General features: G+C 33.5%; 6 protein-coding genes and 1 long non-coding RNA gene across 8 annotated transcripts in view; 2 read left to right on the top strand and 5 right to left on the bottom strand.

The window, feature by feature from the left end:
* LOC145596104 (calcium-dependent mitochondrial ATP-magnesium/phosphate carrier protein 1-like) overlaps positions 1–7850 on the bottom strand; it is a 9524-nt gene extending 1674 nt beyond the window's left edge. The window contains exons 1-6 of the mRNA XM_081652530.1: positions 7626–7850; positions 5964–7490; positions 2300–2717; positions 1508–1652; positions 1195–1310; positions 1033–1111 (exon numbers count right to left, since the gene is read on the bottom strand). Of these exons, the coding sequence (XP_081508656.1) occupies positions 1033–1111; positions 1195–1310; positions 1508–1652; positions 2300–2717; positions 5964–7137 (1932 nt within the window). The 5' untranslated portion in view covers positions 7138–7490; positions 7626–7850. The remainder of the gene's footprint in view (positions 1–1032; positions 1112–1194; positions 1311–1507; positions 1653–2299; positions 2718–5963; positions 7491–7625) is intronic.
* Positions 7851–9653: 1803 nt separating this feature from the next.
* LOC145594840 (mitochondrial import inner membrane translocase subunit TIM14-1-like) lies at positions 9654–14412 on the bottom strand. Of its 2 annotated transcripts, none has more exons than XM_081651181.1 (3): positions 14256–14412; positions 12489–12661; positions 9654–10073 (listed from the first exon to the last, which is right to left on the bottom strand). In XM_081651181.1, the coding sequence occupies exons 1-3, from the start codon at positions 14256–14258 to the stop codon at positions 9917–9919; spliced, it is 333 nt and encodes a 110-aa protein (XP_081507307.1). In that variant the 5' UTR covers positions 14259–14412; the 3' UTR covers positions 9654–9916. The 2 variants fall into 2 exon arrangements, with proteins under 2 accessions (XP_081507307.1, XP_081507308.1); XM_081651182.1 differs by having other exon boundaries at positions 12489–12657; positions 14256–14395.
* A 3186-nt stretch (positions 14413–17598) lies between these two features.
* LOC145596099 (protein IQ-DOMAIN 3-like) lies at positions 17599–21623 on the bottom strand. Its single transcript, XM_081652526.1, has 6 exons — positions 21347–21623; positions 20612–20693; positions 20178–20513; positions 19399–19620; positions 18985–19104; positions 17599–18735 (listed from the first exon to the last, which is right to left on the bottom strand). The coding sequence occupies exons 2-6, from the start codon at positions 20675–20677 to the stop codon at positions 18016–18018; spliced, it is 1464 nt and encodes a 487-aa protein (XP_081508652.1). The 5' UTR covers positions 20678–20693; positions 21347–21623; the 3' UTR covers positions 17599–18015.
* Positions 21624–30678: 9055 nt separating this feature from the next.
* LOC145594705 (small ribosomal subunit protein uS15) lies at positions 30679–33374 on the bottom strand. The gene is made up of 5 exons (XM_081651037.1): positions 33263–33374; positions 33102–33174; positions 32358–32496; positions 31073–31259; positions 30679–30909 (listed from the first exon to the last, which is right to left on the bottom strand). Exons 1-5 carry the CDS (start codon positions 33283–33285, stop codon positions 30876–30878), a joined length of 456 nt encoding a protein of 151 aa, XP_081507163.1. The 5' UTR covers positions 33286–33374; the 3' UTR covers positions 30679–30875.
* A 2032-nt stretch (positions 33375–35406) lies between these two features.
* LOC145594723 (protein REBELOTE-like) lies at positions 35407–44156 on the top strand. Its single transcript, XM_081651058.1, has 13 exons — positions 35407–35653; positions 36545–36599; positions 36907–37015; positions 37107–37158; positions 37280–37374; positions 39040–39108; positions 39288–39812; positions 40537–40836; positions 41030–41356; positions 41757–41963; positions 43086–43175; positions 43261–43358; positions 43679–44156. Exons 1-13 carry the CDS (start codon positions 35545–35547, stop codon positions 43944–43946), a joined length of 2304 nt encoding a protein of 767 aa, XP_081507184.1. The 5' UTR covers positions 35407–35544; the 3' UTR covers positions 43947–44156.
* Positions 44157–50127: 5971 nt separating this feature from the next.
* LOC145593504 (uncharacterized) lies at positions 50128–52552 on the bottom strand. The gene is made up of 3 exons (XR_014102751.1): positions 52337–52552; positions 51406–51462; positions 50128–50319 (listed from the first exon to the last, which is right to left on the bottom strand). It is a non-coding gene; the product is annotated as an uncharacterized LOC145593504 (long non-coding RNA).
* Positions 52553–62110: 9558 nt separating this feature from the next.
* On the top strand, positions 62111–64764 carry LOC145596089 (elongation factor 1-alpha). The gene is made up of 3 exons (XM_081652520.1): positions 62111–62189; positions 63079–63556; positions 63668–64764. The coding sequence occupies exons 2-3, from the start codon at positions 63095–63097 to the stop codon at positions 64547–64549; spliced, it is 1344 nt and encodes a 447-aa protein (XP_081508646.1). The 5' UTR covers positions 62111–62189; positions 63079–63094; the 3' UTR covers positions 64550–64764.
* Positions 64765–71926: the final 7162 nt, after the last annotated feature.

The raw sequence follows: 71926 nt of genomic DNA, 5'->3' as shown, positions 1-71926 counted from the left end.
CTTTCTGTGATTCCAGCCAAATTTCCGACCTGGGGGCCCACAAAATGGCCAGTTTCTTTGTTTTATAAAACTTGGCCTCCATTTTTTTTTCCTCCCCTTCAATTTGAACGACTATGCTCCTCAACAAAACTCCAATTCACCCACAATTCTCCAAATTATCACAAAATTTCCCTTGTAAATTACAAATCATGCATCGTCAATAATTCAAATTCTCCCAGTAGAATGACACTTAGGAACATAATGGAAGCTGGATACAATTCAAGTTTTACAACAAAGTTGGAGTGTAGGAGAGGTCATAAGTCATGAATCTGTAAGTTAGAGATCTTGGGATTGAGAACAGAATAAAACTATTTATACAAATGAGATAAGTCCGTCCAAAAATTATGCATCATTGATGCATGATATGCAGTCAAGGAGAGGAAAAAGACCAACCTTCCAACAAATCACAAAGGAATATAATCATACACAAAAAGATGTTGAAGTGCGTGAACGAGAGGAATGTTTGTCATGTTTTTCTTGGAAGTGGTGGACTGGACCATGATAACTCAAGAGTCTCTATTGTCCTTCTTTCACAGTCCAACATTTGTAGCATCCAAATACTAAATTTAAAGACTTTTATTGCTAAGATGCCTCTCATGCAACCAGAAAAAAAAGTGGTTGTCCATAACTCCATAAGGGTTGTTTGTCTCTTATCCTCACATGGTCAGACTCGAACACTGGTTACAGGTTGTAAAGTTAAAATATACACAAAAGGTACCTGGTGACTGAGGTAATACCACAATTACCAATGCACACTCTACGACTCAATTCTCTGTCATTCAAAAATAATGTATATATATACACAAATCAACACAAAATATATCAATTCTATATCCATGATAAGCACACTTCAATAACAAAACATAGCATGACAACTGTTTACTTGGAAATATTAGAGTTAAGTTTAGCCTCCAACTGTATATGGTGGTTGTTAGAAGAAAAAAAAAATAGTCTATATTGTGCAGCATGTGATGCCTAGGATAACATTAGTACCTGCAGTTCAGGCAGATTTGGAGCAACATTTATTAACACAAGCTTAGTAGCTTCAAAAGTTCCAGTTCTTAGTCCATGGCTGCAATATAAGAAGTAAAATCAGAGGATGTAGCAAATAAATGGAAAGATAAGGGTGACAACTGACAAGCAAGCAGTAGTAACCTAGTAAACTGCCCAAGAATTGCTGGGATGGAACCCCGGTATAAGCCTCGAACTCCAATTTCTGGAACTCTTGATATAACCTCGGGAAAAGAGAAAGATGATGTTTGCACACGAGTCTGAAACCAGTAAAACATTGTTAGATACAGTGAGTTCAGCAAAGACAAAATTTCTGAAAAACGATTGCTGTAAAACTAATTTTTCCCCCCGTCTTTAGGTTACAAAAAATTATGACTAGTTAGGAGCAGCCGAGCAGGCAAACTATCAAAGAAAGAGAGAGAAGACAACAATTCAAAGTTCAAATATGGATAATTGCCTTTATGGTGTCAACTGGATGTAATAAGGATGTTGAGAGCCCAGAGGCAAGACCACCCGCTAAAGCAGATCGTAAAACACTTCCAGTAGGAATTTCCACAGGTGGTGCAACAGGAACTACAGTTGCAGCTTCAAACCAAACATTCCTGCATAGCACACACGAAGACTATAATGAGTTTCTCCAACTCAATTACACATATAATTTTTGGAAAAAAAAAATCAAAATTTGGCTAGGGTAATTCATGGACTCTGCTAACTTCAAGTGGGGAATCCCAAAAAACCTAACCTGTTTGAAATAGCAGAATATCAAACCAACTTTTAATCAGTTCCCCAACATACACACAGGCGCGCATGCAACCCCCCCACCCCCCCCCCCCCCAACACACACACACACCACTTTTGAAGCTACGGAATCCTAGACAATTGTTAGAGTAGAGAAAGAGAAAAAATAAAGTGGGCCTGTGTGACCTGAGAAATATAAAGAGATTTAATAGGTAAAAAGGAAAGTGATGCATCTAAATTGAAATTTCCAATTATAGAAAGTGATGCATCTAAATTGAAACTTCCAATTATAGAAAGTGATGCATCTAAACAAACGGAGGTAGTAAATAAATAAGGGACAAAAATGTAGATGGCCACATAAAGTCTCTTACAGAGTTACAGCCAATAGATCACATCTATCGTAATAAGGTATCAGCATATCCATGCTTCCACTAAAGTTATTTATGAACAGCTAAAATAACCAATTCAGACCTCCATATGCAACAACTACAATAATGAAAGGCTCTCTCACCGTGGATCATCTTGCAAACGATCAGAAGGTAGCAACATCATAAAATTGCGAAAATGACCATAAGATATGGACCCTCCTGTGTCTGCATTCAAAAATCTCATCATAGCATCTGCATTGTCCTCGTTTGCAGGAAGCCCAGCATTATTTAAAGATGCTAAAATTTCACTTTTCTGAAGTGTGCCAGACTTGCTCAGGCATAAAGAGGTATAAGCACGAAGAATAGTTGCTTCCCTCTGTTCCATCAACGTCGAAAACTGCTTCCAGCCGAAAGATTTTGCAAATAAGTGACTTCTAGCACGTCGCAGAAATTCTCTCGCATATCTGCGTGGTAGTTTTCTTTTCCTCATTGCTATCTCAAGATCTTCTAGGTTTACCTGGCCATCCCCATCCCTGTCCAACTCCTCAAAGAATCTCCTTCCTGTAGTAGGAAATGCAAATAAGAACTCTGTATAAAACAAATGAAGTTGTGTAATATAAGCAACAATAACCAGAAGAAGCATAATTATTGCTGAGTCATTCAATTATATTACATATTTGCACACAAAAGGGTAGACAGAGCCACATCATAATAGAAGAAATGATACACTCACAATAGTTATTACTCCTAAGTATACATATACTTTGCTGACTTCTACATACCTTTCTGACTAAAAAAGAGCCTGAAATATAAACATGCATCACTTGATCTTATGTGGAGACTAAGGAGTGATAGAAATAAAGGGACTGTTCTTCCATGTCAGTCACTATCTTTTGACAACTATATTAGTATTTTGCTTTCTAACAAGACTTTAAGGTCGTTGGTGGACTTGAATTAACTTGTATGCATTACATGCACAAAGGCACAACACTAAATCTTATATAAAAAAAATAAAATAAAAAAAAAAAAAAGGAAAGAAAAAAGCTACAAAAACATGTTGATTTCTTCATTTGCATTCCCAGAAGATCCAGAAAATGAACACATTTCCAACATATTTATTACTTTTACAGTTACTATACTGACGACACAGATACACCCTCCTTTTTTTTTTTTTTTTGTGCAAGTGCAACACTTTCCTAATTCGGCTGTTTTTTAAAGTGTCTAAATTTATTATATATCTCTCTCTCCACCCATGGTCCCCACTCTTACTTTTTTTATTATTTCCCTCCACTTAAATCACTTATTTTTACATAAACTATTCACCCACTTTCTCTATCAATTTAATACCCCAACAAACCCCACTTACATACAAAGTATAACTTTAACAAAATTAAACTTAAATGTCTAATCATGGAAGCCAATTGTTGCACATAAAAATAGAAATTTAAAAGTAGTTTACATCCAAATATACGATTTTGGAGGAAAAAAATTATAAGTAAACAAAAAGATAAGAGATCTGATCTGAACAACCTCTGAGCCACATTTTACAGCCATATCCATGATACATGGAGTAAGGCAGCAGGCATATAACTGTTCCTTTTTCTTATACTGGACATACTTCCTTTCATTCTATACCCTTTTACTCTCTTAGTTGTTCTTTTTGAGAATTAGGACACCAATACAAAGTTTCATAAATGAAGAATAAGAACATTACAACAAAGAAAACTAGAGCCCAACAAAGACATACACATAAAAGTTAACCATTGGCATTACGCAATTGTGATAGATTGACCAGGAAAGGGCACCAGAGCGCGAAACTCAAAAGAGAACAAGAAGGCAGACCTACCACACAGGGCATCCAAAACAAAAACTCTACTCTGGGAAGAGTCTGCCGAATGCTCTCTTCACATGTCCACAACACCCACAAATTTAAAGTATACATGCCTACTACCAAAGGACTTTCCTCCTTTTATATCTAGATAATGTTGTGAGCTTCCTCTATTATTTTTAGTTGTACCATATTGACTTGGCATATTTGTCTATAAAATAAAAAAATATTTTTAAAGTTGACATTGTAAATATATAAATTGAGACGAGTTCAATAAAATTCCACATGGCAATATTTCCCTAAATATAAATAATCAAACATGGTGAATATAAATAGTGAAAAAAGCCCATATGGTACAGCTACAAAAATCGGAGGAAGTTTAACATGCAGTGCATTACACCACCACCTCAAATAGCCGTTTTTATACATGAAAGATGCAAACTTGCAAGTTGCAACATAAAGTACAGGTAATCTATGACATGCTTATTGGAATTTAACCATTTCCTCAAATAGTCTTTCCACCAGCTATACATAACATGCTTATTGGAGAAAAGATTTGCTTGGCCTATCAATAACAGCAATTTTATACTAAAATTGAGAACATCTTTAACTGACATAGTTCCACCAACCCCTCATAAGCCTTTACCCTTTCAAAAACCTTTGATTTCAATAAAAGATTAGTAAGTAGAAATCAGTGAGCATTTTTAGTAGTTCACAAAGTCATTATAATTTATATAAGGTTTGGAGGAGAAGGCATAAAATAAATTCTCATCCAATATGTATGGTATGAAATGTCTACAAATGAGTAAGACTACTAGACATCTATTAATTATGTGAGCTCCCTAGTTCCCAATCAGAAGGAATCCCCACAGAGCTACAAAGATGTTTCCAAAGAATTCAAACACAATCTCCTAAAGTCTTAATATCTAGATCTCATTCCTCCAGCTTAAAGAACAACAGGCCTACAGATTAGATCCAAATTCACCAAACAATCTGCCATAGGCTCCCCACCCTTTATACAAACCTCATGATTTTCCACCCTCTATAAACTACAATGAGTGGTGCAGAAGGGATACTGAGCAAGCAAGACTGAACAAGTATATCATGGTCCCACCAACAATATGTACGCCCATTTCCACTCACTTAACAAACAATATACTTCCATGACTTCAAAAACCATAGAAGAAGCTTCTACAAGTATTATATCTTAAACAGACCTCACACTGGGAAAGCATTAAGAAACCTCACAATCTGCCAAGACAGCAAAAATTTTGATAGTGATCATAGTTTCCAAATTACATCAATATCTACAACACTGTATTCATTTAGAGTAATCTAGGCATATAGATGAGCATGAACTCAATGATTTGAAAAACTATAAAACTAATTTAAAATTCCTCCAAATCATTGGATAGGAACCAATGAGGAATCCCCATGCTTCATATAAATGACAACCCTGATCTGCCCCTTCAAGATCACAAAATTCAAAAAAAATCACCACAAGCCAATAGAGGCCCACTACCTAGGCAGACAATTCATTGACACCTAAAAAAACAATAGTAGCAGTAATAACACTTATTAAATCGCCTTTACCTAGTTTCACAACCTTCATGATCCATAACCTTGTCCAAGTGATACCAAAGCACTTAAGTGTGCTTTCATAATTTCATATTTGCTCCTTCCCTCATCGCAGAGAGGAAATCACCAAACAAGGCAACAAAACTTGTAAATAAGACCAACTTAAGCATCATCCTTTCTCATTGATGTAACTAAGATTTTTGTGCATGTTTGTATGTACTAGATCCAAACATGAAAAATAAGAGCTCATATGCAATTATGCATCTATGACTGTCACATACTATAGTTTAATCCTTCGTACACCAATGGGGAAACAAAAAACAAAAACCAAAAAAAAGAAAAGCAAAAGGGTTTAATGTGTGGCTGATAATTGAAGCAGTAAACAGATAATTTGAACATACCTTCAGCTTCAGTGTACCTGAAGAAGTCTTGCACAGAAAACAACTTTTTCTTGTCAGGAATGTCTTTAGAAGAGCGTCCAAGATGAGGCACCAGCTCGATAAGTTCTGAAATCGAAATGGTTGACAGTGTTGATTTCAAGCGCTCGACATTGGAAAGAGGGATATTAAGCAGCCCACTGGCTAGTTTTTGAGCTGTTAAGCCTCCTGATTCCTCACTATTAGTAGTAGACACACTATCATCCCCATCTTCTTTCACTGGAGATGTAACTCCGACAATGGTAGATGGTGCTCCACCTACTCTTGCAAACTTTAAATTTCCTAAAAAGACATTCATATCTGCCCTCTTACCCTCTAAGATACTAGTCACTGTCTTCCAGTGATCCAAGTGAGAGGGGAATTGAGGTGGGGGTGATGACGATTCATAAAACCTTTCCTCATTTTGTTTAGCAGCATGATCAAGCTTTTGCAGACTCTGTGTTATCTGTTCAAAAATGAGAGCTACCACCAGCTCGAGGCTTAAATGCTTCCCTTCATTGCACTTTGTTTCCTCTCTTGGCAACATCATAACAAACATACCCTTTTTTGGTTCATTTGTCTTAAAGTCACATAAATCTGATGATTTTGACAAACGGTCACACGAACCCTTTCCCTCATCACTTGTCTTTGAGCACCGTTTCTTTCCTAATTTAAAAGGCGTGGGAAATGCCTGTGCAAAACCATTGAGAAACATCGACCATGTCATAGCAAACTGCAAACAGTTCAAGCACGATCCGTCCTTTTTTCCCCACTCCCTTTCTTTTGGCTTTTCCTTTAACACATTGACCTTAGGATCAGCATTGGCACAATTTGGCGAAAACATGCCCAACATACTCTTTATTGGTAGCTTTATCGATGGTCCTTTTCTCTTATTCTCATTAGAACTACCATGGGAAGGGGTACTTTTCTTCTTTGACACAGATGAATGAAGTTTGCCGTTCTTACTACTGACACCAGTACTGCTAGAACCATTCAACTGCCCTAAAAGTTCAGCATTTCGATTGCCATTCTTTCCCAACCAAGTTAACTCAAACTCCTTAGTAGCCTTTCTAAAACCCGCTTCTAGCGGCGAAAAAGCATCCTTAACAACTTGAATTGAATTGAGTAATGATTCAACAGGGTCATTCCCAGACACCATCCCTTAAACCCTAAATCTTTAATCCCCTCTATTAATCCAGAATTCAGAAATTACAAATTAAACAATCACAAGTTACAAACCCTTCCCAAATCAATAAATTAATGAACTTCAATCAGCAAACACTTTTCAACAACAACATTCAAATACAAGGAATGAGATCTTTCCAGCAAAAATCAAACAAAATAGCAAAAACCCAATTAATTTCAGCAAAGATTGAAGAAATTAATGCAATTCAATCTCAATGTAACAGATTACTTGGATCCCATAAACAAAAAACTTCCATTTTTACCGAGATATAATGCTTTATAACTGCAAAAATCAACTTCTGTTGACAAATTAACAAATGGGTACACCTGAAATTCAACAAAAACAAAAGGGTACAGCTTAAATCCAACTATTAATTCCAGCAAATTGAAGAACACAAATTATTACAAATTATCATATTTTTTATCTACTGTATTAAAGGAGAGAGAAAGAGAAGTACTTACTAGATAAAGTTGTGAGGATATTATGATGATAAGAATTTGGGATTTCCCAGAAATTTTCAGACAAAATCAAATGAGCAAAAACAAGAATTGTGGTGGCTGGGAGTGAGAGATTAGCCCTTTTTTGGGCGTTAATTTATTTTTATTTTTTGTTTTTATTTCTTTCTGATTTGGGGGAAATATTATTTTATTTTTTTCAATTCTATTTTTCTCCACCTTTTCTTTACTGTTTGTTTTCTAGTAGAAATATAAGTAAAAAAATTGAAGATTAATTAAAATTGCATGAAAAATATTTTATTTTTATGGATAATTGGATAGACATGAAAGTGTAAACCTAAGGACATGACACGTAGGATTGACATTTTGTTGACGTTTGCAGGTTTTTAATTCTCAGCAGCACCCAAACCTCCATGGCTCCATGTTTATCCAATGTGTGAATGTGTGATTGATACTCCCTAATTTGATAAGACATGTTACAAGGGATTATGGGTCCAATTCGGTTTGGTCAATCTAAATTGTGGTTAGCGGTGTAAATTCGTGTGATGATATCAGATTCGGCAAAGCTGGATCAAATCGAACTTATTTTACATTTAAATCATGCTAAATTATGGTGTCCATGCAAATTGAGATTTGAATCAAGCTTTATTCGAGTTAGTTTTGTGTCAGGTCGGTTAGATCAGTTTTTGACACCTCTAATTGTCACAACCACGCATTTAAACGTTTAATTGTTTTTTAATTGTCAATGCACGTGTTTGATTACAGGCCTGTTTATATTTACTTAATTTCAGCTCACTTCAGCTCCTAATTTCCCTCTCTCATAAAATATTCATTTCAGCTCAATTCAGTTCATTTCAGTTCAGTTCAGCTCCAATCAGTTCAGTTCAGTTCAGTTCAGTAAATATGAACAGGCCCTACGTACATTTTTTTTTTCTTTTGTTACGTATATATACAATATAGTTTAAGTAAAAAATCCTAAAAATTAACATTTTGAAAAACCTTTTCAAGATGAAGCCAACAATATCCTACATGCTACTCCCTTTGTTTTTATTTAAGTATTCCGGTTATGCACCACTTTGACCAATATTTGTGCTTTATACATAAGACTAAATTAAATATGATCATCTGAACAACTGAGTACTTGTTAATTAAATTCTCCATATTAGGGGTAGTAATCGTAATAATTTATCTGTTTTAGGGTAGTAGAGTAGTAATTTGTAATTAACATGGGTCATTTTTTAAGTACTCCCTCCGTCCCTAAATTACATTCCTCTTTGGAAATTTACACGGGAATTAAGGAGGGAAGAATAAGACAAATAACAATAATTAGATAATACAATGGGAAGTACAAAAATAGATTAGTTATTACTCATGACATGTCATCAATCCTTTGCAAAAATAAAAGAACCAATCACATGCTTCTAATTGAAATTTTTTAACCAATCATATTCATTGTAATTTGGCACAAGAATTATGATTGAGATTAGGTAAGGATGAGTGAGAAAGCATTAAATATAAAACAGAAAAAGAGAGTTGATTTACTAAAAAAAACTTACCAAAAATAGGAAGGAGGAATGTAATTTTGGAATACCAAAAATAGAAAGGAGGAATGTAATTTAGGGACGGAGGGAGTAGTAATCGACAAATTTTCAAAATAAAAGTAGTGAAAACTTCTAGGAAATTAGAAAGCATTAATTACTTATACGGGTACTACAATACAGTCGGGCCACTCAGCTACATGTTTAAGGCTTTCAGCATTTGTAATTATTTTTAATAATCTGTATATGTTGATATCATGTACCAAACTTTGCTTGGCGGAGTTAGTAACTACATTTGCTTGGGAGTAAGGGGATTCCCTCTTACCTCCCCCTCTACTCTCAAGAACCTGTGAGAGGTGTCAATTTAGTTGTTTAGTAGAGTCCACATGACGCACTCTTTAAAACCTCGAGAGTAAATGGTGAAAATTCCATAAAGATTTCCATTCCAAACAGCTTAAACTTAACAGTAATACAATATTACAGTAACAAACAGACAAGACAAGAAAATGAGAGCAATTTTTATAAATAAATCTGGTTTTATACCAGTCAAATAGTGTACAAGTTCGAAAATTGCAGCCAACTACAACAACCTGTATATACTCATTCACCTTTGCTTTTCCAAAGGAATTCCAAAAAAAGGGTATTTGAGTTCCTTCACCAACTTTGAAGATAGGCACAGGCATCTAGCCATGGTTTTGGTGGAGGAACAGGAAAATAATCTTATTTCCGAAGGGTTAAAACAAAATATCCTCCACAAAATTAGAATGCAGAGCCGCTGTCTTTGGGTTTCCCAACCATCATGTCCTTAGCTTCGTTGATTTTAGAGGCAAGATAATGGCTTCCACCGGCATCAGGATGGTTTGCGATCATTACCTTTCTATGAGCCTCCTTGACCTTCTCTGCAGCTGCACTCTCCCTGCCATTGTAAGGTCCAAAGAAGTACGTTGAAAAATTGAAATTTGGGGAAAAAAAAAAAAAAAGTGACAACCAAATTCCCACAAAACACGAAACCTTAAAAAATAAATTTAAAAAAGAAGTAACAAATGTTGGCAAATACATACTCTGTATACATGAGAGACTTAGATAATAGATATTAACATGACAAAGATGCTTAGAAATTTAAGGAGAGAAGCTAAGTGGACATTAATCTTCTTTGAATCCTACTACGCGGGAATAGCTTGAAAGTGAAAATTTGGCATCATTAAGGTTCTTTACAGCAACATGAAAAGGTTTCTAGTTATCCAGAAAATACCAAACACTGAAACACTATGATCGTAAAACTAAAGGGACATTGCAACATTTAAGCTATAACTATGGAAATGCGAATAGGAGAAAAATTCACTTAAGTCACATAGAGCTTGAGAAGAAACATTGCAACTTTAAGCTACTCTTAATCTTGAGAAGCTGATATTGCGCACAAGCACAATAGGTAAGCACAAAACTTGTATCAATGAAATTGTTCTCAGTCCTAAAATAAATTGGAAGATCAATTTGACTTTCAGGAAAAGGAACAATAAAAGGAAGGAGGAGGAGGGGGGGGGGGGGGGGGGGGGGGGGGGGGGGTGTGGATGAGGGGATAGCAATCCTGTGAATTTTTTAGAATATTCTTAGTACATAACTAACACTATACCTCCTCAATTCTTAATTACTTGTAATAATTTAACTTTTGATTAAATTTTTTAATTAATATATAAAAATCAAATGTTATTGTGCAGTATGTTGTTAGACTAATCTCACTCAATACATGACTTTCTAATATCAGTATTGTTTATAGTTTTAATTTATATAAAATTGTGTATATTTATAGTAAGTTGTGTATTGGCTAGTGTGCCAGACTGCCAGTCAATTGTTGCAAGAAATTATGAATAAAAGGACTTTATTGGCAATATTATCTTCTACTCCCTCCGTCCCATTATTTTGTGCCTATTTCTAAAAAAACACGGTAATTAATGAGAATGGTGGAAGTAGTGGAATATTACATTGAAAAGATCAAAAGTAGAGAATATTGTATGAGAATAATAAAAGTAGAGAATATTGTATGAAAAAGAGAAAAAGTAAGTAATGATTTTTTTGGGTATATAGGGTATGGGAAAGATAAAAAGTAATAAGTATGTGCTATTTTTAGAAATGGGCACAACATTTTGGGACACCCAAAAAGGAATACAAGCACGAAATAATGGGACGGAGGGAGTACATTAATATGATGATAGGTTATGCTATTATAGATTAAAGCAGTGGCGGCTCCACCCTAATTTCACTAATTTTATTTTCTCTATACTTATTAGCCCTAAAGTTATACTATTTGGAAGTTATATAAACTTAATTTTTATAAGCTTATTAAGTATCAACTCTAAACTTATCCTATCCAAACTTAGCTTATCATGAACTTACCGGACCTAAAGTAAGTGAAAATATCAAAATAAGGTAGGGTGAATAGAGCTTTGAGAAAACCTAAATAAACTTCACAATATAGCAAGAACTCAAATAAAATGATGTAAAACGATGACATAGCTAATTAAAGAATTTTTTTATGAATTGAGCTCTACTAGAGTGGGGAGTTCAAAACTAGACTAAGCTAGCGGCAAATTATTTTATTGTCCCTTTTGCACCCTTCATTTTAGGTTAAATTAACATTAGACAATTTTTACATTAACTTTTTCAATAACCTAGCTTACTATTACCTATTCTGTCTTTCAGTTGATTTTTCTACTTGTACTAGATTTTCAGCTAACTAGTCATGCACAGACCTTAGCACCATTGCTTAGTTAAAAACTTCACAATGTAACAAGAATTCATATAAAACGAAGTGAAACGACGACATAGTTAAAATAAAGAATTATTTTTCATTTTAGGTTAAATAACATTAGAAAATTAGTCTGCAAAGTAACTTTTACAATAATCTAGCTTACTGGTATGGTTTCTGTCTTTCAGCCACTACTGTATAAATAAGCTCAAGGCGCACTAAAGCGAGAGGGGTTTTGCTGCGCCTAGGCACACTTAAGTGAGGCGCATTATATGGGCATTTAAAAAATTTTGGCTGAAGTGCGCCTCATGTGCTTTTTGTGAGCCTGACCCACAACGCCTCGCCCAGACCAAAATAAGCGCTCACCCCTGATCGCCTTGCGCCTCAGCACCTAGGCGCACCTTAGGCATGCTTTTTCAAACACTGCTTTCAGCTAATTTTTAAACTTGTACTAGATTAAATGTTCAGCTACCTAGTCGTGCACAGACCTTAGCACCATTGCTTAGTTATAAAAATTGTGATAGAAACTTCTTAACCCATGCAAGAAAACCTTCAATTGCATAAGAATCTAAAAGTAATCAGAAATACCTTATGCCAAGGATAAGAGCCGCTTCCCTCCTAGTCATCTTGGGTTGAAAGCCACCTTCAAAAAACTTTCGAGGTCTTGGTGGACGTGCCTTGTATGCTTGCCAAGCTTGAATTCCATACTTACCAGCAAGAGCAGCGGCGGCAACAGTCATCCCAGCAATTAAAGGAGCTGCCTGGAAACATTTGGCATTGAATATCAAACTCTAAAGTTCACAATAAGAATGCTTCACAAGGGACAATCACTTCAAATCTCAAACAACCAATGTCCAAATGGTTCACATTATGATGGAATTTTCAAGAGTACACAAGTCCCAACCGCCAAAGAATGCAAGATGGGCAAATATATTCTAATCAACACACAAGTTCAATCTTCAAAGTTCAAATAGAATACAGCAATTTCGAAAGCACGCTTTGAATCTTCACACATGAAAGCACAAAATTGAGTCAAATAGCATGATAGAAGAACAAAAAAGGGAAACATTACTTCTGAAAACCTGAGACTCTTACTTTTAAAACCCTGAAAGATCTATATAATAATTCAAGAAACCCTTACGTTTATCAAACAACAACGCTTGTTATATTTAATTAGGTTCTCTTACACTGAATATTCAATAATCTATTCCGTTGAAGTGTCTTTCAAGTAAAAAATCAATATCTTCATCGCAACATAGGGAATGTAGTACAAGGTGTTCAGTAACCAGACTGCTAATGATGATTAAACAAGTACTAACAATCAACAACTTTATCTAGAGTGTATAAATGCAAGATATACCCTGCGTTCAAAGTTTTTCATTTCTTTGCAATGAACAGATATACTGAAGATGTACTAAGCTAATCAAGACAGCAAGTATACGGTTCGTTCCTGTGTCCTTGAACCCAAATAAAAATGATTATAAAGGAGTAAAACCTATAGCAATTGTAGAATCCTATAGCCTAAGCTGCCTTTCACAAGATTTGTCCTTCTTTATTCTCCCCATTTGTTTAGGGATTGGTTAATGGTATGGTTTCTATTCCCTTCACGGGCTAATCTGACCGAACCGAATCCACTGATGACATACCCCTCCTCACCCCAACCATCAAATCCCAAAACAAATATTGCACACCCCTCACTACCTAATTGACATAGTGAGGTGGAGATTGTACTTGATGTGCTTAATGCTATTAGAGCAAAAGCTCACTTTTCAACTCAAACCTCAACTACTTCAACAGAAAATCCGAGGTTTACAGCTAAATTTACAGCTTATAACGTCGACAAGATCGAAATAAGCATAGAATTCACATAATTATCTCATAATTACACATGAGTTGCAGGCACAAAACTAATCATTCCAAATTCAAACCAAAATAGGAAGGGAAACCCCACATTGAACATAAACAGAACAAGTTCACACCAATTAAAAACCTAGCAGAAATACCCAAATCAACCGAAGAAAAACAATCCCACTATAAATCTTCCACAAACAAATAAACCAAATTCTTAAAACCCCTAAAAATCAATTTTTTCTAACAAAAACCCCACAAAACAAAGCAACAAACAGTTAAAATACTACACAAAACCCTCCACAAATCTTCTGCAGAAGTTGAATTCATGAAGTACCCATTAATTTTAACTTAACATCACAACAATTTATCAAACAGCTGCAAATTTATCTATCGTAATTCATTACCAATTGATTGAACGAACAATTCAAATTGCAACAAAAACAGCTAAAAATTTAAATTAAAAAAAAAAAAAAAAAAAAGATATTAAGAAAACGAATTACTAACCATTTAATTTATGATGAATCTATGAAAACTAAAGCTTTGGATTTGCAGCCTTTGGTTTGTACTTTGTAAATTTGTGTTTTCAGGGAAACAGAATAATTAGGCCTAAAATTTGATTTTATTTTTTAGTATTTGCTAGAAAGTTCAATGTCAATTGTCAAACTACCAATGTCTGTTTGATGGGCATCAATTAAATCAATTAAATTTGAGAGTAGTGTGGCCCAAAAAATATTAAGATCTCTTTCTGGGCCCTGAAATCCCTTTCTGGATCTTCCTGGCTCATTTAAGAAAATAGTTCTCCCGGTGAGCAAACCGGGTATCCGGTCAAAATTTTAAAAACCGAATTCGGAATTGATTGGAATAAGTGCAATAGTTTGACTGTTATGTATGGAGTATCTATTGATGCATGAAAATAAGTCATTACTCAATATACTATTATACTCCACATTTTTTATTGGTTATTGGAGAAAATTATAAATAAAATTGATTATATAAAAATACAAATTTACAAACCAAATAGTATGTTAGACGAATTATTGCATTAATTCTTATATGGAGGGATTAAACGACTTTTATGAATATTGAATGGATATATAATACTACCTCCGTTAATTTTTATATGCAACTTTGGAATATTTTATATCTCACAAATAATACCCCAAAGTTGCACATAAAAATTAACAGAGGTAGTAATATAAATGTGTGATACACAGATACGATATTAATAACATCATGGTAAGATGGGTAACTAGAGTCTAAAAAACATTTTAAGTTTTATATGCAACTCTAAGTGATGTGTTTAACCATTAAATTCATTCTTAGATATGTAATGTAAAAAAATGCATGACAAATACAAGTATTTAACCTTTTTTTAATTATATTTTAATACTTTATGAAGCTCTATTCCATACATAGTGGCGGAACCGCTATAGGTTCAGGTAGGCTGATAGGGCCCTACCAGATTTTTTTTTTTAAAAAAAAAACAAAAAAAAAAAAAAACAAAAAAAAAAAAAAAACAAAACAAAGCAAAAACAGGTAGTAAAAATTCGTTTAAATGGAATACAAAGTGTATTATAGTTTTTAAACTTACTAGTAGCCTAGTTAGTGGTTAGAGCACCAGCATTCAAGAGGATATCTATCCCTTTAGCTCTCCTTTTATGTACTTTGTAGCTTCCCCATGAATGTTGGGTTTGCTAAAAGGATCCTATCTTCATTAGGACCTAGCATTTCCTTTCTGTGGGAACTCCTGGGAAGGAAACCAAGCCTCAACCCATGTGCCAAAGCAAACAAATGAAAAGAAAAAAAAAAAAAAAAAAGAAAAGTGACCGTTGGGAGTGAAACGCCAAAGCAACGACCAAAAGAACGGTAAATTGTCAAAGCAAGCACAAGTTAAGTTGTGACACTTGTCACAACTTTAGAGGTCACATTTTTTTTGTGACCTAAATATCTTAAACGGCTATAACTTGTTAACGGTAACTTATTTCAGAAAACCAAAAACACCAACGGTCATAAAATGTATTTTTTTTTCTCTCTCTACATGAGGTCTTGGATTCTAAGTTTCTAACCCTCTTACCCAACATTTATTTTCTCTCTCTCTCTCTTTTTTTTTTCTTTTTTTTTTTTTTGCTTAATGTATTTTTTTCCTATCTCTCTTTATTTTTCTTAATGTCCTTTTTTTTTGTTTAACGTCCTTTTATTTTACTCCGTTTCTTTATTTTTTTTCTTTTTTTGGCTTAGTGTCCTATTACGGTACGTAGGTTTGTCATGATTTCTTTTTCAAAAAAAAAAAAAAGACCTTGATAAAAAGTATTCTAGTAGTACGTGCCTTATCATTATTAAAATCTTGGCTCCGCCACTGTCCACACATGTTGAGAAAGAGATATGGAGTATGAGATACTTCCTCTGTTCTTTTTTACTTGACCTGTTTCTTTTATCACGCTTGCCAATGCAAAACTTTAATTATCAATAACTTTAATTCTCCATAAGTTAAATTGTAAAAGTTATAAATTATGATAGTATTTATTAAGACGAAATCAAAAAGATCCAACATTAATATGTTTTTCCTTACATATTATTCACAAAAGACGATCAAACGAGAGGTGATGAATAGTGTAAAAATCAAAGCGGGTCAAGTAAAAAAGAACCGAGGAAGTAGTAAATGAAGAAATCCAATAAACCTCTTTTACATGATCAAGACTTAAGTTGCAAGTAACATAAAATGAAAAGTGTCAACATTTTATATACTTCCTTTGACCTCGATAAAGCTAGGCCACATTTCTATTTTGTTTATCCGGAAGTTTATCTTTCCTACTTAACCTGAATTTAACAGGTACGCATTTTTTGTAATTTAAATAATATTCAATTTGACAAATCTTGATTATGTGATTTAGTAAAGCTCCACACCCTTCTGCCTTCCCCGATTCTTTCCCCTAAAAAAAATAACAAAACAACTTCTAAAAACATGTGCTTATTTCAAAAGTCATGAACTCTTAATCACTAGGACGTCCTAATTATATAGTACGAAGTTAGACGTTTGCTAATTGGCTTCATCAAAAACAATCACCACCCTTTCTATGTCCACCCAAACAACCACTTTTACAAAAAAGTAATCAACCTCAAATTGAATTACAAATTTACAATGCAAATAACATTATCATGAATGAGCTCACATGTACATCAAGTATGATAAGCTTTTGTGAAGGATGAAATATTATTCTTCCCACTCCACTTTGCGTTAAGATGAAGTTTCTATAAATGCAAACAGATAAGAGAAAGAGGTGGAAAGAGTCATTTAGTTTCCTTTACTCAAAAGAGGTCAGTTGAACCACTGTCACAGTAGACTAGATCTTGATGAATTCTTAATTTGCGCCCTTTATCTTTTGTTGTCACTGACTCCATAAGCAAAGCATTTCCTTTTACACTTTTCTACTGATTTTTCTTTTTAAATTTCTGATTTTTTGAAAATATTTTAATAATTTAATGTCCAAAAAAATAATGAATATCATTTTTAAGAAGTTTGATATAAAAAATAAATAAATTAAAAAAAAAAAAAAAAAAAAAAAAAAAAAAAAAAAAACACAACCAAAAATCTGCCAAATTAAGTAGAATGGTAGTCATCCGAATTTTCATAACCAGAGACTGTCACACAAGTTTATGTGAAATGGAAAATACATCAGAATTGGGACTCTTGTAGTAGTCTTGTTTGTGCAAAACTACGGGTCTATCCTCATTGATTGAACTCAATGAACTGAACTGAATATTTTATAAGAGAAGAAAATTAGGAGCTGAACTGAACTGAGCTGAATTGAATTGAATTTCGACGTAAGAGAACAGGCCCTACTGCTACTGAAATCATAACCAAGACATACATATATATATTTCAAGAAGCGCAATTTGAGTTATCTTCCATGAAAATTGGCAGTTACAACTTACATTGAGTAAACAACAAATTGTGGTTCAGGACAAAATGTGAAAAGAAACAAATTTATATAAATTATTACAATACAAATTTGACTAACTCAGATGAAACTCCCTAATGATGAGAAATATAAGACACTAGTGGAAAGAGCTCTTCTGTATGTAGAAAGAACAACAAATCAATAACAAATACAAACAATTGCCAAAACAATCCCCTACAACAGTCCTTTTCTTATTTTATCTTCCTTCTTTTTTGCACATTAAACTCAGAAGATAACAATTTAGAGATCCTGTGTTGTGGTAACAGCCGAATTCACTGTAATGTCTTGATCGTGATGTAATTTGCCTATCGGCTCTCACCATTCCCGACAGCTATCTCAGTATGAATCACTGGTGTGCTCTCGAATTTACCAGGGACTGAATGCCTCCGAGGACCTGGAGAGGCAGGGAAAGAGAGCCTCTTCTTGGCAGACCCCCCAACCACAGATGGCGGCTTTGAATCAGGTGGGGTACCATTACTCTCAACTACCCCCAAGGGACTTGGAAGCTTTGTCTTGGCCTTTGCGGATTTTGTTGGTGCCATGTAGCTTGGAACTGCAGGAGAGCTTGCAAGGCTCTCATCATCCCTCACTGATGAGCCAGCAATGCTATGCCTCCTATATCGTTCTGACTGGATGCTCATTGTGCTCCTTGTGTCGTCTTCCGGGGCCCATCCATTTGTCTTTGGGCTCTCGGGTCTTGGTTTTCTGGACCCTGGGCCTGAGGATGGGGCACGCCCGGTGGTTGAAGGAGATTGACGGCTAGGAGGCCGGCTTGACCTTTGACCAGTTGGGGAAGGCTTGTCCACACTAAGGTCTCGAAGAGCATAAGCTCGGTTTATTTCACCCGCAACAGAGAGTGTGCGGAAGCTCTTCACAGAGCCTTGGTCAGTTTCCTTTTCCATCGTAGTGCTTCTAGCCTCCCATGGTCGGGCAGCCATCCACCGTTCCAACCAACTCCATCCCCACTGAGGATTGTTTGGGTCCATGAATGTTGGGTTTGAATTTTTGTTGTTTTTCTTAAGTTGCTGCCAAAAGTTAAGTCAATCAAACCAAATAATTTAGTAGCCTTCTAAACATATAGAACAAATAAATTAGGACTATCTTTCTAGCTAAATCAAAAAATATTCATATCCACCAAGACTAATTCATACATCTACATGGCATGCCTAGACATAGACTTTTTCCCTTTTTTTTCTCCCACAAATTACAACAAGACAAAACTTAACATCCAAACAATTGAAACATAATGTTGAAGTCTAGAAGACAAATAATACCTGATGAGTGAATGCGTAAGCTAATGCTCTTTCTCTTCGCATAGTAGCCTCCTGCTTGCTCTGTATACTGGCTTCAAGCTGCTCTTTAGACTGAGTGCTATCATCCCATATTTCATCCATCTGAAATGCGATACAAGTTAGTTGATTTCCAAACCTCATCGAAGAAATTTACTCATCTGAATTCATGAATTCTTTCCTTAAAGGACAAGACTCATGCTAATAAAATACAGGACAAGCTTGAACTTCAAACTTCATACAGTTTACAGTAGCTATATTATTTTTTGTACATGAGATTTGAATCCTTAAGAAAAGGCACAAGTTTACTGTTATTATCAGCTTACCAAATAGACCTAGATAAAATTAATAGAATAACTTAGTGATGAAAAGGAGTAAAAGGAGACTTGACAAACTTACTCGCAATTTCTCAAGCTCTTTCTCGTGCTTCTGCTGCAGCTGCCGTTGAAGAGCCTGGTTCTCCTCGGACATCCTCATCCTCCTTGCACGAATTTGGGATTGCACACGAGCAAGTGTCTGCATGCACCTTAGGGTTGTTGCAGCCTGTCTCTTCACAGACTGCCCTTCAATCAATGATTTAAGCCTCACCAACCCTCTCAAAGCCCGTAGTGCTCTCCTTGCCTGGTCACAAGCTCATTTGATCAGATAAGACTAAATACTGAATATCAACATATGCATTTTAATGCTACATACCTTCCACATTCAGTCTAAACAAAATTAAATGTGAAATACCTCATTCTACGCATTGGTTAAAACAGATAATACAATCCAAAGAACATATTACCTTTGGAACATATTCCCAATCACCTAAAGCAGTAAATTTGCTGAAGCACATACATAAGACACCATAACAATCATATCACTACCCCTTCATACAGCTAGTGAAACTAATATGGGCAGATTGATTCAACCAACCTTCCAAACTAATATTCTAAATTACAAACATACAAAGAGCCTATTTTTGTCAGGTAAACATAATTTATACTCCATAATAATGATAAACATATGACAAAGTCTTAGTACTATCACAAATGAAACATTTCCTATATGCAGACCTCATTCATTGAAAGCATCCACTTTGATTACATACAATTTCACCCTTCAACTGATAAACCCATATATGATAAATTTACCAATAATAGGGCAGAATATGTGATACACAAGAAAACGAGATATACCAGATATCCTCGGAAGGCAGTTTGAATTTTAATAGCTGCAATTTCCTCTTTCGATTTGCCAGCAAAACGAGGTACAGTAGTTAGACAAACAACCTCAGCAGCAGCTTGGGCTGCTGCAACAGCTGCCTCTGCAGCAGCGGCTGTGGCAACTGCAACCGAATAAGCATGCTTGTTCTGATCATTACCATCGTCGATTTCATTTGATTTAGTCTCACCAGTTGAAGGCAAAGGAGGAGGGGGAGGTACTGAAGGAGGGGGAGCAGTAACTTGATCAGATGAAATAACAACCTCAGAGCTCTTACTTTCCTCAGTGATTTTCTTGTTGGTTTTGGACTTCTATTAAACAAAAAACCAAGGAAAAAAAAATCTGAATCAAATGACTTACAAATTCAGATTAGTGCTTTTAAAATTAAGCAGCAAGAGTCTTAATAAACCTGGTTTTTCTTGGACTGAGGGCTTAAGGCTTTCTTCACAGCAGAAAACCAACCCTTCTTCCCCATTTCCTAGCTCATCAACCTTCAATTAAAATCCAAGTAAATCAATTACAAATCCTAATAAATGGCAGTACAATGGTTTTATTTGTCTACACAAATCAAATCTAGGATATTACAACTACCATATTACTAATACAATAAACATACAAGCAAAATTAATCCAGGACAATTAAAGGGCATCCACTAGAGAAACATGGCAACAAAGTGAAATTGATACAATGCCTAATTACAATTTAAATCCTCATTATATAAAGATACATATATTCTCATGTTTTCATTGACTCTTTCAAAAAATATAATTATACTTCAAATTTGTAAACCTAGGAAAAGATCTTTGAAAAATATAATACCAAAAAAATACATAATAAAAGATATAATATTGCAATGTTAAACCAATATACCAACAAACCCACTTAACACTGACTTAGCAAACTGAAAAAATCTCCTCAAATCCCAAAAATTAATTAAATAACCTCAGATCTTCATACAAAAATCATCACATTCTCAAATTAAAAGGGAAATTTAACCACCCAGATCAATTTCTGGAGAAATGAAATATACCCAGAAACCAAAATGCCAAGATCTCCAATACCCAAAAAATATGTAACAGTTTAATTAATATTACAAAAAATAAACCAAAAATCTAGAGAATCAAAATTATATGAGAAATTATACCTGGGAAATTCACCTCTTTTGGCAAGATCTAAGTCAAAAATCTCCTAAATTTGTTTCTTTTTACCCAAATTATATCCTAAAATACCAACAAAATTATTAAAAGATTAAGTCTTTATTAAATTAAAATTCTAATATTTGGGAAAATTGCCCCTTTTTCTTCTCCTGGCAAGATAAGAACAATTTACCCAGATCTTGCCAAAGAGGAGAAAAAAAATCCAGGAAAGAAAGAAAGGGTTGAGAAGAGAGAGAAAGTTAGAGAGAGAAATATGAAGGTGGGAACTGCCACTAACAGCTGGGATTATCTGTAGCAGGTCCCACAATAAGGAAGATAGGAGGGAAATTTTTAAGCCATTTGATTATAATTTTGTGATTAATTTGTTGGAATTTTATTTGATTGATTAAATCAATACCCTTTATTTTTTGGGTTTTTTTAATTTAATAAATTTAATTTTTTGAACAATTTAACAACAACCGACAAGAAAAACAAGAAACTCGCTGTCTTCTAACAATTTTATGTTTTTTTTTTAATAATTTGTTATTTTCTCTGGCAAGTATAACTGCCACTTTTGAGATTTTTTAGTACTATGATTTTTTAATAAATATATTCCACCTGTCAAGGGGTGCCACATCAGCATTTTAGTAACCGTTACACCCAAAAAAATGAAAATTGAAGAAAATGTCACATCAAAAATAATGAATGCAAATGGGAATAATTTACAGTAATTAATTTTTGTGTAATTATGAAGGTAGTTACATTTCATTAAAGTAATGATACCATGCATCTAAAAAAGTGTTAAATATAAAGACTCGTTACCAAATACTCCATGGATTAAGGATAAGTTTTGGTGTGAATTGATTGATAAGATGTTTGTATGGGCAATTTGCTTCTTGATTTTGGAAAAACATTTGTCTTTTATGGGCAATTTACTTTCTCTCTTACTTGTATAGTTGTATATAATAATCTTTTACTTGTGACCTTTTCTATTAATTTTAATTTCAGTTCAGTTTAGCTCCAATCAATTCAGTTTAATTCAGTTTCTAATTTTTCTTCTCTCATAAATAATTCATTTCAGCTCTATTCAGTTCATTTGTTTTCAGTAGAAAAGACCCTTAATCTAATCAAACTAATTCGTAGTAATAATTAGTACGGAGTAGAAAAAAAAAAGTCAAATGTGTCAATTATTATGGGACACTAGAATATTAAATTTAAAATTTTTATTGTAACCTAATCAAACTTTAGATAAGGTGGATCAGGTTTTGATCTAGAGATTCATGTTCAAACGGATAAAATGATGTGGGTTATTCTGTAAGCTTTTCAAACTGAGTTTATACATTGGCATAAACATGCATATTTAAACCGTCTAAAAAGACACCTTTTTACATTTAAATGATATGGTAGGCGTCGTTTGAGGTGCGCCTACGTTAAAAGCATGTTGTGAATATGCTTGGCACTCATAGGAAGTGGGAATTGACATTACGATTAGGGACAACGATTAGGGACAAAGCAAAGTAGGGAGCCGCCAACAAGTTTTTAAGGAACTTGTAAACCGTTCACGGATTATTTAAGGCAACCACAATTAAGGGACAACGATAGGCAATAACGATTGACCCGTGAAGGTTACACCCCATTCATAATCCATGAGATTACTAACTCCATATGGTTCGGAACCACGAAAGGAGGATCGGGGATGATGGTACGAAGTGAGTCATGGAGTCACATTCGCCCGTATTGGCCTCTACTCGATTCTTATTGTGAAAAGTATTCCTGTGATCTCAAAGGCATACAAACAATATTCAATTTGCTCCAAACTATTATTATGCTAAATTGGTTGAATATTGATGCAACATATAATTCTAATATATTAGTGATCACTTTGATTTATTAATAAGATTAAAGGAACCTAAACCGATTGTCCAAATTATATTATTAGTCGTGATTTTCAATTACATATTCCCTTTAACATGCAATACGGTGATCATAAATAATAGAATAATAAACATTAATATTGGAAGCAATATAGCAATAAATCCAAAAATATAAAAATCGTTAGAAAAATAATAGAAATAAAAGGAACATGATTCCTTACTTTGATTTTGTTTGCTTGCTACTATAAAAACAATAAACGCGTTAGTAACTTCAAGGAAAATTAATTAAACAATAATTAAAATATAATTAAATTAAATTAAAATGGAATTGATTTGGGGCCAAACCCTCAAACAGTTCTACCTTTCACGCCGTGGTTTAAGGATAGAACCTCAGGTAAAGTACGGACTCCTTGGAGTGCTTAAGGAAGGTATTTTGAGAGAGAAGGGTAGGCTAGTGTTTAGGCTAGAGCATAGAAGAGAAATGAGAGAGTTGATTGATGCCCCGTACATCAGAAATGAGGGGGTATTTATAGAAAAAAAGTGCTGAGGGAACACACGGAACCCTAAAATGATAAAAACCCTAAAAAAGTATCCCGTGACACGGCAAACTGTACCGTGACACGGGAAACTCCACCGGCAGACGGGAAATATTCCCGTGTCGCGGTGTGCTTTTGTGTGACGCGGGAAGTAAATATGGTAAACGGGGAAGAAAACGCGTTAGGGTTTACGTGGAAAGGACACGAAAAGCCCCCGTGTCACAGCAGATTTCTCGTGTCACGGGAATTCTCACCGTCAGACGGGAGTGTTTCCCGTGACGCGGGAATTTTTGCCGTGACGCGGGACTTTTTTGTCTGTTTTTCCGTCTAAATTCATTTTTAACCCTAATTTCGTTCAGCATTTTAAGTGCCGATTGATAATTTCGGGCCATTTTCTGAATTTATTATTATTTGGGCTAAAATAAGAAAATAAGTAAAAGAAATAAATAAAAGGTTTGGGCCAAAAATTAATAATAAGACAATAAAAATAAAAAAGAGGTTTGGGTTGACATTAAAACTATGCTTTTACTAATCATCAAGACTAATCCATGGACTGTTCGAAAATATGAATTTAATCAAATACGATTTTTTAAGCACTTTCGGGATTAAATACTGAACCCGACCAATAATGACGGTGAAAGGTTGTTCATCATCGGGTTTGGTTTTGGGGAGACATTTTTAGGTGTCTACAGATATGTTTCGGCATAAATTTTAACTTTTATAATTTTATTAACAAGTAATTGAATTAATAGTAACAACTAGAGGAGTAGAGGCTATAAGCCTAAAATTGGTGCCAATACATAGTAATTGAAGTAAATTTTGTATTATTAATCATGCATTTATATGTCATTGATATGGTTTGAACATGTTCAAGATTTTAAAGCCAGGGTGGTCCACTAAAATACTAATTTTCGAATGGTGGATGAAATTAATATATTGTACAAATATGCTTGTTGCTAGGGGTTTTTTTTGTTCTTCTCTTAGAAAAAGGAAACTATTTAATCCTATAGTTTCTAAATATACATGTTGTCATGTTTCTATGACAGTAATAACAACCAACACTGTGACTTGGCATTCACCTGATGACTTAACATCGATTAATCCGGTATTTTATAGTGTTTAACCGAATAGCAGATTAAGACATCTTTAACTTTAGTGTTGTACTAGGTTAGTTCCCGTGCCATGCACGGTAATTTTCAATTTATTATTAATGTAACATTATAACTATATTTATCGTTAGAGCGTGTAATATAATAATTTGTATTTGATTTCAAAAATAAATTTGTCAAAAAGTAATATAAACCACATGAAAAATTTAGTGTTGTATTACTTAGCTTGCTTTTTAAATAATACAGAGTAATTTTCACTTTTTAACAAAATTATGACTCAAAAGAGATGAATTAGATCAAATTTATCTCGTGGACGAGATTACTGAATGTCTCTAATCAATACAGTAATTAAGTACCGTGTATAAGATCAATTAGTGGATGTTGATAAGTTAACAAGTTCTATTGTATCAATAACAATAATAAAGACATTGAGCAATAATGATGACAAAAGTTGTTGACGAGTGGCAACTTGCAAGAATAATTAAGAGATTAGCTAATATTTAATCAATGATATGATGTTGGTAATAGTGATTAGTGATAATGATAATGTGTAACGAGTAGCACCCAAAAGCTAGCATGCATTAGTATTACTGTATTACTCAACAATACAGTGGGAAGACTCCAAGGATTCATTATCATTTATAATTTGATTAAATTAGTAGTTGATGTGAAACCAAATCATTTTAGGTGTGAATTGAATTGAATAAGAATAGAATTGTATTATATATTTATATTGGGTTATTATTTATCTAACATTATTGCCTTATTGGTATTAGCACTTGTTTAAATTACTAGCAACCCATGATTGTTGTATATATCCCCAATCCCTAGTTTTTTTTTTTTTTTTTTTTTTTTTTTTTTTTTTTTTTTTTTGACAACAACATAAGCAAAACAAAAAACTAAGAAATGAAAGAAGTGGCTGAAGCCCTGCAGTCATTAGCCACCAAATGAGCCCCCAATCCCTAGTTTAGGTCTTTTGTTAGTATAGCTAAGAGAACTAAACTCTCTCCTTATTTTAATGTCGAGTCAATTAGGAACTAGCCTTCTTTTTGGACCGTTGCAAAAAAAAAAAAAAAAAAAAAAAAAACTTATTTACTATAAGTAGCTAGTAAATTTTAATTTCTCTTAGAAACAATACTAAATGTTATCCTTACAATTAAATACTTCAAGCAGACACATAATAATATTGAACACTTTGAACAACGCAAACTTGTTAACTTATTAGAATGCTTACTATTAGATATAATTTGACCGGTATGAACTTATTATTATTCGAGCTTATAATTAAACTTATTATTCAAGAAATTAGAGATGCGTTAAACCTCTTATTAAAAATTACATGAAGTCATGAACAAGTCATTCTAAAACGTTATCAAATTTACTAAAATGTGTACTAGTAGAACAATATACATCAATATCATCATTTTTTTGGAAGCTAATAAAAAAAAAAAAAAAAAAAAAAAAAAAAAAAAAAAAAAAAGCATATCAATAGCCCTGAGATATATGATTTGCAAAATCCTTTTCTTCATGTTACATCTTCATCAAAATATGTCATCTAAAAATAAAAGTAAAAACCAAATAAAATTTGTCATTTTTAAATAGAGGTACGGAATTAGGGTCTGTTCTCTTACGTTGAAGTTCAGTTCAGTTCAGTTTAGCTGAGTTCAGTTCAGTTCAGCTCCTAATTTCTTCTCTTATAAAATATTCAGTTCAGTTCAGTTTAGTTCAGTTCAGCTGAGTTCAGTTCAGTTCAGCTGAGTTCAGTCAATGAGAACAGACCCTTAGATGCATTTTTCCCTATCATTATTTGCTTCAACCATATAAAATCTATGATTATGTATATAAACAAGGTAATTTATTTACATGAAGTAATTAATCGTAGGACCAGATGAATGATTAACACATAGAGCCATATAAAAGTCCACCCTCCAACTAGACACAGGTGATACAGCTAAATAACTCAAGTCTAAGAAACAACAAAAAGAACTACTCCGTACTTTAATTTAATTTTCATATTCGTATGTACAACCTTTTGTATTTTGATATTTTGAAAGTGTAGTGTACAAATAAAACAAAATTTAGTCAAATTTGAAAATTTTGTTAGGCTTTGTTAGGTGAAATATACATAATCTAGATATTCAAATATTTAATATATCAAGGGAATGGTTTAAGTTGTATTTTTATGCCATTAAAGTCAATTGGGTGATTTGGGTCTGTCTTAAATGGAGAGAATACAAGTTCACAAACAAAAAATTGAAACCCCTTATACTTCGTAGTATTGATCATCACTTTGCATGGTGTTTATGTCTATTGGCTTCATTGGTTGTATGAACTTTTTTTTTTTTTTTTTTTTACTATTAACAATGTGTTTTGTATAATCAATTGCTAGTTATTGGTTGAATGGTTGTAACAATGTAAAGTGATGATCAATATAATTGCCAAAATTATATTAATGAAGGTCGATATCCGCCAAAGTTTGAGACTTTGAGGGAATGGACCAAAACAACCAAATCATTACAACTTCTATAATCCCACCTCGCAACTAGGTGAGCCAAAGTATTCCTCACCCGCTTAGCATGAGAAAAAGTAAAGGCATTAAAAGAACAAGACAAGTTAGAGATATCATCAATTTAATTAAGATTATAAATAACTAGTTTATTCTCAACTATTTATTTATTTTTTTTTTTTTTTTTTTTTTTTTTTTTTTTTTTTTTTTTTGTGTGTGTTTAGAGAGCCACAAGGGCGGGAATGAGGATAGATCCAGGATCTCTTGAAATCGGAAAGGAAGCTCTAACCACTTGAACTATCCTTCACTCTCATTAATTCTTAAATGTTAGTTACAACTTACAAGTATTATTATTAGTCACTAATTTTGAAGCATGGACTACTATAAACTAACATATACTAACGATAATTTTTTTTTTTGATTTTTTTTAATTGTTTTAACTGTTTGACCAAATGAGTGAAAGTTTGAAAGATAAGCATGAAGAGTATAATAATAAGATTGTCAGAGTATACAAGAATGTGAAGACTGAAGAAGGAGCATGTCAAGTGAAGTGTGGTTAACATTATTATCTTCACATGCACACCCAACCTCTTTTTTAAGTACTTGTATAAATTATTTAAGGCTGCTCAAATTACATTATTGCGATGAAGTGGTCCTTTTTTTTTTTTTTTTTTTATCCTGCTCTCCTCGTGCTCGCATTTACCCTACTCCATGCAAGTACTTGCCTTCGCAACTATTGAAACTTGAAAATGTTCTTTTTGCATTCTTTGTGTTATTTCCGTTTCAAAATATATGTCGTTTTAACTAACTTTGGATGAGTATGATTCAAATAAAAGTCATTAAACGAGTAATACTTGTACTAAATGTTATTGAAGATTAAATGTTATATGCATCTATATAAGAACACAAGTGTTTTCTTAAGTATAACAACATCGATCAACAACAACGGCTCCAACATCCGTAACAAAGTATTAACCCACAAAATGATTAAGAATCAGCAAATATAAACTGCTATTTGAAATTGTTTGGAAGTTGGTTAAGAATATAAACAAAGAAGACTGCAAAAGTGAAAATAATGCAAGTTAGATTAGTTAACGTAAGGAGGGAAAAGAAGAAGAAGGAGAAGAGAACGAATGAAAAGTAAATAAAAGTAACAAGAACAAATGAGAGGTTTGGAAAAAGAAAGAGAAATATAATGTATAAGTGAAAAGTTAGTAAACCTAAGAATTAGTCCTTTTTTTTTATTAATATGATATGCTTTTGTTACAACTTAACTTTATGTAAATTTATGTAAACTTATGTATACTTAATTTGTCTAAATTTATTTATTTATCCGAACTTATTCTATTTTATTTTAATTATTTTATTTTATTTGAAGATATCTTTTAAGATGTAAGATGAAATAAACAAATCCTTATAAATGAATGAAAATAAAGAGAATTTAAAATAAAAGTATATGAAACGTTAAATGATGTCCTCAATATATACATACATGAGGATTTAATCTACCTCTAATAACTAGAGTGTTTAATGACTCTAATAATATTTGTTGGTGTAATATTGTGGTGAGATAATATTACCACTTGATACCAAAACACTACTGTAACAAAAGCAAAATAGTTTTGGGTCTTGTTTGGCAAAAGTAGCGGTAGCGGGTAGCTTTTAGCGGTCAAGTAACGGGTAGCTGTTAAAGTAGCGAGTAGCTGTCAATTAGTAGTGGGTAAAGGTTAGCTGTCAAAGTAACGGTTGATAGTATGAGTGTTTGGTAAAAGTCGTGTTTGTGATACTAAAATATATCAAAATTCATATAAATATTAATTGAAAATTAATAAAAATTTGTCAAACGCTACCCGCTACTTCTAAACGCTACTATTATTAACGTTTGAGAAAAGCTACCTAAAACGCTACCTCTATCGCTAACCGCTACTAGAATCGCTAGCTTGCCAAACACTCTCAAATTTATTCTAGTAGTGTTTTGACTAGTCAAAACGCTAATCGCTACCTAAATCGCTACCCCCAAACAGGGCCTTGGTGGTAACAGTGAAATTCTTTGTTGGAACTCGTATTAAGAAAATACCAACAAATGTTATTATGGTCATTTATTACTAAAATGATTAGAGGCTGAGAAATGCTCATATATACAGACATACAGCCCTTGATTCCCAAATAAACTTATATAGTAGCTCTCTTTGACCTTACAACTCTTCAAGCCTCTTAATAGTGTATGAGTGTATCACTCAAACCATCTTTAAGTGATTCACACTCATCTTGTCTTTTTATAGATGTAACCCCTACCTTCTTTATAAACTCATTTTTCAACTGATCTTTTCTACTATGTCCACATAGTAATCACAACATACGCATGCATCTCCGCTTATGAATGTGATAGTTGTACCATAATCAAGGAAAGTCTATCCGTCACTCTGTAGGATTTTCCTTCACTCTATAGGGCATACCAAAATCACATAGGAACTCCTTAAACTCCTCCTGAGACTCCAATATCATCTCCACGATTCTAACTTGTCTTCCACACCTTGCGTCTCATCGATCAATACTTTGAAGTGAAAGATTATAATGTTAATGATTGGAATTATGCATTCACAAGCATAAAAAAAACCTAGTGGTATAGAAGAATATGGGAATATCTATCACGGCTTTGCAAGGAAGTCATTATCAACAGTTGAGCGCACGAGCATATTCGATCTACTGGCATTTACAACCTAAGTTAACCATTTGTCCATGATGAAGGCCTATCAAAAAAGAGAACGACTTCACCATCAAACAAGACCAAACACATTCAGAACAAGCTCATGTCCAGCCCTAAGCACTATAATTTCAGCTTACATCTCTTCTAAAAGCCTACTTGCTGCGCTACTCGCAGGAACAAAATAAGATTATGGTGAAAAGAGCAAGTAACTCAAGATTAATTCCAATCAAGAGCAAGTAACTCAAGATTAATTCCAATCTGGTAACTCGTCTAGGGTTGACAGGACTTCAGAGTTAAGATCCCTACTTAAATGTGAGAATAGTCAATACTTGTATGTCTTTAGTAATGTATATTCTCACAATTAAGTACTCCATAGTTCTGTTTTATTTCTTTGTTCGCACAAAGAGGAACACATTATTATAACAAAAAAGGAAACATATGGAGCCTAATTAAGAATTGCTTGGAGAATAAGAACATACGATATGCCCTACAACTCTACTAAGACACTTTCATTAACGTGTCTGTATGTCTAGAGCAATTCATACTAATATTTGTGATTTAGTGGTACAATTTCATCATTTCAACAAAATCTCAAGAGCAAACAAATATGAATATCGAAGACGTCATCGACCAAAATTTTCAAGTATAAATAGCAGATCACAAGTACTACAAGCGCCTCCTATGGAAAAGGAAAAAAAAAATTTGATCATAACCACAAATGTATGATGCAGGTTATAATTCTGTTACAAAGAAATAAAGCCCTACTTGCCCTCTGCCTGAAGCTATCATCTTTCTACCATGAGGATTAGGCCACAAGGGTGCTGGCAGTTGTAGACTCGCTGCAAGTAAAAGTTATTTAAAAAAAGGGTTAACAATTAAGCAGACGAAGGGCATATTAACATCATGCAACAATTGCACAAGGGAACCAAAAAAGATGATGGTTCAGCAGTATTAAGAAGACAAGAGACTTTTTTCCCAAAAAAAAAATGACAAGAGACTTACTATTTCCAGACTGGTGGGAGCTTCTTTGTCTTTTTGTAGTAACGAGCAAGTCTGTGGATCCTGCTCTCGACCAAAATCAACCTAAACTTAGAGTCCTTGTCCTTTCTGTTCCTCTCCAAATGCTTACGGACTGCTACAGCCTTCTTGATAAGATGGTAGAGATCCTCGGGGATTTCAGGAGCAAGACCTAAACAACACAAGGTAAGCAAAAAAGTACGTGTAGTAGGCCTAGACACACTCAAATTTCAAAAGAAATCAAAACCCATATATAAGCAAAAGAAGTCTTCACAACAATCACCAAGTCATTACAAACCAATTTCAAATCTGCAAGGAAAGTACCATCAAATCTCTAATTTCAGATTTTCAGTCATCATTCCCAGCTAAGTCTTGCTCTTGCAGTTATTAATAGTTTAATACTAAGATTGGTTCAGCTTCTACCACTAACAGAAGATTTGGGAGGCAGCAAATAAGAATGGTGATAGCATTGAGACTGTAGTTCATATTTTTCCTTACGAGAAATACACCATTCTAATGTAGACTGTAATGCAATCCAACCCCTTTATGTCACCCAAGTGTGTTCTTTTCTTTAGAATTTCATCACAACTTACTATGAAGGAAATTTAAGAAGAAAATACTGAATGTATATAAAGGCAGAGACGGATTGTCACAGAGAGTCCATGAAATTTTTCTTACAAAGATTACTTATCAAATGAGCCGTAAGAAATTTAAGAAAATAAATTTTTTAAACAATGGGAAGACCAATTATCTACTGACCAGCCACAAGAACAAATAGTTTAATATGCAAAGGAATATGCATAAGGTTATCAAAGTACAACTTCAAGTTCTATCTTTCCAGCCTAGTAACTAACAATTATCAATAACTAAAGGGTCAGAATTTGAGCAAAGAAACTTCAGCTAAACAAGGCTCAGCATCACTAAACTGTACATAATAAGATTAATAACCAAAGCTCAAAAACAACGGCAAAAATTTCCTTAATTACTCTCTCACTCCACCATTTCAAACCACAGATCAAATGAATCCTCAAAACTCAAATTTTGACATGCAAACAACTTTCTTTTTTCATTACTAATCACAATACTAACATATTCTCAATAATATTATACCAGTCTATACTTTCAAATACCTGTTCATTAGAACATTGCAGAGCAACTTTAACTGAATTGTGTATTATTAATACCACTATGATTAATCATGATTGCAGTAAATTACCAATAACAACATATTATATGATAAAATTCAAATAATTGGAAAAGGAGAGTATACCAGTGGCCTTGAGGATACGGAGGATCTTGCTGCCAGTAACACTCCTAACCTGAGCAATACCGTGAGAATCCCTAAGAATCACACCAATCTGAGATGGTGTAAGACCTTTCTTTGCAAACTTGCAAATGTTATCCTCCACCTGCAAACAAATATACCCATCAGAAATTAACCCAAAAAAAAAAAAAAAAAAAAAAAACAAAATATAGGCATTGAAAATATTGATAAATTTATAGACTTTTTCAATCATTTTATAAAGTACACATTAGTGTGCATTGCATAATCATATAAATTCAAACAAGTTTAACAATAATTTTTCCAAATGCACATCATTCAATTAATTTTATCCAGGAAAAAAAGTGGGGTATTGCACATAAATTGATTGATATAACCTACATTTTTAATCAATTCTCGAAAAAATCATAACCCAACCAAATTTACCCACAGAAAATTCATGGGTACTGCAAAATTAATGAACATAACCAACATTTTCAATCATTTCTCAAACTAACCATTACTCAACCAAATTTACCCAGTAAAAATAAATCATGGGCATTACAAAATCAATTAATTTAAACAATTCCTTCAATCCTTTATCAAAATACCAAAAACATTACCAAATTTAACCAGGAAAAAAATATACATTGCATAAATTAACAACTTTAAACACCTTTACAGTCATTTCCATAAACACCCACAATGCAAAAACATGAAAACAAAGCAAAAAAGAGACAGAAAAAAACTAACATCTTGAGAGGAGATCTTGAGCCAAGTAGGTGGTGTGCGCTTGTAGGGGAGAGCAGAGGAAGAAATACCCTTACTAAAAAAACAAAAAATACAATGCAATAATCAGATTAAGAAACCGCCATTAAAGGGTAAAGAAAGGTGGAGAGAGAAAGAGGTGATACCCGCCACTGTGCATACGACCCATGGTGACGGCGGAGGTGTGGAGAAGGAATTGCTCTGTTGAATTTGCGTTCTTCTTTCTTTCTTTCAAGGCTCAAAAACCCTACTACACCTAATTTCAATTTGGTTTTATTTTAGGTTTTATATACTGCTATCATTTGGGTTATGGTTTTGGGTACCCGTATTTATAAAACGGGTAACGGGTTATATTGGTTTGTTTCTCTCTATATAATAGTCTTGGACTCTTAGCTAAGAGAGGTGTCAATTTGGTTGTTTGAATTGAATTCGGTGAGGTCGGATTTGGTCTACTTTTTGTTTTGAATTATGAAAAATTATTGTGTCAATACAATTTGGAATCAAATTCAAGGTTTTTTTCGAGACCGTTCGATCAGGTTGGTTTTCAACACCTGTAATCTTGGTATTGTGGATAGTTAGATATATGTGGAAATTTGACCATACCCTATGTTAAGTTATTTGGTTATGCATAGATGGATTTATGGATTGGAGAATAGGCTTCCCTTATTCTCTTATTTTTCACTCAAGAGGTAACTTGTATAGTTTGGTTGATTTATTTTTCAGAGGTGCTAATTCTATAAGGTTCATCGTCTCTGTCAATATTTTTGTTGGCAATAGGTAATAATTTTAATAATAATGAAATGAAAGAGCCCATGTTACTCAACTGGAGTAACAAATTGTGTTACTCGAATGACCATTGTGTAAATATTGCTTCTTCTTTCCTTCCTTCCTCCTCCCATCTTTCTCAGATATAATGGCAAATTTTTAAAGATGGAAATACAACAACTAATCCAAACTATTACAACAACTTAACACCACAACAAACACAAGCTTCAACCCCACCATTTTTTGTGACTTTACTGTCGAATTCAATGAAAAACCTAGGTAAAAATGGAGAAATAAAGGACATAGTTAACCCAAAAGGGTAGTTGTTTAAAGTCTTTGTGCTAATTTAACCACAAAGTCCTCGCCACCACCACCATCATATCAATCTTCTTCCCATCTTCCTTCCTCAACAACGACCCCAACAGCGCTTCATGCGCGATAACCAAAAAAAACCCTAGCTGTGAAAAATGTAAATTAGGGTCATATCAACCCCTTAGAGCATCCACATTCATTAGGCACCCCATAGTTTTTTTCTCCTCACCTCACTAGTCCATCACTTTCTACTAACTTCTTCACATACCCTTCCCATTTTACATTTTCATACCTACATTCATTAACCTCTCCATTTAATTTCTCTCTCCCATTTTTCTATTCCACACCACCTAAAAAAAACCAGGAAAATGGCATTGCTTGATGATAATGGCTGACAAAAACAAAAAAGGACCTCACTCTTTGAAATGGGAAGGGTTCCAATATTATTAACCTCCCCAAATTAAAATGATGGATGAGGAGCTAGTGCCAATGGTGGGAAGGTCCCCACTTTTACTTTTTAACAAATGGGGAGCTAAATTTTCAACCAATGTAGATGCTCTTAGGGAAGCTTATAAAATCGCGACAACATTTTCAACCACCATAGGTGGTGCCGTGGTGGTGGCAATGGTGTGCAATTATGGTATCGTGGAGGAAGAAAGGTGTATTTGGCTACTTGGCTATGATAGAGGATTGTAGAAAAGAGGAAGAAAGATATTTTTGTCCCAAACTTTTTTAAGTGACAAGACAATTTTAACCCTTGAGTAACTTGAATTTGCACTAATAAGATGAATCAATTGTCTTTACCAACTTTCATTATTGGCAATGAGTAGCAAATTACATAATAGTAACAAGAACCCGCCCTCTCATACCTAGAGTAGCCCTAAAATAACCGAAACTAGCTCTAGCCCACTTCAAAAGCCCCTAAACCATCTTGGACGACCACTCACTTGAAAATCACCATAAATCACCCGAAATCTAGGAGTGCTTAACATTGACCCCGCTTGCTAGCTCGGCCTGAAAATATGCCGGGTTTGGACAAGCCTGAAAAAAATAAAAAACCCACTTTTATCCAACAAGTCTACTGCTTTTTGCGGGTTTGAACACGAGATTTGTTAAGTCCCGGCCTGACCTGATTTTTTGGTCACCTCTACGGCTCTACCGAAACAATACCTCCCACCCCTAAACGTTAGGAAGTTGTGTAGTGTTGTATTACCCTGCATTCGTTTTTCTCCTTTGCTTAGCCGCCATTTCCTTTTTCCTATTCAAATTAATTTGTTTTCTTTGCCCTAAATTTTTTGAAGTTATATCATAGACAAATTCAAATTTCTTGTAGAAAATCAAACAACAAATTATGGGAAAATTAGGGAAGAAAGCCAGAAAATTTGCGAAGAAGCATTTACAGACTGTAATGAAGCAGAAAAGGAAGTTTAAGGCAATTCATAAGAAGAAAAATACTCCTAGTATGAACAATTTTTTGTCACTCGCAATTAAAAATTCGTTCTTTTTGATTATTTTTTCATGTTCAAATGCTCAATTTAAGCTATATTTGAATTATGGTTTGTGTTTGATTCAATTAAATAATTTGGGATTGAATTTGTTGATTTTATTGCATATTGTTATCTGCATTTCCATCTTTTGAGTTGAGTTTGATTAGAGTAGAGTTAGAGGACAAAGTTAATTTGTATGGAAGTTGATGAAGATTGCCCTAACTTCTTGCTATGAAATAAGCTCTAATTCGGAATTAAGATTCTAGAGAATTTGGATATTACTTATGTGTTTAGAGCATTATGGAGTACTAACCTTTTGCAATGGAATAAGCTCTAATTCGGAATTAAGTTTTTAAAGAACGCGAATTTCAGTTGTGTGTTTAGGTTATGACTTTTAGCATTATAACAGTGATGATAGTAATTTACTATTGAACAAGCTCTAATTTAAATTAAAATCTTTATGAACGCGAATTTTAGTTGTGTGTTTAGTGTGTGAGTGTTTCGAGTATGCACATGAAAGTTGAAAGAGGAAATGCTGAGGCTTAATTAAGATGAGAAGCAGGTTTTAGACTCATAGTTATAAGATTTTAGGGGATTTATCAGTGTGTAGTGTAAAATCATGTGTAAGACTATATTTTTTTGGGCTAAGGAAGAGCAGTTTTAATTTGTACATGATATTTCAAGGAAGAGCAGTTTTGATTTGTACATGATATTTCATTGTGCTTCTGAGCAGTGATGTATATCTTATGTGATTGATCTGCGACCTTATTCTCTCTTATAGTATTTACGCTTTAAGTAGTTTTTGAAGAATCTTGATGATATTTATTGATTTATGTATCTTAATGGATCATTTGGACTTACTAGGGGCAGAAAGAGATGGTCCTGGAGATCCGGCCGGAGATACTACATCCAGTGGAAGGTAAAAAGATGAAACCAAAGTTACACCAAAAGGGAAAAAAAACTGTGTGTGTGTTTATTTTTTATTTTATTTTATTTTATTTTTTTTGGAATTTTGAATAAGTTAAGTATGCAAACTGCTGTGTGCTTGCAAATTTTCTTCTTTTGTTCCATATTTACAACGCTACTTCTTAAATTTATTGATAGTGGTGTATACTGATATATAGTAGAATCATTGATTTAGCAAGGGAACATTTTGGGATGTTTATCAATCACCACTTGTAGGCAAAGTAGCAAATGCTTTATAATAGTTTCTTTTTTGTTCTTAGGATGCCAGTTATTGAAAATATAGAGGATGCTTCTCTAGATATATTTTCAAGTGAAGAAGATATTGAAATGGTTGAAGATGGTTCAGAAAGTGATGGATATCTTTCTGAGGTACTGCATTGAACCATGGTAAACTGTATCTAAGCATTCTTGTCTTCCCTCTTTTTTTTTTTTTTCCTAATGTTGATGATTAATTATACAGGATTCGAGTTGCTTATATGCTAGTGTGAGTGAAACGGAACTTCAATCAGAAGGTAAAAAATAATATCTTAGCGCATTTGTCATTTCTTCCTTCATCCATTACCTAATTGGCTGTAAATCCCTGTAATATGAACTTGATAAATTATATCACTGACCAGCTTGTTTTGTCTGCAGATGCTGGCAAAGGCAGCGAATTATCTATTCAGAACCAAACCATTTTATCAGAACTTTTGGCGAAAAAGAAAAGATTAGAGGCTTTGAAGCAAAAGGTAATTTTTTGGGAAAGTAATATATGCTGCAAACTTACTAAGTTATTAGTGCTAAATATTTCCTCTATCTCTATTTCAAATCCTTCTAAAGATCAAAGAAGTTGTTCTCGAATCAATGCCTAAAGTAAAAATGTTCACTTCCAGAATGATTTTATAAACTCAAGGGTTTATGTTACATCTAGTCATCTGTTGCATCATTCTGTTGTTTTCTCACTGGGATAGCAAGATTGATCTATACCTGAATTCACTTTTTGCCTGATGAATTTTCTTTTTGGGATAAAATATTTTATTGCTTTCTATTGAGGGTAACCAAATCAAGAGATGAGAATAATGTATGCACATGATAGGTTTTTGGGATTCTTGGCAATAGGAAATAGGAGTTTAGCAAGTTAAGAGTGAAATTAATGATTGAGAATTACTAATTGTTGTCCTTTTCCTGACGGGTTTGTTATGGGTATGGTTTAAGAAGCAATAACAAATTAACTAAATTTCCCTTGCTAGAAACTTTACTTTCTTTTATAATTTAAAACCCCTGGTAAGTTTTTGATTATAGAGGCTCTTATAACCATTCAAAAGGCTCCTTTTATTCCAAATGTGAGAATTGTGATTTTGTCATTGCAAAATGCCTTTCCCTACACCAAATTTGCACAAAACAAATGCAACTTAAAAGGTTTCACTTACATGGAAGAGGAGTGCTGTTGGCTGAGCTGGTTTATTTATTTATGAAGGATCTTGTGCTTATGGCATCTGGACTATGGAGATTGTTTTCATCAATGTGGGGTTGTGCAAATCCCATGCAAATTGGACAATTGGTATATGGTCATGCCATATTTGGACCATTAGACACACTCTATGTATTTACATTTGCTACGATGGAGTTGCTTATGTCACTATTTTTGTTGCTTCTTCCTGTGCCCTTTATATGGCAGAAGAGTGCAACATCCTCATTGTGTACTATTTAATTGATAAGTTAACGAGGAATCCAGGGTAATTTATAGTTCCTACAGTCTTTTTTATTTGCAGTGTAAAGAGGGCTTGCTCAATTTTTTTGGGAGAGGAAAGGGATAAAAAAAAGGGGAACCATGTGCTGAGGAGAGATATAGAAAGAACCTTTGCTATTATTTTTCTACTAAGGAATACGATGCATTTAAAAAGAATAGAGGAAGTATATGCTTGTTATTGTATATTGACTTGCTTGGAAGAATCGATTTGTTTCTTGTGGCTTTAGAGGGTTGTTATACAGTAGTGGGATGTTCTTATTTTTGAGACCTGAGGATGTTGGCTTCTAATGTTAAATTAATTACCTTTAATGTAATATTTTTAGCCTTCCCCCAAGATAAAGAAAAAAATTGAAATTAAATCTTTCAACCATATTTCTGAGGTACACAGAATTATGTGCATTCCTTATTTCAATCATATTTTAATGGTGATTGTGTTTTTTTATGTCTACATTAACTTGCTAAGTAGTTATTAGGGCTGAAATGACTGCGTTGCTGGTTCTTGCCTTGTTTTGTCTTTTAATATAAATTTTGCATTTTTATCTTGTAATAGGCCTTTTATAATTCGTGTTATTGGGAATTTAGTTGCTTCCCCTCATAGAATAAAGTTTCTTAGTCTACTAATTGACTCTTTCTTTCTTTTTTTGTTGTTGTGGGAATACTTCAGGATCCTCACTTTGTAATCTTCTTGCAAGAAAAAATTAAAGGTCTTGAATCACTTGACAACGATAATATGGTGAGTGCTAAGTGAATCTCTCTTTTTTTTTTTTGTAAAAATTGAAACTTTGGGGCTATTGTTATTAAAATATGATCTAGAAGTTTCAATTGTCCCTATGGTTACTACTCTTATCATTTCACCCTTTTTGAACTACATATATGTTATTTACATGACAAGTGATTTCTTTGGTTGACAAGTCTGATGAAGAAGAGACAAGTAATCACGATCTTCAGTCTTTTAATGGCGTTGCCCCAAGTTCAAATGCTGGCAAAGTGTTAAGTTCCTCTACTCTCAAGAGCTGGTGTCAGCAAGTTAAAGAGCAGCAAAATCTGTCTATTCTGCGTGGTCTTCTAAATGCCTATCGTTCGGCATGCCACTATGGTGCTGAATCAACTGTATCTAATACGTCTGTCTCCTCTCCAATAATTCAAAACAAAGAGACTTTTTGCACTATTCTAATGTTTATGCTTTCTGAAAGTGATCAATTATTTCGGGGCTTATTGGGAATATCTTCTGATTGCAAGAAGCAGACCATACTAGAGTTAAAAAGTTCCTCAAAATGGGAACGTGTGAAGCCGATGGTCAAGTCATTTTTGACTAGTACTCTGTTCCTTTTGAATCAGTTTACTGATGCAGACATGTTGGCATACTCCTTGAATCGGTTGAGAGTTTCGTTGGTATTTTTTGCTGCATTTCCATCTTTGCAGTCCAAGCTCACTGAGGTATTTTAACTTTAAGAAACTATATTATGAAGTTAAATATATTTGTGCTCCAAAATGTTTCTGCTCTCCAATGCCAACATCTTTTCTTTGAGTGCGTTGAATTTTTTGAAGAAAAAGTTAGAATTTGTTTCCATAATATATATACTTTTGGTTTGATCTATGTGCCCCAATTCACTCATTTTTAGTTATTCGTAAGAATTATAGTTTACTGATTATTGGAGTTTCTTTCGAATATTTTCCTCTTTCTCAAATACTCACCATAAGTCTCTATCGATTAAGGAGTAAGTTTGCATATGTTTGTATTAGTAGAGCTATGGACCTCCAAGCCTTGCTTGATGGTAGTGGATACGTATAGAACTGTCAACATCTCATTATTGTTGCCTACTTTAGTTATCATTCAAGCCTATTATTTGTTCTAGTAATTTAGGCCAGTTTCTTGATGGTGTAAAACTTTTTTCCTGTCAAAGTGTTTATATCTCTTAAATCAGCCTCTCGACATGTTGAATTTGTCCCTCTCCTTTCCTCTTTGGTATAGCGGCAGATAAGGATATGATGAATGGAATAATGGTTAATGTTTACTTATCTATCTTCATTTCTCAATGCAATGTTTTGTTTGATAACCCTAATGGTGAATATTTTAATCTGGAGCTGAATACATATTTGTTTAGCTGGGGCCTTTAATAATGTTTGTTCTGATTTCTTGACCACCTACTGCACACTGCAGGTTGCTGTTCACCTTTGGGCAACTGGTGGAGGGACTCTTTCATCATGCTCCTTTACTGTCTTGCGTGATCTAGCTTCTCACTTTGGCCATGATTCCTATGATAAGTGCTTGAAGAAAACATATAAAGCTATAATTTCACGCTGCAAAGTTGTGGACCCTTCTAATTTAAATCATATAGAATACATCATAAATTCCTTTGTTGAGCTGTGCTCTATAGATTTGCAGAAATCAATCAAAGTGGCTTTGGCATCTGCTCAGAAACTAGCTGTAATCCTTAAGTTGGGCTTACAAACTAAGGAGGTATATGGTACACTTACTGTCATGCGTGCTTCAAACGTTATTCTTTGTTAAAGAGAGAAAATTCTACTTATTGTCTCTAATTGCTCTCACATGAAAATCAAGAATATTAGAAGTGAAGCCAACATATTAATTTTAGATTTTCCTTAGCTTCTGCTGTTTGTTGAAATTAAAGTGTACTATAAATGTCTGGCAGGAAGCTTTGAAGAAGATTTGCAGTTGGGAGTATGTTTTGTGCATTGATCTCTGGGTCAAATATGTGTCTGTTAATTTTAAAGATTGTGATCTTCATGGCCTTCTATATCCACTCATCCAAGTCATTAATGGAGTGGCTAAACTCTTTGCTGGTCCGAAATATCTGCCTTTGAGAGTCAAATGCATACAATGGTTAAATCAACTTTCTGCAGCTAGTGAAATCTTCATCCCTGTCTCTTCATTGGCATTGGATTTATTGGAGAGCAGTAATGCCCAGGGAGATGAAAAGCGTCGAAAGGGCAGTATTAACTTATCAACTATTTTGATGGTATGAATTATATTTCATCCTTTCTGATTTTGTAACTATTCATTGGCAAACTTTACTGTATAATATTAATCGTGGCATAGTTGTTATGTCTTCTTGCTTTTGCTGCAGAATTTGCAGTTTTTATCTGTGGTTCTTCATTACAGATCGATTTTGTTTTTTTAATTCATTGATTTTGCCAATTTTGGCAATTTGCATGGGAAATATTGTATCAAAAGAGTTTAGTACTCAAAAAATTGTATTGCATTTGGTGTGTGTCATTTGGAGAATGAAATATGGAATTTGTTTACATTTTGATTGTGATTGTGGCACCATTCTTCTGCTGAGTCTACGAAATAAGTTTGCAATCTTGTAGTATGTTTAAACATCTGGATAATTATAAGTATGTTGGTTGATGGACCAGTTACCCAAATATTGGCTGAAGTCGTCAGAATTCCAAGAGGAGTGTGTTTCTGCTGTCGTGGAGCTGCTTTGTTCGCATTTTATTCAGTGGAGTCATCACATATCTTTTCCCGAACTTGCTACTGTTCCTGTCATCCGCTTGAAGCAATTTCATGAGAAGTCTGCTACTGAAAGCCTTCGCCGGCCAGTGAAGCGCCTAATTGATCAGGTAATTTCATTGGCTTCATTGCTTTTGATTTGGCAGCACCGCAGCAGTGTTTATTGGACATCTTTGTCATTTATCAGCAAGTAATATATCCGTCATATTGTCTGGTGTATTTATGTTGGCTTTGCTTCTGGCCTTACCTATCAAATTCTAGATGATGGAATGATTGGAAACATATCGGACAAACGATCCTGGTGTTAGCACTTTTGCTGACTGTTTATGTTATGAGTAATAAGCTGAACTGAGAGACATAAGGTAGGGCAGATACTAGTCTTAGAGCAAGACTGTATACTAACCTGAAAATTGATAATAAAGAAAGTTACATGCTGATTTATCTGTGCTTGCAGGATGTTTGGTAATATTTGAAGGATTTCTAGCAAGTGTTTACATAAGTACTGGGGAAAAAAAGCTGGATTATACATTATATTATCATTTTCTTTACTCCTACTTATGCATCATGCCGGTGTCTGAATGGTTGTGGCTCTTTAGCACTCTTGATTTGGAAAGAGAGCGAGATGACACTTGGAATTGGAATTTAATATATGCATCAATCCGTTGACATGTGATTATAAACCTATGCGGAATAGAAGCTATCTTCTTACATCTTATTGTTACACTTGGATGAACTCTATGCTTGTTCCACTACATATATATTTCTTAATATTATCTCGATGCTCATTGTGAGATGAAGCTTATACTGCCTTTGACATAGCATTTGGTTTACAGAAATATTTGTGGTTAATTGAGTTACAGAAAACACTTTGTTTGGTTTTACTCTTGTTGTAATATAGACTGCTAAATAGACATTAATTGAGTAGTCTTTTACTGTTTGAAATACTATAGTTCATATTTCCTTTTGCATTGCTTTGCAAAGGGGAGAGGAAATGAGATTTGACTAGTAATTGCTTCGGCGACTATTTGGTGCTAGAAATGTGCTGAACGTGCATCTCTCTTCTGGTTTAGACTTGTAAAAGGCATTAAAACTGTGTACATCTGGGGTTTAGTACGCCTGGGACCTTCCTAACAGTGGATCTACACAATGTTTTTCTGAAATTGTTGTAGGGGCCTTGTAGGTGGGTTTATGTTATTTTGATTACCTTTTCATGTCATTTTCTCTTCTCACAGGTGGAGAAGAACATGGAGTTTGTCCAGAGAAGGAGAGAGGATGTTTCATTTTCACCAATAGACCAAGGATCTGCAGATTCATTTCTTCAGGTTATAAATACGTTCCACATCTGTAGAAAATATAGGTGTACCATCAGATTTTAATAAGTCTCAATGATTCTTGAATAATGTGCAGAGTGAAAAGCGTGATGACAAATCCCCATTTACTCAGTACTACAAAAGTATAATGCTTAACGCCTTGACTAGGAAACTCAGCACAAAAGACAATACAAAGTAAGTCTGAATTTCTTTTGAGTGATACTCTTTCATTAGAGTGATGTAGAATCCATCTTTCCTATGAAGTACTATATAGTTGATAGAATTTGCTTGGGAGTTTATATGCCAGTAGTGTTCTAGGATTAGTGTTCTTATACTGTTGATCTTATCATCTATTCAACTGTAAATTTGATCTTAGTCATTGTTCTTTTATCACGGCAATCAACTTCAGAATTGATAACATTGATAACGCTAGATTTGCATTTACATCTGTGCTCTTTGGTTTTAACCCTGCCTTCATTTCGCTGATGTATGGTCCTGTTTCCTAAATGATGTAGTGTGGCGAATCAGAATAAATCGAAAGGGAAAAAGCAAAAGCCGCCACAAAAGTCAGAGGGTGTGAGTGCTGATGGTGTAAAAGAAATTGCAAAGACCGACAGATTAAGTAGTGTGCCAAACCAGAATAAATTGAAAGGGAAAAAGCGAAAGGCTCCACAAAAGTCAGAGGGTGCGAGTGCTGATGGTGTAAAAGAAATTGTAAAGACCAACGGCAATTCATCTACCAAAAATCAGAAAGTTTTGAAGAAAAAGAAGCAGAGAACTTGAGCATGTTGTAACTTGTGAGATTATAGGTAAGTACACAAATGTTCCCCCCGGAACTGTGTATTTCCTCTCAGTCTCCTTGTTCACGGAATTTTGTATGGTAGATTATAGGTGCTTACTCGAATTTTTTGTACTGGTCGTAATTTGGTAATGTACTCCAACACAGAACTGATCTTATTTCAGTAATATAGAGAAAAATTTTGAAACCAAAAATTTTGAATCTCTTATTGTTCCCCCAAAATATCTAGATGAATGTTTGTCCATGCTGGTTATAATTTTGTTTCATTATGTATTTCCATGTAGAATTTGCACATTATTTTCTTTTATCATTTTCCTGTTAACTGAAACATTAAAAGGTAGAGGTAGAAAATTTTGTAAATAGAAAAGTAAGGGCTTGTTTGACATGGTTATTTTTGTTTTCTGTTTGTTGAAAAACAAAAAAACCAAAGACAGGAAACAAAAAAAAGGTGTTATACTTTATTTATATCAGTTTTCAAAATTATAATAATTTTAATAAGTTTGACTAATTTTTAATTCTTTATATGACATATATGATATGATTTTGAAAAACGAAAAACCAAAAAATAAAAGACCACGGTGATGCCAAAGGAAACCTAGCAATTAAATTTCCTTCATCTCACAGACTTAAATAGCTATTTTAAACGTCAAATATTACCCCCCAAAAGAGTAATGCACACATACTTTAAAAAAAAAACTCATGTTTTTTATACACAGAGTAATGCATAATTCTAGTTAGCTAACCTTAGTACAAAGTGAGAAACTAATGATCAATTTTGAAAAAAAAAACCTATCATAAGAAATTAAACTACTCCCTCCGTCCCCGATTGATAGTCACTTTTGAAGAAAAATCACGGGAATTAGGGAGAATTAAAGAAAGTAGATTGAAAAAGTAACAAATAGTGATGTATACAAATAGACACTTATCAAATATGCAAAACAAATGTCATTGATTAGGTACCAATGCAAGATCATCTTTTCAGTAATAAACATGCGCCATGACCAAAGATTCATATAATACAAAAGTTATTGTCACACCCTAAAAAAATTCAAATAACACCAACTAATAAAAATACATTAATTCTCCCGTTTCTAAATATTATTCTTAATTTGACAGTAATTATTTGACCAAAAAAGTCAAAGTAGGAACAACATTTAAAGACAGAATGAGTAAGTAATATGTACCCTGTACAACACATTAAGCTAGGAAACTTCTAATCTAACACATTAAGAGAGTAATTACTCTTACAACTCAAAGACCTTAATAAGTGTGATAAACCTTTGTCTTTATTACTATCACTTATACTTCTTTCTAACATTTCCAATGATTTTGTACCACTTCTACTTTGCCTATACTTCATATCAGCTAACTCCATCTTAGTTGGAACAGAAAATCTTTGCAAACCAAACATGAACAAGCACCACTTAGATTTTGATGCATTATTAGTCTTTTCTAACCCATTTGACAAGCTCCCATGACTCTTAATTTTCGACGATGAAGAACGTTTGATCCTGCCGTAGAAATAACTCATACATGTGTTACGACTTTTACGTGCTTGGTACGTTGGTGTTTCCCTACGTGGAATCGATTTTCCACAAAATATAATATCATCAATTTTTGGGTGATTTTGGGTGGTGAAAAACTCAAACGAGTCATTAGAAGTGTCTTCGGATTCCTTAGATGAATTTGAGTTTAAGGAATCAGAAGACGTATGGCTATAAATTGATAGATCACATAGGGAGAGGACCTCATCGGCTTGATCTTCATCGCCGTGTTGTGAATGAAGATGTGTTTGATCTTTCATTGGTGAATAAGTGTAAATATCTCTAAGAGAAATCATGGTAAATGATAGAAAAGAGAGCTTAATTAAGAGTTAAGAATTAGTAAAATGCAAGAAAATTTTGGTTATCTAAGGTTAAGAACAAAGCAATCCTTATATATATATATGCAATAAAAAAGGTCAAGTTTTGGTTATATTTTCCTTGTATTTTACTCGGTTATAAGAATTTAAAAAACAAATTTAGTCTTTCAATTTGACCAAAGCTCTTTGATTTCTAGATGAATGGAATTTAGGGGGATTTCTAGAATAAAAGTGGCCGTAAAAGCTATTATTATTTTAGAGTGCATATATTGAAAAATTGGTTCAAATGTTTTTTGTATTTAAGTGCATAATTTCTAGAATATTTATAAAGATTTGGTATATTGTAGTGCATGTTTTAGGGGATATTTTGTTTGTATTTACGTAATTATAATGTTGATTGGGCTGCTATTCATCATCACTAATATATATAGTTGGGTCAACATCTATGTTGATGGCTAATTGCCTAATTGGGTGAGCTTATTGGTAGTAATTTTGTAGGGTAGGTATTTGCTAATTAATATTGAAGGGTCATTGTTACTAGTATTTCATTGAATCCTAGTGGATATTGAAATTTAGCTCATACGAAGTATAATACAATATATAGCAATAATAGAGATCTAATTTGATAAGGAGTGAATTCCTTATCTGATTTCTGAGGTGCAGAAATCCAGCTCAATACCCGGACAATGGTGGAGTAAGCAAGAAGAAATAGAAAAGAAGAGAAGAGAAGATCAGGGAAGAGAAGAGAAGTTAGAGAGAGAAAGAGAGATTAGAGAGGAAGTTGTAATTCATTTCTTAAATCTTCAATTACAACCTAAGGTGCATTAATAAGGTATGACCTCTAACAGAAAGATTCTCTCTAATCACAAAAGGACAAAAGATGAAAATAACAACTTTGCTAATTAGTAGAATTACCCACTAAAACCAACTAAAATATCTTTTCTTCTTATTTCTCCTGTATCATACCCTTCCCCTTCAAAAAGACTTGTCCTCAAGTCTGAGACAATAAACCATGGACCTGAGCTTCAAAATCAATGATAGACACCCAAAACCAGTTGCTTCATGAGCAATCAAGTGTGCCAAACGAACCAAGTACTGCTCCTGGGATTGACCAGCAAGCAAGCTGAACCATCCTAGCAACCAAGACATCTTATGGCAACTGCAAGCAACTTTACCAATCTGAGCAATGACCTTAAAGGGACCATAAAGTCTGGCAGCAAACTGAACATTGCTCCGAAATTGAACGGATTGCTGGCTGATCACAATAAATTCCTGTAACTGTTTCATCTCCTCATGCACCAATTCATCCCCAAAAAGTTGTACCAAGCAAGTAGGCTGAGAGTGTTCCACCATACTGTCATGCAGAGCAAATCTAGCAGCTCCCTTGAATTGTATAAGCACGTCCATAATCTTCAAAGGGTCTCCATAGTTCTCGATCCATGATGAAAAAACTAAGGCCATGCTTATAGCAAAAAGACTTATTGTAGCATCAAATGGCGTTACAGGCCCAAACCCGAAGGTATTCACTAATAAACTGCCAACCAATCTAGAAAGAACAGCAACAAGATTGTTTCCAAGAAAAATTACCTTCGAGAAAGTGACAGACAACCATTGTTTCATTTTGATTTCTACAGCCGTTGGGCTCAAAGCAGGAATCCAGAGAGACACAAACGTACACACGGAACCCACACACAAGGATTGAATTATCCCCGGCCATACAATCGTCGCACCAGAAACAACAAACTTATTAAGAAGCCACTGCTGCCCAAATATCTTCTTAGTGTGCTTAGAAATAAGCCACGACTCAAAGGCCGAAAACAGAAAGGAAGTGGCAATGAAACACTGCCCATTGTCTCCCTTACCAATACCATAGAAAGTGTATAAAAAATACACATATGAACTTTGTGGCCAATCCCCAACCATCATAAGAGAATACACAACCGTTAATTGTTCCCAAAAGTGTTGACAACAAGAGAAGCATAGAAGCCATCAAGTTTCTGTAAGAATTGCAACCATATCCCATCACCAATTCGAAAAAATCGTTCAAACCTGTGTCTAATAGCCTCAATTTGAGGTTGAGCAATTACCAACTGAGACTTGAGAGTAGCAACCAATAACTCTTTTCCAAATATGCCTCTATTGAAATCTGCAACAAGACTCCTCCCTACAGACTTAGAAAAGCCTACTAGCAGTGTTCTGGTCAAGGGAAATTTGGTTGGGTGTACAGTCGGCGTAGGAAGCAGGGGTGCCTTGGTGTAAGACATCAAGAGTGGGGGTTGTGTATTCGGTTCAGGTGTAGTCCAAGAAGAATTAGCTATATCAGGTTCATAGGCCTCATTCCAAGGGTTGAGAATTAGCTCATGTGAGTTTGCAAATTTGATTGAAGTTGGACTAGCAGGTAGCATCACATCCTGTACAACTGGTGACACCATTGACTTCACCCCTCCCATAAAATTCCCAAAAATTTGAGTATCAAGTGAAACATTGCTAGTCAGTATTACAGACTACAATTTCCCAGAACTATCAACAGAATCACTCATAACAAAATCATGTTGTTTCACCCTATCAATTTTCTCAACTACAACCAGATTACTTTTATCATCAAAATCAGAATCAAGGTGTGTGAACTTATCAACATTCTCAAATTCATCAATGTAGGACTCAATATTACTAGTCTGTTGAAATTTATTAATATCCTCAACCACATTAAAATCCTGAAACCTGTCATTCACATCAATAATAAAATCGTCCCAATCCACAACAGCACGGATAGACAAATAACTAGAAACCCAATTTGCAGCTTTATCAATCATATTAAGGGAAGCCAAAATAACCTTCTGATCATCTGGAATCTTATAGAGAGTAAAATATTTGCAACATTTCTTAATCCAGGCCACAATCTAGGATTAGAACCATCAAATTTAGGGATTTGGAGTTCGGGTTTCATACCTAAGGTCACGTTAGGGTTTGATTCGACATCATGAATCGAAGATCGAGGAGCCGAATTAGGTGAAGAATCCGAACAACTGCGCATATCAGCTAGGATAGAACGCATCAAAGTCATCAATTCACCATACCTCGTGTTCTGATCATCCATCTTTTTCATCAAATTTTGACAACGTTCGTCAACCCGGAGAATCCCACAATGCTCCGCCATGGAAGAGAAGGACAGACGGACAGACGAGGAGGGCAGCGGTTGGCTCTGATACCACTGATAAGGAGTTAATTCCTTATCTGATTTCTGAGGTGCAGAAATCCAGCTCTATACCCAGACAATGGTGGAGTAAGCAAGAAGAAATAGAAAAGAAGAGAAGAGAAGATCAGGGAAGAGAAGAGAAGATAGAGAGAGAAAGAGAGATTAGAGAGGAAGTTGTAATTCATTTTTTAAATCTTCAATTACAACCTAAGGTGCATTAATAAGGTATGACCTCTAACAGAAAGATTCTCTCTAATCACAAAAGGACAAAAGATAAAAATAACAACTTTGCTAATTAGTATATCTTTTCTTCTCATTTCTCCTGTATCATAATTTCACCGACATATGCTTATAATAATTGTCCTTTTGTATTTACGACATATATGAAGTTAAATATACACTCAAGGAAAATTGAAGAGATGAAGTGAGAGTAAAATTGTACCCCTTACATTATAACACCACTCATAATATCCTAATATTAGACTTTCTGTCATTATTTTAAACATCAGGCCAATTTAGAGGAAATATGTCACCATATATCTACCTTCATTCGGTGCATCCTAACAAGTATGTTACCTCTCTCTGATGATACATGGGCTCAGTGCATAACTCACCAAAATTGGAAGAATTTTAAGTCATGAGGTGCTACTCACTTTTCGTTCAACAATGAGGCTCATTAATTAACCTTAGGTACGCATGGGTGAGCTACAAATTGAACTTAAAATTCTAAGTCATTTGGTACTTTGCCAACAAGCATGTTACCTCTTGCCAAAGCATGAGACTTATTATAAGCCCACACCAACTAAAAAGAAAATCATTAGCTATTTGACGCATATATGCCATCTCTCCCAAGCATAGGTGTAACACCCTAGAAATTCCTTTCCTTTAAATACACATTTTACTCTTTTTAAAATACGATTTAGGAATATCTAAGACATTACCGCCACCGTGAAAACGGCTAAGGCAATTATCAAAGACACACAGCGGAAGACTTAACTCAAAACCATTCAAAAACGAGTCAACTTAAAAGTCAACCAAACGAAAGTAAAGATTAAAACCAAAGTCAAACGAAGTCAAATAAAATCAACCTACAACTTGGAACCATTGAAGGCCCTTATCAAAACCAATTAAATTACGAAAAACCTTTGCGTTAGTCTCATAAGCATAACATAATATAATATAACATTTGAATGCAATAAACCACATCTCAACTAATAGAAACTAGCATGATTCGCTTTTCACTCATGCCCCGTCATGAATATGTTTCAACACCTGAAAAGATTATCTCTACTTGCCCCCACTACTCTCCATTAAAATGGATCATCGTAGGGCCAAGATAAAGACATAGCCAGACACAAACAACACACACAATCAGCAAAGCTGAGTACATAAGCGTATTTAAACACACTAACATGCAACTCCTAGCATCACACATACTTACCTCATTGCACCTGTTTACAAGCACACACAACAAACAACAAGACTCTTTAACTGGACACTAAATAATTCATTTAGCGTTGATTACGCATCGAACGGGTTTCCAACTAAACCTACCTCAATAAATTGAGGCCCACTGACACGGGAGCTAACCGTGCCAGCATCACCTATGCCACACATTGGTGGCGGAATTCCAGCGCATAATAATAATAAAAAGGAATATACAGCGTCCTGTACTCCATTAGAAGTTATGATCAAATATAAAGTCACATAACTCCCCCCATATGTTCATACTCAAGGTATATACGTTCCAAGAGTTTTGGTGCGTAATCTCTTTCACTTTACGTTATTTACAGATTATTAAACTTGGTGATGACTCCCAAAGCATAATAACTCAATCAACAACAATTATTCAATCAAACAAACATACCAATTTAATTCTTGAATAATTAGTGACCACATATAATTTAATGTTGAACCCTTTTTAAAACTACCTCAGTGTCAAAGACACCTTAAACGCATAAAGCGCCAACAATCCTATCCCTCGGTGTTAAAAACACCTTAAGTGCACAAATGCACCAACATACTATTTATTCCTTGTGTACATAGACACTTATATAGCTCCTTCCTCATGCTTAATGCATCAATAAAAATTATATGGACTATAATAAAATTCCTTTTCAATATTCTAAACATAATTAAACAATTAGTTTAATTAAACATGCTCTCTAACATGCCATAAATAAATATGTAGTCCATATACTCATGCCAAAAATATAATTTCCAATCCATAGATCATCACAAATAAATTCATGCTTCATAATCCAATCACCAATACTAATAATTCACAATTTAATACATGAACCTTAGCATGATACTACTTGTAATCAATAGAAACCAAACCTAGCATGATTCTACATCATCAAATAAGCTAAGTACGCGAACGTACCTCAATTAAGCCCATAAAGTGGCCGAAAATACTACAACAATTTCCGAATCAAGTCTCCTACATAAAGGGACAATAATACTAAATTAATTACTCTTGTATACACAATTTCCAGCAACTTAAACTCACTTTAAACTATTTAGAATAATCTAAAAATTATTTAAAAACCCCTAATTAAACTCCTTTTTAATAAGTAATCACACCCTTTTATTAAAATCACAATTATACTACTTTACATAAAATCCCAGCATTTTAAACTAATCAAAAACCCCTTTAAAACTTCATCAAAATATATTTTCATACTTAAATTATCCATAGAAAAATTAAATTATCTCTTACCCTTTAAACTCAAGGATAAAAATTAAAAAAAAACTTCGTTAAAAATCAAAAACTGTCCGAAAATCATACTTAGAGGCTGAATTTGGCCACGAGAGGGTGGTATTTACTACCAAAGGTAGTAAGTTTTTCTTAAAACGTTGTTTCCACATGGAAAACACTACTTTTTTGTCAAAATCGGATGAGTTTAGAACCTGATCGGGATTAAAACGGGATTAATATTAACGAACGGGAATCTATAAATTAAAACACGAATTTATGTGTTCAAAATAATCTGGAATTAAGTTAAACTAATTAGTACTTATAATCAACAAAATTTCCAAAATAGCATTACTATAAAAGCCCTAAATCAATTGTTCATAAAAGCCCTAAAAATCAAGTCTTTAATAATAAAAACCCTAACTTTTAATACTTTATAAAATCTGAAATTAAAACACTTTATACTCTAAAATTTACAATCTTTAATCATCAAAACATAATTATAAAGTATACTAATCATGTTTAGACAATTAAAATCAATACCCAAAATATATAAAGTATAGGGATAATAATTAAAACAAAATAAAGAAGGAGAGAAGAGGGAGAAGAAGAAGACCACCGTGGGTGGTGGCCGGCCGGCTGGCCGACGGTGACATGGCAGGAGGGTGGGCCGGGTGACGTGGCAGCAGCGTCGGTGATGTGGCCCGGCGATCTCGCGACCATGAGTGCGTGAACATGTTCACGTAGGAAAGAAAAACAAAGAAAAGGAGGAATAAGGAAAAAGAAAAGAAAGAAGAAAAAGAAAGGAAAAATAAAGAAAATAATACTTACATGGCAAAACTGATTTTTGGCCTCCTTGTGTGGAAAATTTTTGGGGTCTTGGGGGATATATATAGAGTAGAGAGTATAGGATAGGTTTGGGCTTAATAAATATAATGGACTTAAATTATAAAACATTTGACCCACAAGGGTTCAAATAAGTAATTGGGCTTAGTAAAATGAAATGGGTAGGTCTAACAAGGGTATGTAGGAAGAGTATACATACGATTAATTAAACGAGCTCATATAATTAATAATCGTTTAGCCCAAAATATAATTTACTTTTATAAACCTTATTTAAAATATTTTAACCCTTCAAAATATTTAATCAAAATACTTGAGCCCTTAACAATACATTTTATTAATACTTAAATACTTTATAAAAATACATAAAAATAAGGGGTATTACAATAGGTCTCATCAGCCTCATATTGAGTGAGTATTGCACATCACTCCAACTTAGAAGAAAATTGTAAGTCTTTGGTGCATGCCAGGCCAATCATGCCGCTTCTCACCCAAGCATGAAGCTCATTGATTGCCTAAACACGGGCCTCGTCAGCCCCTAAATCATGAACAAGCAATGATCAACCCATCAAGATACAAACAAATTTTAAGTCATTTTTAGTGCATTCTTACAAACATGCTACCTCTCATTGACTCACATGGCTAAATTTCCTCTGCAATGAAGTGTTTTCTTTTTTTTTTTTTTTTTTTCTCATCTATTTCCTCTAGAAGGATCAACAACTATTTACTCACATGGCTAGTGTTAATTTCCTTTGGAAGGATCTACAACTATTTAAACATCTCTTGTACATATCAAGATTCTAGAGTGCTAGAACTTTGTGAATCATTTCGGAATATTATAAATACAAACTAAGGCTTTGTACTCAATAAAGTATAGAAGCTTCTTGGTAGCTAAGGACTAGAACTACCCTCCATTTGAGGAAGTTAGAATGTTCTAGGTTATACATAGGAGGCCTATAAATAAGGAGCCTACCAGCCTTTTGTACATTATCCAAGCACTTTGTAAACCTCTAATGCAATACAAAAAACAAGATTTGCTCATACAACTCACTTGTGTTCCCATGCCTGCTTCATTACTTAGCTTTCGTTGCACACTTAAGTTTAAGAAAGCATTGGGTTTTAGCTTTGATTTGACAAGCATACTTGGGATCACTTTTATCAATATACCTCTAAACACAGATCTTAGCTTAAATTCACCATTAATTGAAAGTCCAATACATGCTTATTAATAACTATCTAACAATCAACCCTTACTTTTGGTAGTGACTAAAATTATTAACATCGTCCTCGACAATGAACTCAAGACTTGCATCTAATGATAATAATCATAAGTTTGCTGCTTTGATCAATTAAGCGTAAAAAACAATTTACTAAGAGCACCCATGAAGGTACTCACCCTCACTCAAGGCCTGCTATGGGCATGTGCGAACAGCACCATAGCACAGGGTCCCAAATTGGGAAGGACAGTTAAATAAAAAAAAAGGGTTTGAATACATAGTATAAATATAATTAGTGCTTATATATTATATTAAATCAATTCTGGTAAGTTGGTAGCAGCAGTATAATTAGAAGGGACTGGTCACTTGGTAAAAAATTTTGTACTTTTTGTTTTCTTTATTGTTTAAATTTTGATCATCTTTCGTGAACAAAGTGAAATTATTTCTTCGTTTTTTTCACTCTTTTTTTCATACGTTTGAACGACAAAATCATTTTTTTTTCTTCTTTGTTCCCTTATGTTTTTAGTTTTATTTCACATAAATTTTGTAATTTTTGGCTTCGTATACTTTTCAGTATTCCTCATCCATTCAAGAAAAAATTAAATCATCTAACCTTTAATTAACACTAGATGTAAAACTTGTGCAATGCACGGATTTTATATAATATTTTTTATATTTATGTTGTTTTATATTATTATTTTGCTTTCTTTATGTTATAAATCTTATACTTAAAAAGAGCAATTAATTTTTTATGAATGAATTTGAAAAGGAAAACACTTATTAGCACTTGCAAGCTATTGTAATCAAGAAGAAAAACTAATTTAATAAAAAACTTATTATAAGAAATCAATTTAATCCCTACCTTATAAAAAGTAGAAAATAACTCTTAGGAATAGTGTGCTACCGATTATACCCTAAAAAATGTGTACCAAATTGTGTGCAAAATGTGTATTTACTTTTTTACCCTCATTAATATGGTTACTATCATTAATATATTTAATGCCTTTTTTCTTTATTCATATATCATCAATTAATTCAGTTTTTTAAACAAAAAACATTACATGTTTTTTTTTAATAAGAAAATTCTAATGTTTTACACTTCATATAATATTATTATTATTATTTAAAAAGCAAAAAAAAAATTGTATATACAAAGAGACGGTTTATAACCAAGATACTTATTATTTTTACTCTTTTGTAATTGCTCTTCTTATTTACTATCTTGTTGTCCTTTAATTACAATTATCGTTAAAATTTATTAGCTTTTGAAATGTACATATAAAAAACGTTATAGAATTTGAATGAGATTCATATCAAATAGTACAGTGATATTTGAGCATACGTATGTCATCAAGAGGTATAAAGAACTTAAAAATCCTAAAATCAACGGAAATTAATCGATGGTAGGAAAAAAATAGCTGGTATTAAATTAATTAGTGAGAGAATTTAAGAGGAAAAAATATACATTATTAAGTTTTTAGCTGCAACATTTTACATATTATTACTCCATAGTCCATATGACCACAGTCCCAAAGCTCACAAAAAAAATCATTTGAAGAAAAACACGCTAAAAATATTACACTAAGTATTATTGAACATGCACATCAATTAAGAGTTCTAAACTAACACTCGACGCTTAAAATATGAAGGGATGCAAATCAATTAAATATAATTTAATGAATAATTTTGAAATAACACTATCAAACTTTTTAGGGTTTTAAAAAATAATTGTCTTAAAAGATTTTGGTGGCTTTCTTATACTATTCTACAAATTCACCACATAGACACATAAACCAGATAGTGTACATATTAAAATTATCAGGTCTACCACCCAAACCAACCGTATAAATACATGCCAATACAAATTCTCCGCAAGAGCTAGCCCCTCCGCGCGCATCGCGCGCGTACGATACCCTAGTAAAAAGAAAAGTTGCTTCTTTTATCCCAACTTATAAAAAGAATCCAATAATATTATTTCTACTCGTAACAATAAAAAATCCCAAATGGTTACCTATGTACGAAATATTGTGTGGTTAATTAGTGGTTGATATGAATTAAATTTATAATGCCTATTTATAATAAAATAAAATATCAGCACCAAAAAAAATAATAAAATAAAATAAAACTTAAGTTTATAATATTAAATCATATCTTTTCATCATAAATTTTATCATTCTTTTCTAATCTAATCTCACTTTTTTTAAATAAAAATAATATTATTTTGTCAAAAAAACTATTATCTATAAGCTAAGATTATGTTTTTTAATAGTGACTTTTTAAAAATCGTACTATATTTATATACTTTAGTTATTAGGGATAAAAATTATCCTAGATCATAAGGATTATATTTTTTTATTAATTGTGATTTCTTTTAAATCATAATAATAATTTTTTTTAATATTTTTTCAATTAAAATTTATATTCATAATTTTTGTAAACTGTTTTTTAGATGACATGTTTTAATAATATTTTATAAAACTATACGTCTTTTTAAAAATTATCATATATGTTTTTTTTTCTAAGTTATCATATTTTAATTTTGATAATTACATGTTAAAAATCTTTCCCGTATAATCATGCAATTTTTTTTTTGTAAATTATCATATATGTTTTATTTCACTACAAGAAAATAACCTTTTCGTAGCGATTATTTCAACCTTTAGTATCGATTGTAATTGCAACAAAAATCTTTCCCAACGAATGGTCATTCGATACAATATCCCCCGTTGCCTTAGCCTTTAGTAGTGGTTTTCAATATCGCTGGGGTTGGCCTCAATAATCGATACCAAAAACTACATCCAATCGTGGTGATTATTGTAGCGATTACAATCGCTATAAATGTTGAACTCTTTTTCTTCAAAAAAAAAAGGCATGCTTATGATCTTTATAAGATTCGAACATGCAACCTCAAACTCTTATAGTAAATGTTTCACCAATAAGCTTTGACATATTTTATGTATTCTTTGTCAACAATATTTATATATCTAGTGTTGAAAAGGCTTTTCGTATCGATTTTTGGGATTTGGTGGCGATTGTAAATGATACGATTTCTCAAAATTATATAAATGTGTAAAAATAGTGTGGATATGTATTATTATGTTTTCCGTATCGATTTTATATGGAAAAACCATGGCGATTGTAAAATGATAACGACTTCCTTAATGATTTCACAAACATACTTGCATATTGTAGCAAATGTACAATCGCTACGAAAAGACATTTTTCTTGTAGTGTTTTTGTAAATTTATATATTTAAAATTTAATATCTAAAGATAATCTTTAGATTTTAAGAAGAATAAATTTTTAGTTTTTAGAATAATTTAAATCCTAACAAATCTCTATTAGTTGTTTTCACCTACGTGGCAAAAATTTTGAATCTCATTCGATATTTTTGCTTAGATGGCGAGTGAATTTTTTAATTCTAAAATATAATACAAATTTAATTTTTAATTGTTCGAGATAAAATTTTTGCTTATCTTCTGAAAATTTAGTTGTATTTTATATTGTAATTACAAGGGAATGGTCACTTGGTCAGAAATTTTGTATTTTTTGTTTTCTTAAATTTTTGTAATTAAATTAGAAGGAAATGTCATTAGATTAGATTAGATTTTTGTAATTAAGTTAGAAGGAAATGCCATTAGTTAATCCAAAATCTATCTATAACTTTATAATATTGTAACACCCTAGAAATTCTTTTCCTTTAAAATACACTTTCCCCTCTTGAAAATACGTTTTAGGAATATCTAAGACATTACCGCCACCGTGAAAACGGCTAAGGCAACAATCAAAGATACACAGCGGAAGACTTGAAAGTCAAAACTAAGAAATGACACAATTTAAAAAAACCGAACTAACAAAAATAAAGTTGAAAATCAACAAAACCAAGTTAAATAAAATCCACTACAACTTGGAACCACTTAGGGCCCTTATTCAAAAACCGATCAATCAAATAATAGTGTTAGTCCAATAAATAATAAAACAAAACATCCAAAACATAATTATTACACATCCTAGTGGAAACTAGCATAATTCTCTCTTCACTCATGCCCCATCATGAACATGCCTCAATACCTGAAAAGAGTATCTCTACTTGCCCCCACTACTCTCCATTAAAATGGATCATCGTAGGGCCAAGATAAAGACATAGCCAGACACAAACAACACACACAATCAGCAAAGCTGAGCACATAAGCGTATTTAAACACACTAACATGCAACTCCTAGCATCACACATACTTACCTCATTGCACCTGTTTACAAGCACACACAACAAACAACAAGACTCTTTAACTGGACACTAAATAATTCATTTAGCGTTGATTACGCATCGAACGGGTTTCCAACTAAACCTACCTCAATAAATTGAGGTCCACTGACACGGGAGCTAACCATGCTAGCATCACCTATGCCACACATTGGTGGCGGAATTCCAGCGCATAATAATAAAAGGGAATATACAGCGTCCTGTACTCCATTAGAAGTTATGGTTAAATATAAAACCCCATAACTCCCCCCATTGTTCATACTCAAGGTATATACGTTCCAAGAGTTTTGGTGCGTAATCTCTTTCACTTTACGTTATTTACAGATTATTAAACTTGGTGATGACTCCCAAAGCATAATAACTCAATCAACAACAATTATTCAATCAAACAAACATACCAATTTAATTCTTGAATAATTAGTGACCACATATAATTTAATGTTGAACCCTTTTTAAAACTACCTCAGTGTCAAAGACACCTTAAACGCATAAAGCGCCAACAATCCTATCCATCAGTGTTAAAAACACCTTAAGTGCACAAAGGCACCAACATACTATTTATTCCTTGTGTACATAGACACTTATATAGCTCCTTCCTCATGCTTAATGCATCAATAAAAATTATATGGACTATAATAAAATTCCTTTTCAATATTCTAAACATAATTAAATAATTAGTTTAATTAAACATGCTCTCTAACATGCCATAAATAAATATGTAGTCCATATACTCATGCCAAAAATATAATTTCCAATCCATAGATCATCACAAATAAATTCATGCTTCATAATACAATCACCAATACTAATAATTCACAATTTAATACATGATCCTTAGCATGATACTACTTGTAATTGATTGAAACCAAACCTAGCATGATTCTACATCATCAAATATGCTAAGTACGCGAACGTACCTTGAATATGATCTTAAAATCGCCACGACTAGTAAAAATTGCTTACTTCAAAGTCTCCTACACATTAAAATTATAATAGTGTATCAAAGTCCACTCTAAACAAATTTCCAGCAATATATACTATTTTAAAACCCTTCATAAATTAATTAGAATAAGCTGAAATTATATTTAGAACACCATAATTAAGTCCCCCTTAATGGGTAATTTAAATTTCCTTTGAAAACATAATATTTAGGGTTCTACATAAAATTCCTGCACTATTTTTTCTAATTAAAACTTGCTGAAATTTAGTCTTAAAGCACTTAAATTGAAGATCTAAACATTAATACATCATATACTTTCATAATTTCATAAATCAATAACCTAGGGTTTCAAAAATTGGGGCTTTTTAATTAGAACTAAATCTGAAAATTTATTAATATAATTACATCATTCAAATATCAAAAATTAATCCAAAAACTCATAATTTATAATTAGATCTAAGCATAGATTAAAAATAGAGAAGAAAGATTAAGTTTTTTTTTTTTTTCGAGAGCCAAACACGGCAGCAGCAGCCACCGCGGCAAGGCTGGGCTGCTGCCGCCTGCCGCCGCAGCTGCTGGCCGTGCGCTGGTGGCTTGCGGTGGTGGTCCGGCCACGTGCGTGGTGGTGGTGGTGGCCGGCCGTGCATAGGGGAAGGGGAAGAGGAAGAAAAAAAAGAAAGAAAAGTAAAGAGAAAAGGGGAGAAGCTTACCTTGGGTTTTCTCCACTCTGGGCAAAGTTGATTTGCCTCATAAGTGGGATATTTATACCCCTTCTCTACCAATCCTTTTACCCTAAACTTTCCTCTTTTAATTTTCCCAATCCCTTCCCAAATAAAACTTGTTAAAAATTAAAATTTCTTAAATTAAAACCCCATCTTTTATATAAAAATAATTAAATAAACTTTCCTTTTATAATAATATTAATTAAAATGCTTTAATTAAAATGATTATAACTAATTAAATATTTTATAAAATACATACTTTAAATAAAATACGTATAAAAATACGGGGTATTACAACTATAGGCGAAACCAGGAATGACACATGTCATCTCATGGTTAAAAATTTTCCCTCCAAAAGTTATTTATTTATTTTTTTTATTTTTTTGGCCAAAGCTTCTAGAGAAGTTTTTATTACAAACTATACAATAATATTTAACTTCCCATTTGATAAGTATATTCCATTTGTACACATTCAAACAAAGATATTATTTTTTTTTATACAATAGGCGAAACCAGGAATGACACATGTCATCTCATGGTTAAAAATTTTCCCTCCAAAAGTTTTTTATTTATTTTTTTATTTTTTTGGCCAAAGCTTCTAGAGAAGTTTTTATTACAAACTACACAATAATATTTAACTTCCCATTTGATAAGTATATTCCATTTGTACACATTCAAACAAAGATATTATTTTTTTTATACAATATTATGCTATATATATAGTTTTCTATCTATAACTTTGTAATGTAATTCATAGTTATTTTTTTTAGTCGTGCATATATTATGCTCTCCGTTTTCTTTAGTGTGATAAATTTTAATTTTTTTTTTTTTTTTTTTTTTTTTTTTTGTAATTAGAGAAATTTCATCCTATTTTGCAATTAGGTATAATTTTTTAATAATTAAATAGTGTTAAACTAATGATAAGTAATCTAGTTCTTTACTAAATTACATACATATATTTATTTTATTTATTATTTTACCAATTTTTGAGCATCATCATATTCATTAGGAATTACATGCAATTACATTTTAATATTTTTGATCCAATCAAGATCATTTTTTTTAAGCATACATAACTCATAATAACTATATTTGATGTTATTGACGAAAATCTTACCACATTTTTATAGTTTATAATCCCTTGATTAATACAAAATTATTTATAAATAATTACCATCCATTATAATTACAAACATTCGTGGATCAAGTCACCAATTCGACAACCATTGATTTGAATACTCCAATTCCACCAAGTCTATTAATAGTTAAAAGTGTTAGAGGACCATCTCAACCAAAAGCTTAAGCTGATGGTTGAGGTCCAGGAATATGTTTTATACTCTATCACTCCCCCTCACATGAAAGGCCCTTTGGGCTTGAAATGTGGATGCAACACAGGCCCACCCATACCTGGTGCGAATTAATTCCACTTTGAAGGAGGGGTGGATGAGATTCGAACCCGTGACCTTTGTGTCACGTTGGCTCTGATACCATGTTAGAGGACCATCTCAACCAAAAGCTTAAGTTGATGGTTGAGGTCCAGGAATATGTTTTATACTCTATCAAAAAGTTCTTCTCGTTTCTTATTTAATATATAGAGAAAACATTATTCCCAAATCACCCTTCGTGGCATCCATTGAGATATATGTTAATCTCGTCATTAACACCATTCTGTTCCTAATTCTTCGAATTATATACTTAAATCTATATAACTATGTTTAAACAAATGTTGCTAATATCATCATTATCCACGCGACAGCTTTTCCTTAATTCTTATTTTCCATCTAAATGATTTTATATTTAGTTTTAATCTTCCAAAATACATGTACTTATGTTTTTACTATTTTTCATGTACTTATGATTTTACTCCACTATTTTGTACAAAGTTGTAAACTCTTCATTCAGTTTTGCTTATTTAATACTTTGTACTTTGTATTATATATATATAATAATAATTATATTTATCTTCATATGGTTTTAAAAAAAAATATTTTTCTTCGTCTACATTAGGTTAATCATTTTTTATAACTTTTCTTATGAGCACTATGCATATAAATTTGTAAAATCTTCCTTTTAAGTATTATACATAAGGAATTTAAGCAATTATCTTCATCTCAAATCACAAGAATACTACCCAAGATTACTCAATTATACACATTCCTCAACCTTTTCTCATAATAAACAAATACAGTATAAAAGACCATCCTCAATTATTTTTCAATTTCCATATCATAATAATAAATAAAACACCATCCCTAATCTTATCATCCCATTTATCTTATCATATCAATAAATTTCATAAGGACAATTTGGTCAATTCAACCTAAAAACAAAGGACAATTTGGTCAAATGCAATTTGACCTACTCTATTCCTTTGCATAATTTTCCCTCTACTATAAAAACCAAAACCCGCCTCTCTCTGCAAACCCTCTTTGCTTAATTTGCTCCACTCTCATTCTCGGCTAGGGTTTCTGCTCATCTTCTGCTTGGTTCGTCTTTCTCTCTCCTAATTTCTTAATTTTTAATCTTAATTTCTTCAGTTGTTGTTGATAATCTTGCATGCACAGATTCAATTCCTTTTTGTTTTATTTTATTTTGATGATTTTTGTAATTTTTTTTGGTTGATTTGTGAATTGGTTTTTGTGTTGAATTTGAAGTTAGATTTGGGCTAATTGATTCTGTTTTGTGTGTATTTGATTTAATTTGATAAATTGATGATATTTTTAATGTCAAGTTGTGGAATTGAATTCAATTTTATGCTTGAATTCATACTTAGATTTGAGCTGCATGGTGTTGTTATTTTACATTTAGATTGTGTTTATTGATTTGGGTGTTACTTTGATTATATTTGTTTATGATTTTGCTACTCAGATCTGCTACTCTGTTGATTACTTTGTGTGAAATTGTTCATCTTTATTTGTTTTCTGTCAATTTTGAATCATTTTTCAATCAAAAACTAAGTTAATATATGGTGTTATAATTGTTCGATGTTTTTTATGTTTGTTATGTGTTGATTTATATTGACTTAGTGTACTGTTGGATTTGATGGGATTTTGGCGGGCGGAGAAATTGTAGCATGAATTTGAATTACAGAGCTAGTGTGGTAAACATTGAATCTGTTGTGTGTTAGAGATTCATCTTAGTTTGACATGCTTATTTTTGCGATGATTAATTGATGTCTTGGATAGCTTGAATCTGATTTATTGGTATGTTTTGCATTGGTATAAAAAAAATCAGTATCCAATGAAATGTGTTGTATGTTGTATGGTTCTGTAGCTGTTTGATGTCGTATTGAAATGAACATTCCATGTAATGCATCATTTGTTGTTGTTCTTTTGAATATGGGTTGGTCCTAACTCATTTTGTTTATGCAAGCAGCTTCACAAAGTTCACCATGGGTAAGGAAAAGATTCATATCAGTTTGGTGGTCATTGGCCACGTCGACTCTGGAAAGTCGACCACCACTGGTCACTTGATCTACAAGCTTGGTGGTATTGACAAGCGTGTGATCGAGAGATTCGAGAAGGAAGCTGCTGAGATGAACAAGAGGTCCTTCAAGTACGCATGGGTGCTCGACAAACTTAAGGCCGAGCGTGAGCGTGGTATTACCATTGATATTGCCTTGTGGAAGTTTGAGACCAACAAGTACTACTGTACCGTCATTGATGCCCCCGGACATCGTGACTTTATCAAGAACATGATTACTGGTACCTCCCAGGCTGATTGTGCTATCCTCATTATTGACTCCACCACTGGAGGATTTGAGGCTGGTATCTCCAAGGATGGTCAGACCCGTGAGCACGCTCTTCTTGCCTTCACCCTTGGTGTCAAACAAATGATCTGTTGTTGTAACAAGGTATAAATTACCACTGTTTCATTGATATGCAGTTTATTGAGTCCTATAATTTAGTTTGTTTTAGTTTTCCAGTGTTTGCACTATTCTGATCATGCCTTGTTTTCTATATAGATGGATGCCACCACCCCCAAGTACTCAAAGGGTAGGTACGAAGAAATTGTCAAGGAAGTCTCCTCATACCTCAAGAAGGTTGGTTACAACCCAGACAAAATCCCATTCGTTCCCATCTCCGGGTTTGAGGGTGACAACATGATTGAGAGGTCCACCAACCTTGACTGGTACAAGGGACCAACCCTTCTTGAGGCTCTTGACTTGATCAACGAGCCAAAGAGGCCCTCAGACAAGCCCCTCCGTCTTCCACTTCAGGATGTGTACAAGATTGGAGGTATTGGAACGGTGCCAGTGGGTCGTGTTGAGACTGGTGTGTTGAAGCCTGGTATGCTTGTTACCTTCGGTCCCACTGGACTGACCACTGAAGTTAAGTCAGTTGAGATGCACCACGAGTCCCTTCCAGAGGCTCTTCCCGGTGACAACGTTGGGTTCAATGTTAAGAATGTTGCTGTCAAGGATCTCAAGCGTGGTTTCGTTGCTTCTGACTCCAAGAATGACCCTGCTAAGGAGGCAGCCAACTTCACTGCCCAGGTCATCATCATGAACCACCCTGGACAAATTGGAAACGGTTATGCTCCAGTGTTGGATTGCCACACTTCTCACATTGCTGTTAAGTTTGCTGAGCTTGTTACCAAGATTGACAGGCGTTCAGGTAAGGAGATTGAGAAGGAGCCCAAGTTCTTGAAGAATGGTGACGCCGGTATGGTTAAGATGATTCCCACCAAGCCTATGGTTGTGGAGACTTTCGCAGAGTACCCACCCCTTGGTCGTTTCGCTGTGAGGGACATGAGGCAGACTGTTGCTGTTGGTGTCATCAAGAATGTTGAGAAGAAGGACCCAACCGGGGCCAAGGTTACCAAGGCTGCCCTAAAGAAGAAATAGGATGTTTTGTCAGTCTAAATTTGAAAGTTTTGTTTAGGCTCTTGAAGGTTATCTGTGTACTGTTTTGTGTCATTTAGATTCTTGAGTTTGTGATTTTATAAGTTGCCCAGAATTTTTGTTTTTACATTTGTTCCTGTGTTGCCTACTGGAGTCTCAACATTAATTTTACTCTTATTGAAGTAGTGAGATTTGAATTGAGGTTCCAAACTTCCAAATTTTGTCTTTGAATGGGACCAAAACAACCAAAAAAAGTGCTGCATAAGGGCCTGTTCATATTTACTTAATTTCAGTTCAGTTCAGCTCCAATCAGTTCAGTTCAGTTCCAATTAGTTCAGTTCAGTTTCAATTAGTTCAGTTCAGTTCAGCTCTTAATTTCCCTCACATAAAATGTTCAGCTCTTAATTTCCCTCACATAAAATATTCATTTCAGCTCAGTTCAGCTCGAATCAGTTCAGTTCAACTCAGTTCAGTAAATATGAACAGGCCCTAAGTGCATACAACTGAAAGGACTACAGCTCATAACTTAATTTAAGAAAAAATAAGTCAAATTTAACAAATTTAAATGTTAAAACTTCATGTTGAAATTGTGGCGTTATGTAAGATAAAAGTGGATAGTGATAGAAAAAGAGTAATAAATATCCTATTTCCAATTAGGATGTTTCGCCTGGCCTGGCCTCAAATTAAGGCTATTAGTATTTAGGAGTATATGTTAAGCTTAGCAAAGCTTGAGCATTCATAAGGATAAGTTAGGGGTTTAATTTCCAGTAGGAACACTTAGAGGGTAAAGATTTTCCTTACCCTTTCCCCCATACTCTCAAATTGCATAGCTTGTAAACTCGGTTGGGTTGACGTATGAAAGGTTTCTATCTAAATCTCATCCTACAACCCGAATATTCAAAAAAGAAAAAAATAATACTTATGGAGTATTATTTAACTTAGATAGTGCCCCCCCCCCCCCCCCCCCCCCCTCAAAAAAAAAAAAAAAAATGTTATTATTATTATTATTATTATTATTTTGTTTGTTTACAATTACTTCTGACATTAAATATATGCATGTGATGTTTAAAAATTAGTAGGAGAACAAAATTTTCCTCCTCACTCCAACTTGTCAACAAAATTTTTTTTTACAAGTGTTTTTAATAGGAGGGTGATAGCAAAGTGTTCTTTATTTAATTTTGTTTTTCTTTTTGTTCTCCTCTGTATTGAATTTAATTTGAAAATTATTTTTGAATTTTAAAAACTTGAGAGAAAGTCGGCAATATAAAAAAGAAGATAAAAATCTTATTAATTTTTATTATATACTGCAAATAATAAATAATGCAAAATTTCCATAGAACACTAGAAATGGATTGAGTGATAAAAAAAAGAAATTGAGAGAGAGATTTAATTTACAACTTGAAAGAGAGATCCAACTGTTTGGTCAAGTGGTTCATTTATGCTTTATACCCTACTTCCATTTATGAGTTTAATCAGTTTATGGGTCAGATCTACTTTCTTTTTTCTTTATATCTATGATATGAAATTATAAAATAGTACTCGAAAATTAAATGTTGTTCATCCACATTTGTTTCCCTTGCTTTCTCATTAATGGGAAGTTGGATATGCAAGCTGCCAAAACAGAAGCTTTACAGATGAGTATTTGACACTCCATTTGTTAGATTATGTTATGCAAGAAGTAAATGTGCAGCAAATTTGTTCATGTTTTTTTTCTAAAAATGAAATGAAAGCTTATGCTAGCAATACTAGTAAGCATATAGTATACGAGGCTGAGATTACAATTGGTAAAATTTGATTATAATTTTCATTAAATTGGGTTAATCTTTTTACTTTAATACCCAACATAACTTATGCAAAAGAATATAATGTAATCCAACAAATTGAAACACACATGCCGTCCAAAACGTGATGTTGAAAAGAAACTAAAATGTGGGTTTATAACATATCTAGCGTCTTCCTCCACCACCTACACCAACACCAGTGCCTACTCCTTTGCCAGCACCGGCACCAACTCCGATTCCTACACCAATGCCAACACCGATGCCAACTCCTCCTCCGCCACCAAGTCCATGACCACCACCTAAGCCGGCACCACTTCCAAGTCCTCCACCTGCACCACTTCCAACTCCTCCACCAGCACCAAAGCCACCACCTTGACCCGAACCTCCACCAAGACCACCGCCTCCGCCTCCACCGCCACCTCCTCCTCCTCCACCCCCACCTCCTGCACCGGCTGCTCCACCTCCTACACCACCTCCAGCACCAAATCCACCTCCATGGCCCGAACCACCACCTAAACCTCCACCACCTCCTCCTCCAGCTCCACCGCCACCACCAAGACCTCCTCCGGCACCGCCTCCAACACCCCCACCGGCTCCAAAACCTCCACCTTTACCCGAACCACCGCCAAGTCCACCACCACCTCCTCCACCTGCACCACCACCACCTCCAGCTCCACCACCAAGACCTCCGGCACCACCTCCAACACCCCCGCCAGCTCCAAATCCTCCACCTTGACCCGAACCACCGCCAAGTCCACCACCTCCTCCTCCACCTGCACCACCTCCTCCTCCAGCTCCACCACCTAGACCTCCTCCAGCACCACCTCCTACTCCTCCACCTGCTCCAAATCCTCCTCCATGACCCGCACCACCGCCAAGTCCACCTCCCCCTCCTCCACCAGCACCACCACCTCCACCAACACCTCCTCCGGCACCACCTCCTAATCCTCCACCTGCACCACCTCCTAATCCTCCACCAGAACCACCTCCGATTCCACCTCCCCCTCCTGCCCCACCTCCACCGCCTGCACCACCTCCAAGGCCACCTCCAGCACCGCCCCCTACTCCTCCCCCGGCAGCACCACCTAAACCTCCACCAGAACCTCCTCCTAGACCACCTCCACCTCCTAATCCTCCACCACCACCTCCACCTAAACCTCCTCCGGCACCGCCGCCGCCGCCAAGACCACCACCAGCACCACCTCCAGCGCCACCACCAAAGCCTCCTCCAGCACCACCGCCACCACCTAGACCTCCTCCTCCACCACCACCTAGACCACCTCCTCCTCCAAGACCACCACCTCTACCGGGACCACCAAAACGTGGGTCGTCCCTCGGTCCACCAAAATGTCCTGGACCATGAAATCTTCCACCTCTTGGTCCACCCCACCTCCCACGGCTACCAAATGGTCCACCTCTTGGACCACCATGACATCTAAAACCACAATCTTCATCATCAAATCTTTCGGTCTTTAGCTTACCATCTCCAAATGTCACTACACTCAAACTAAGCACAATACTAACTAGTAAAAACATTACAACAGGCCATTTTGTTGGAAAACCCATTGACTCCAATTAAAATACAACACTTTTCGTGGAAAATTATGTGTAAAAATGTGAGCCCCTTTATTTGAGCTCAGATATTTATATTTTTATCATAAGAGTGAAGAAAGTGTGTTATATATAGGGTGTAACAATTGGCTAAAATTCTGTATTAGGGATATTAATTGCTATTGGTGAGGTACGCGTAGAACCGTTGGGATTATTGTAGGAACAATAAATGACTCATAAGACTAATTTAATTAAGTCAAAATCTAGGAACTGGATGATATATATTGAAATTGGTTCCTTATTTTGTTTAGTCAACTTCACCGACGACCTATTATAGGATAAGTATACTGTAACGATCTCCTTATGTAGGACATGTTTTCATTATTTGTATGGTTGTCGAGATGTTGATCATCAATATATTTAAGGAAAAAGTATAAAAATAATACAACCTTTAAGCGGTCCGTCGTCAAAAACCATCCCTACCTTTAAGATTTGTTATTTTTGATAATTTTTACTATTTTTAATTTCACATCAACAACAATATTAAAACTACTGATATTTCAACACTTTAGCTAAATTGAAATGGGTATAACAATATATCACATGACTGTTTTTTAAATATTGAGGAAAATTTTGAGCTTTATATTATGAGACAGAAAAAGTACTACTATATTTCGTCATATATTTCGTGATTTTCGTGGTTTTCATTATTTTTAATTTGTCTTTAATTTCCTGAAAAATAATCATATATACTAATTTACATTACTTTATTTATATCCACTTCGCAAACCGGAAGGAGTATTAGACTATTAGTGTATTGCCAAACCTTAGCTTAATTCATTATTTCATTCTTTGACAAAAATTTGGAGTATGATAAAAATGAATATGTTTTTAGAGCATGTAAAATTTCTATGTAATGAGGGTGGTATTGTGGTAGATGGACGATAAATGCCACATGAAAATAGTTTTGAATATGTCAGAGGAAAGGTTGTCATTAAATATCTTGTCCAAAAATTAGGTTAAAATGAAGTGCCACTACTTTCTTTGCTATAATTGAATGTCATTCAATTACTCATGGAAGGTACTTGTCTAAGGGAAATATAATAGAAAAATGATGCTACATAATTATACCTTTATTTCGAATTAATTCAATGGGATTTTCTTAACAACTTTTGTAACATAAATCATACTAAAATGTTTTCGAATGTATGCCGACCGACTGGGGTATAGACTCTGAATGTACGCAGACAGGTTGGGGTATACACCATAAGATGAACACGTCCAATGCCTTAGTACGTAATTTATTATCATGCAACTTGGAAAAAAAAAAATATATATATATATATTTAAAGGCACAAATCGTAGTAATGTAAATGAAATTCGATATAATTAATGGGTATCATTTTTTGTGATTTTATATAGCTAATCTAGTTAACATTTACACCATTTTAGAAAATTGTTCATTAAAGAATATTGGCATGCTCTATCCTAGTTAGGCTACTTTCAGGAACATAAATCTTTAAGTCACAAAGAGGGGTATTTTAGGGATTTTCCGAGTAGTTGAAGGTTATCCTCTTCAAGAAGTAGAAAAAGAAAAAAAAAATTACTTAGACTAATCACATGTCAAATATTTAAAAGCATAATTAGATGTGCCAAAATTGTACTTCTTGAATTGATTTGGGGTAAATCAGTAATTGTGTAATTACAGGCTGATTATAATAAGCTTGATCATTACAAAACAAGCTTAGGTCTATGCAAGCTATTTGTACTGTTTTGCACTTTTAGCAAATTAGTGCTCGTATATGAATAGTTCATAAGCACGTCAAAGTGATGAGCTCATGAGCATACAAAGTGAGGATTGAAGAAAAATAAAATAAAACATTAATTTAGTAACAATAATTTAACCCTTTTTTTTGTTTAGAAAAAAAAAAATTAATATAAGCCTTTTTTAAAAAAAAAAAATTCTGACAAGATCAATATCTAAATTTAGGAATAAAATTTAATTTCATCAAATCAGTTTTAATCCGTGATTTAATAAAATAAATTTTATCACTAAGATTAGTTTAAATAAAATAAGTATTAAATAAAAATAGAGTACAATTTACATAGCCTAAGGGTATCAAACAAAAGTTGCAATCAAGAGTCTAATACTCTAATTGTATTTATTACTAGATGAAAGCCTATGCGATGTACGGTTTTTTCTTCTAAGGCTTTAATTACAAAAGTTTAATTTTAACTTTTTTTTTACTGTAATTTATAATACGACTTTATTCATGATAATTTAATTTATTAAATATAAATAAATTGTAAATATGATATTTCATTCGTTACCTAAAATCTTTTATCTAAAAAGATAAAATTTTAATTTTTTAGAAAGATTTAAATCCTAAATCATTATTCGTTGTCTTTTGTATACCATATCTTTTATTTCGATATATTCACCAACTTCATTGACAACCATACCTACTATATCTGATCTAATTAAAGCGGATAAATTAAACAGTGAAATATTAGCAAAAACAACATTGATATAAATTAATTCCGTATATATATAAAAATAAATCAATATATTTACCAATAAATGAAAAACTGTTGTGAAATTGATCAAAACATTGTAATTGTATAAAAATAAACTTAATTTTCCAATCATTTTGCTCAAATTCAATTATCTAATTAAATTAGATCTGCATGTAAAAACAAAATTAGTAAACAAAACATAAACTGATAAATCGTTAAGTATCTCAAATAAATACAATGTAAGTAAAATATAAATTTAAACACAGGACTTAAAAATTACTCCGACGTTGATAACCCAAAACCAACACAAAATTCGTTTAATCGAGTTTTATGTTGATACGAAATTTGTTGGTGTAGTATGATACGTTAGATAGGCATATAAAAACAAAATTTAGTAAATAAGACATAAACATATAATTAGTAAAGTATCCCAAATTAACACATTATATGTAATTATTAAAAATACAAATTTAATTATAGGCTAAAAATTAACACAAAATTTGCTTGATAGGATTTTGTATTGATACAAAATTTTGTTTGTATCGTATGATGTGTCAATTTATAATGGTAGGTTATCATAAATTTTGATTTAATTATAATTAACGGATAATTTTTATTTTTGTTATCATAAATACTATCAAAATTTATCTTATAATGATAAGTATCAAACTTTATTATAATCGTTTATCGTTTGAATATTTTTAATTTATTTTATTGACTTATCATTAAGTCATATTCTCATTCCATGTATGTCTACATATAGTTATTATAGTTACGTATTTTATTAGAATCCACCATATTTCTCTCCCATATCATAAAATAAAAAAAATAATATTTGAACTCACTATATGTCTCCACCAAGTATAGTTACGTGGATAATTTTCGTGGAGATAATTTTTGGATAGTAGGATATTTGAACCCAATTAAATATTTTTTTGGAGTTTTATCTTTTCCTATATTTTTTTGGATTTCTTATACTCATATTATTAATTTAATAAATTTAAATTTTCTTATATTTTTACGTTATATATTTTTTCATTAAAATAATTTAATTCGTGAGTTATAATCTACGTGGTATCAAAATTTTAGATATATCAAATCTAATTCGTAACTTTTATCTAGGTGGCGATATAATTTTTTAATTCAAAAATAAAATACAAATCTTTTTTCTTATTGGTCGAAATAGTTATATTTCTTATGTGGCACTTTGAATGCCCTTTAAAGATGCCTATTTTATTTATATATACTAGAGTATACCCGTGCAAAATGTACGGGATATGTATTTTATAGAAAGATATTACAAAGATCTAATAACAAAAATATATTTTAAATACGCGAAGTTGTTTGTGATATAGTAACTTGCTCTTTTATGTGGCTGAATACACCGTGTAGCTAGCTATTATGGAAGTTATTTTGTCAATGTTATAGGGATTATTTAATCAATATTTTAAGGGTTACTCGTTCAGCATTATAGTTGTTATCCCGCCAGTGTTATAAGGGTTGTGTGTTTTGTGTTATAGGGGGTTACTCT

Source organism: Chenopodium album, chromosome 19 (assembly GCF_948465745.1).
Source record: "Chenopodium album chromosome 19, dcCheAlbu1.1, whole genome shotgun sequence".
Lineage (NCBI taxonomy): Eukaryota > Viridiplantae > Streptophyta > Magnoliopsida > Caryophyllales > Amaranthaceae > Chenopodium > Chenopodium album.
The sequence above is the reverse complement of the archived record's forward strand: the minus strand, read 5'-3'. Positions and strand labels throughout refer to the sequence as shown.

What these genes read in the sequence shown, in the direction of transcription:
- LOC145596099 (XM_081652526.1), bottom strand. Translation starts at nt 20,677, where the DNA reads ATGGGGAAGAAGGGTTGGTTTTCTGCTGTGAAGAAAGCCTTAAGCCCT. An exon ending in CTCAGTCCAAGAAAAACCAG is followed by an intron (nt 20,514 to 20,611) that starts GTTTATTAAGAC and finishes TTTGTTTAATAG; the next exon opens with AAGTCCAAAACCAACAAGAA. An exon ending in AAGAGCTTGAGAAATTGCGA is followed by an intron (nt 19,105 to 19,398) that starts GTAAGTTTGTCA and finishes ATCGCATTTCAG; the next exon opens with ATGGATGAAATATGGGATGA.
- LOC145596089 (XM_081652520.1), top strand. Translation starts at nt 63,095, where the DNA reads ATGGGTAAGGAAAAGATTCATATCAGTTTGGTGGTCATTGGCCACGTC. An exon ending in TGATCTGTTGTTGTAACAAG is followed by an intron (nt 63,557 to 63,667) that starts GTATAAATTACC and finishes TTTTCTATATAG; the next exon opens with ATGGATGCCACCACCCCCAA.
- LOC145594705 (XM_081651037.1), bottom strand. Translation starts at nt 33,285, where the DNA reads ATGGGTCGTATGCACAGTGGCGG. An exon ending in TCAAGATCTCCTCTCAAGAT is followed by an intron (nt 32,497 to 33,101) that starts GTTAGTTTTTTT and finishes ATTTGTTTGCAG; the next exon opens with GTGGAGGATAACATTTGCAA. An exon ending in CTCCCACCAGTCTGGAAATA is followed by an intron (nt 30,910 to 31,072) that starts GTAAGTCTCTTG and finishes TTTTACTTGCAG; the next exon opens with CGAGTCTACAACTGCCAGCA.
- LOC145594840 (XM_081651181.1), bottom strand. An exon ending in GCTCTTATCCTTGGCATAAG is followed by an intron (nt 10,074 to 12,488) that starts GTATTTCTGATT and finishes TTACAATGGCAG; the next exon opens with GGAGAGTGCAGCTGCAGAGA.
- LOC145594723 (XM_081651058.1), top strand. Translation starts at nt 35,545, where the DNA reads ATGGGAAAATTAGGGAAGAAAGCCAGAAAATTTGCGAAGAAGCATTTA. An exon ending in TGGGCTTACAAACTAAGGAG is followed by an intron (nt 40,837 to 41,029) that starts GTATATGGTACA and finishes AATGTCTGGCAG; the next exon opens with GAAGCTTTGAAGAAGATTTG. An exon ending in ACTTATCAACTATTTTGATG is followed by an intron (nt 41,357 to 41,756) that starts GTATGAATTATA and finishes TTGATGGACCAG; the next exon opens with TTACCCAAATATTGGCTGAA.